Source organism: Nicotiana tomentosiformis, chromosome 5 (genome assembly GCF_000390325.3).
Source record: "Nicotiana tomentosiformis chromosome 5, ASM39032v3, whole genome shotgun sequence".
NCBI classification, from domain to species: Eukaryota; Viridiplantae; Streptophyta; class Magnoliopsida; order Solanales; family Solanaceae; genus Nicotiana; species Nicotiana tomentosiformis.
In genome coordinates this window covers 68,472,494-68,544,582 of record NC_090816.1, presented here as the reverse complement: position 1 = coordinate 68,544,582, position 72,089 = coordinate 68,472,494, and the positions used below count along the sequence as shown (strand labels likewise).

Genomic DNA, 72,089 nt, shown 5'->3' with positions numbered 1-72,089 from the left:
ACGAGGCCTAAACTGTGAAAGAATGACCCAACGAGGGGGCCCACGGAGTGGACAATCCTCTCCGTTATTTGTTTTATGACGTGGATTCTATCGTGCACGGAGGACATCACCGGGTTAGGTAACTTAGAGTTATCGAGGAAAAGTCCATCCTTGGGGGTAGGTGGGCCTAACTCGAGCCCGAGATTGGTCAACCGATTCCCTGCCCCGAGTGCGGATCCTGGTCGGAAGCGGTAAATTATCATCACCGTTCCGGAGGATGCTCGGGTTCTTTCTGCCCCCGTAAGGATAGCCAGTTACTTCCGTTGCTTGGTGGCTGAGGAAGACCAAGCCAAAATGAACGAGGTTTACTCACCATGCCTGTTTAACGAAGCACAACAGGCGTTAAACCGGGTAACTCTTGATAATCCCTGATGATTCCAATTTTTCTTCTGATATTTGAACTACTTTTTTGATAATTCTAATATCTTTCCTCGTATTTGTAAGCCTCGGTACTCCACCATGAGACCTTCCTCCGGTACTGAGATGAGTTGAGCCAACTCGAGGCCAAAGCCAAAGAGCTTGCTGAGAAAAGAAACATGTATAAACATCTCAGCGAGCAATTCGAGGGTGAAATCAAGAGCCTCTGAGCCTAGTTGGATGCGGCTCAGAAGGAACAAGCCGACCTGTTGGAACAGGTAAAATTTTTTGAGGTTAGTGATGATGAGGTAGACACAGTGTCTAACGGTCAGAATCCACAGGTCCAGCAGAAGGTAGATCGGGTTGATCATCTGCGGGCTGAGATGGATGAAGTCAAGGCCCTGGCCGAGGAGTGGAAGGGCAAGATGGACCGGTTGGCTTCTTAAAAGGAAAGAGCTCGGGAGAAATTGGCCTCGGCATAGGCCCAACTTCGATCGATGAAGAATAAGGCAGAGGCATGGTCCCGAAAAATTGAGGAGCTCCAATCTCAACTGAGCTCGGCTGTTGCCGATCGGGAAACCCTCACCAAGGAGCTTAAAGCAGCCAAGTCAGTGGCTGAAATAGCCAAGGCCGATGCCGATGAGATGGTGGCCTAGTAAAAAGCCGATGATGAGGCTGCTTAGGAGTGCCTAAAGGCCATAGTCGATCATGTGAAATGGCAGTCCCGAAAGGAGGCTCTCAAAGAGGTTCATGCCCGGGGGTGCGATTTATAAGTCGAGCTTGAAAACATTAAGAGGCTCGAGGTCGAGGCCAAAAAGTTGGCGTACCCCGAGGATGAGGAAGATTCTGAGGGTTCGGACGGGACCGAGGACGGGGAGGATTCCGACAACTTTGGTGATAAGGCGGTCTCCGGTGAGGATTAGGCTTCTTAGGTGCCTTGTAGTTTTTTGCTTTTGTACCTTTGTATTTTGTTGAGGCCGTTTGGTCTTTGTAAAAATTTGCATATATATATATATATATATATATATATATATATATATATATATATATATATATATATATATATATAAAAGGCTTTTTTCCCTTCGACAATTTTCAAGCTTGATTCTTTTTGCTTTTTCTTTATGATTACAAAGATTTCGGATGCCTTAGCATGTAATAATTAGGTCTTATTTGGCGGTTCAAACATTGTTCGTTTTTGATACTATTTTGCTTAAGGCTGGTGGGGGGATTGGTATGACCGGAAGCTTACCCCGAAATGTTCCCTTATGATTTTTTACAACTTTGCCGAGGGTAGCCTTCGATCCGATTTTGAAATTTTGAAGGCCTTATATTTTGGTTACGGATCTCGGACGTCTCTGAGCCATTCTAGGATGGTCGTAGCCTTTTAAGTTCGGGTATTTCCCAATGGGCTCGTTACCCCGAGTTATCCGGGCTTGCCCAGGATGATATTTTTGAATGGGGATGGTCGTGGCCTTTAGAGTTCAGGCACTGCCTAATAAGCTTTGTGCCTCCGGGCTTCGATACCCCGGGTCGCCCGAGCCTGTCTTGAACGATGGTCCCCGAGTGAGGGTGACCTCTTGGATATGGACAGAGATTGCCCTTGGGCTCGATATCTTTAGGGAACTGAATGTAGAAATTTTTAAGGGACAAAATATTTATCCGCAAGGAGAAATTTTCTTTCATTTCTATACAAGGTTACAAATATGTACATGCTTCGTGTCACAGCTTGGGTGGTCTATGTGGGCATGGTTCATTTGACCGTTTGGCCCTTAGAATAAATCTTATCCACTAAGCCTAGGTAGTTCGAGCATAAAGTCTCTCTCCTTGCCAAAATTATTATCCGAGGGTGATGGCCCCTAGTATCTGAGGTCGATCATAGAGAGGCCTCGGATACTGCTGATGTGGTCCTTGACTCCGGTCTTCGATTCTAAGTTAGCACGATCCACTGTTTTCTCGTTAAAAACCTTGCCGGAAAACCCATTTGCGACAAAATCGATCTAAGGAAAAGAAAGTGCAACACGTGCTTTCAGGCCTAATAGTCGTATCGTCCCTTGATCGTTACCTGCAAGTGTTAGTCTAATATGTAAATAAAATAGATGAATGGCGTCGTAGCTCAACAGTAGTATCATTTTAACTCGGCCATGTTCCAGTTGTTCGGTAGTCGTTCACCGTTCATTGCTTCGAGTCTGTATGATCTTTTGCCAGTGATCTCGATAATTCGATATGGACCTTCCCAATTCGGCCCCAACTTCCCCTCGTTCGGGTTCCGGGTGCTCAACGTCACCTTCCTTAACACCAAGTCCCTGATACCGAAGTATCCAAGTTTGGCTCTTCGATTGTAATACCTTTCAATTCGTTGCTTTTGGGCGGCCATTCGGATGAGGGCGGCCTCACGCTTTTCATCTAGCAGTTCCAGGCTCGTATTCATGGCCTTATCGTTTGACTCTTCGGTCGCATATCGGAACCTAAGACTTGGTTCCCCTACTTCGATCGGTATTAGAGCTTCGGCGCCGTAAACCAACGGGAATAGGGTGGCCCCGGTACTAGACTTTGAGGTCGTACGGTATGCCCATAGGACTTCGGGCAAAATTTCTTTCCATTTTTGTTTGGCGTCGGTCAATATCTTTTTGAGGTTTTGGAGTATGGTTTTGTTGGTGGACTCTACTTGCCCGTTCCCACTAGGGTGGTAGGGTGTTGATAGGATCGTTTTGATCTTATGGCCTTTAAGGAATTTGCTTACTTTGCTGCCGATGAACTGTTTCCCATTGTCGCATACGATCTCGGCCGGCATTCCGAACCGGCATATTATGTGGTCCCAAATGAAATTAATTACTTCCTTCTCCCTTAATTTCTCATATGCCTGGGATTCCACTCACTTAGAAAAATAGTCAGTCATAAATAATATAAATTGAGCCTTACCGGGTGCCCATGGAAGGGGGCCGATGATGTCCATCCCCCATTTCATGAACGACCAGGGTGGCAAGACCGAATGCAGCAGCTCCCCAGGCTGATGAATCATCGGAGCATGCCTTCGACATTCGTTGCATTTTCGTACGAACTCCTTCGCGTCCCTTTCGATGTCGATCCAGTAGTAACCAGCTCTAATTATTTTCCGAACTAATGATTCAATGCCCGAATGATTTCCGCAGGTACCTTCATAGATCTCCCTCAGAACATACTCGGTATCTCCCGGTCCTAGACATATTGCGAGTGGGCCATCAAATGTTTTTCTGAACAGGGTACCATCTCCGGACAAGCTGAACCGGGCCGCCTTCGTACGCAGAGCCCTCGATTCTTTAGGATCCGAGGGCAGTTTTTCGGTCTTCAGATACTCTATATATTTGTTTTTCTCCAGTCCCAAGTTAGGCTTGTTGAGTTTATCTCGGTGTGACCTTCTTCCACTACCGATCTCATGAGTTACACGACCGCCCCCGAGTTGAACTGATCGTCATCGACCGATAATCCCAAATTAGCAAGGGCATCAGCCTCACTGTTTTAATCCCAAGGTACATGTTGTAGAGTCCACTCCTTGAACCGATGTAACATTACCTGCAACTTATCCAGATTTCTTTGCATTCGTTCCTCTCTGACCTCGAATGTCCCATTAACTTGGTTCACCACAAGGAAGGAGTCGCTCTTAGCTTCGTTCACCTCTGCCCCCCAAGCTTTTGGCCAGTTCGAGACCTGCAATCATGGCCTCATATTCGGCCTTGTTGTTAGTCAATTTTACAGTCCTAATAGATTGTCTAACTACATTGCATGTTGGTGGCTTAAATACGATATCAAGTCCGGACCCTTTTGTGTTCGAGGCACCGCCCGTAAAGAGGGTCCAGATTCCCGAAAAGGTCCCCGAGTTTAACAACAACTCTCTTTCCACCTCGGGTATTAGGGCCGGCGTAAAGTCGGCCACAAAGTCTACCAAAATTTGAGATTTAATGGCGGTCCGGTGCTGATATTCGATATCGTACCCCCTTATCTCTACGGCCCATTTGGCCAATCATCCCGAGAGCTCGGGTTTATGCATTACATTCCTCAATGGGTAAGTAGTTGCAACACATATGACATGACATTGAAAGTACGGTTTCATCTTCCTAGAGATGCTTAGTAAAGCGAGCGCCAGTTTTTCTAGGTGAGGGTATCTAGTTTCGGCCTCGCCTAGAGTTCTACTAACATAATAGATTGGAAATTACGTACCTTCCTCTTCCCGAACCAGGACTCCACTTACCGCTATCTCGGATACTACTAAGTACAGGTATAACAGTTCGTCTGTTTTCAGAGTATGAAGTAGAGGTGGGATCGAGAGATACCACTTGAGTTCCTCTAAGGCTCGTTGGCACTCCAGGGTCCATGAGAAGTTATTCTTTTTCTTCAACAGTGAGAAGAACCGGTGGCTCTTGTCGGAGGACCTCGAGATGAATCACCCCAGGGCGGCTATGCGTCCGGTTAACCTTTGAACGGCCTTGACGTTGTCCACAATAGTGATATCTTCGATGGCATTGATCTTATCGGGATTAGTCTCAATTCCCGAGTTGGATACCATGAACCCAAGGAATTTCCCAAACCCGACTCCGAATGCACATTTCTCCGGGTTCAGCTTCATATTGTACTTCTTCAATATGTTGAAGGTTTCCTGCAAATGTTTCAAATTGTCCTCTACTCGCAGGGACTTAACCAACATATCGTCAATGTAAACTTCCATTGATTTTCCTATTTGTTCTTCGAACATCCGATTTACTAGGCGTTGGTAAGTAGCACCAGTACTTTTTAGTCTGAATGGCATCACGTTATAACAGTAGGTGCCGTACTTAATGATAAAGGAAATTTTTTCCTGATCGCCCGGGTCCATCCGAATTTGGTTGTACCCGGAATAAGCGTCGAGAAAACTGAGGATCTCGTGGCCAGCCGTTGCATCGATCACGCGATCGATGTTAGGTAAAGGGAAAGAGTCCTTGGGACACGCTTTATTCAAGTATTTATAGTCTACACACATTCTTAATTTGTTTCCCTTTTTAGGAACTGCTACTACGTTTGCTAACCAGTCCGGCTACTTAACCTCCCGGATGGACCCTATTTTAAGGAGTTTAGATACCTCATCCTTGATAAACACATGCTTGACCTCGGACTGGGGTCTCCTCTTCTGCTTGACCGGGTGGAACTTCGGGTCCAGGCTTAGCTTGTGAGTGGTTATTTTCGGTGGGATCCCTGTCATATCAAGGTGGGACCAAGCGAAACAATCTATGTTAGCTATAAGGAATTGAATGAGTTTTTTCTAGAGCTCGAGACTCAACCCCGTGTCCAGGTATACCTTTCAATCGGGCAAGTGCTCGATCAGTACGACTTGCTCCAGTTCCTCGACTATCGATTTGGTAGCATCGGAATCGTCGGGGACTATAAAAGACCTGGAAACCTCATAATCGTCATCTTCATTGGTCCCCTGCTTCTGCGTTTGGGTCGGGGCCGGTGTAGGTAATTGCTATTTGGCTTCTTGCTTGGAGGTCGAACCCAGACCTTTTATCATTGTAAGTGCGGATACCGGGACCACCTCCTCGACGGAGAACATCTCCTTTGCAGCCGGCTGTTCTCCGTAAATTGTTTTTATCCCTCCTAGCATTGGGAATTTCAACACTTGGTGCAGAGTCGAGGGTACCGCCCTCATGTTGTGGATCTATGGCCTCCCGAACAGAGCGTTGTACCTCATGTCTCCTTCGATTACATAGGGACTACTACTACGTTTGCAAACCAGTCCAGGTACTTAACCTCCCGGATAGACCCTATTTGAAGGAGTTTAAGATACCTCGTTCTTGATGAACACATGCTTGATCTTGGACTGGGGTCTCCTCTTCTTCTTGACCAGGTGGAACTTCAGGTCCAGGCTTAGCTTGTGAGTGGTTATTTCCGGCGGGATCCCTGTCATATCAAGGTGGGACCAAGCGAAACAATCTATGTTAGCCATATGGAATTGAATGAGTTTTTTCTAGAGCTCAGGACTCAACCTCGTGTCCAGGTATACCTTTTGATCGGGCAAGTGCTCGATCAGTACGACTTGATCCAGTTCCTCGACTGTCGATTTGGTAGCATCGGAATCGTCGGGAGCTATAAAAGACCTGGGAACCTCGTAATCGTCATCTTCATCGGTCCCCTGCTTCTGTGGTTGGGTCGGGGCCGGTGTTTGTAATTGCTATTTGGCTTCTTGCTTGGAGGCCGAACCCAGACCTTTTGTCATTGTAAGTGCGGATACTGGGACCACCTCCTCGACGGAGAACATCTCCTTTGCAGCCGGCTGTTCTCCGTAAATTGTTTTTATCCCTCCTACCATTGGGAATTTCAACACTTGGTACAGAGTCGAGGGTACCGCCCTCATGTTGTGGATCTATGGCCTCCCGAACAGAGCGTTGTACCTCATGTCTCCTTCAATTACATAGAACTTGGCTTTTTGAATGGTCCCAGTGACATTCATCGGTAATGTTATCTCCACTTTAGTGGTCTCACATGCCATGTTGAATCCGTTTAGAACTCGGACTACAGGCATGATCTGATCTTGTAGACCGAGTTGTTCCACAACCCTCGATCTAATGATGTTGGCCGAGCTACCTGGATCAATTAACACACGCTTAACTCGAGATTTATTTATGAGTAAAGATATTACCAGTACATCATTGTGGGGCTGCACGATCCTTTCAGCGTCCTCGTCGTTGAAACACAAGGTTCCCTTTGGCACGTAATCCCGAGTCCATTTTTCCCTTGTGATGGATACTTTGGTGCGCTTCAGCATCGGCCCCTGGGGAATGTCGACCCTACTGATGATCATGTTAATGATGTGCTGAGGTTCCTCCTGCTCAATCTTTTTACCGGAATCTCTGTTCCTAAAGTGGTTCTTGGCTCGGTCGCTTAGGAACTCTTAGAGATTCCACCGGAGGCAGGTCCATTCGTTCCATCTGAAATCGGGACACAAATTCTCTAAGCATCTCGTTATCCCACTGTTTCACTTTGAAAAGGTCTGACTTCCTGGTCTCGACCTTGATAACCCTGGCGTGTGCTTTTACGAAGGAATCTGCAAGCATAGCAAACAAGTCAATAGAATTAGGAGGTAGGTTGTGTTACCATATCATAGCCCCTTTTGACAAGATCTCTCCGAATTTTTTAAGCAAGACAGATTCGATCTCATCATCTTCTATGTCATTCCCCTTGATGGCACACGTGTATGAGGTCACATGTTAATTTGGGTCAGTTATCCCGTTGTACTTAGGAATTTCAGGCATGCAGAACATTTTAGGGATTGGCTTCGGGGCTGCGCTAGGAGGGAAGGGTTTCTGAACAAACTTCTTGGAGTCTAGGCCTTTCAATATCGGTGGTGCTCCGGGGATTTGGTCGACCCTGGAATTGTAAGTTTCCACCTTCTTATCGTTGGCTTCGATTTTCTTTTCTCCCATTTCCACCCGCTTTTTCAATTCTTCGATCATCTTTATTTTCTCGGGGTTGGTTCCGGGTTCAACTTCATTTGGCCTATCTGCGGCTAGTTCATTTCTGCGAGTATTTCCCGGGATGATTCGGGCTCAACTCTACTGGGAGCGCGACTTCGGTTCTACAGTTGGGCTATCACTGTCTGCTGAGCCTGCAATATTTTGAAGATCACCCGCAAGATGATCCCATCTCCTTCACCGTTACAAGCATTTTGGGCTACCGACCGGACTCCCCCGTGGATGCTGTTCTTAGGATCGGTCGGCAAATTCGTGTTGATGGCCACATGTGAGCTGACGTCAATCAAGTCCGCGGCCGAAATTCCGTTGGGATCGGCGGGGGGCACCTCATTACCGGGCGCTATATTGTTGTTCTCGCCATGGTGGCCAGACTCAGCATCCATGTTTAGAGGGGCAGATTAGGAGTTTGACATTTTCAACGTTGATCTGAAATCAAAGGCACTTCAAAGAACAAGTGTGAAGTAGGGTCTGTTATAGAAATTTGTATCAAATAGCCGCTATTATACTTAGCCACACGGTGGGCGCCAAAATATTTACCCTCAAAATCGGATAAAAATTAAATTTGTAAGTGATTTTAAAGATACACGGATTAATTTGATACAAAGCGATAAACTAAGTCAAATTGAACAAATAAAGATAAAATGGATTCAAACCACACAAAGAGGATACTTTCAGCCTTAATGAAGTACTCGCCCTCGATCTGGGCTCATTATGGCCAGCACTGATGAACAAGAGAAAGAGCTAATAACAGAGAAAATAATAATATATTACTTTGGAATATGTGTTACAGTGTGTCCTTTGAATAAAAATCATCTCCTTTATATTGTAGGAGAGTTTCATCCCTAGTACAATTCTAAAAAAGGTAAAAATCTTCTTTTTTGTAAATCACTGATGTGCTGCCGATGCGGGCCGAGATCTGGGCCATGATATTCGGTCGGGTGTGGATATCACGACTCTTCGTTAGTCGTGTGCAACTGTTTGGTAAGGCTTTTTCGAGGTCTTGGAGCTTGAACCGAATCCGGGGGCGTGGTCTCGATGGCTCCGGTGATAAGCGATCTGTTCGGGCCCTAGCACGAGAGGTATATCCGGCCAGTCCAGGACATAATGGCCTTCCATTGGTCGTGCTTGATTGCCCGACAATATTCTTCGAAGTCGTTCAAGTCTAGAATCGATTCCGAACCATGACTCGATGAGACTCTTGCCCCGATTTTGGTCCTCTGTCATTATGTCTCGAGCTTGTCTTATTTTGTTGGATGCCAGGGTGTACCATGAATCCGATTTTGACCGTATACAAGTATCGACAATCTCAGGTAAGGTAAACTATATTTTACAGTAGAAACTTTTGATTGGAAATGTTGTTGCTTCTTTTGTGTCTCGTATAATGGCTTTGAATTTATCAAATTAAAAACAATTCCTTTGAATGCTGAGGAAAGATATCTTAAAGTGAGCTTTCATAACCCACTCTTGTGCGAACTAAGGATGATTTTGTAATTTGTTTCTGTTGAATAAATTTCAGGACCTTACAGAGAAGAGTCTAACACGATAAAGAATTTATTTAAGATTTTGAGAAAGATTCAGGTAAGGTGCACCCCATATGTTGAAAGACACAACTCAATTTTGTTATTTTTCTTAGATAGAGATTTGGGCCGATGTGTCACATTTATCTTCTTCTAAACTTCTTAGAAGACCTGAATGTTATTTCTACTCTCAGAAGTTCAAGAATGAAAACACATCGTATGAACTGCATAATTATCAGGTATGAAATTCAATCTCTTACGTCAAAGTCATAATTAATACACTTTTCGGTTCTCGCTAGTTTCTATACGGGTCTCTATTATTTGAGTTATGATAAATTAATAATCCCTTGGTTCTAATAGGTAAACAATTCTCCAGTAGTATCTAAATGACATATTTTATTTTCGTAACATCTGCCTAGATTTAAAAGCTAACGGAACAATTTGAAAATAGTGATTACCTTGACTTAATAATTATTTGAGAAATATATATTTTTAATCGTTCCCAAAAATAATGGGATAAAATATATATTTGTTATGAAATATTATAATTATATTAGTGGATGTCTATAACTTCTAAAGAAGTTACTCCCACTATTTTTCTCTATTAACCTCCCACTACTTCTTACCATTATGGTTGTAACTCCCGCACCTCCATGATCTTCCCCATGATCTCAATAGTTAATACCATGTTCATGACATCCCTTTGTATTACCTCAATATCATCCTATAAATAGAGGGTTTGGGCATGTGATGACCCGATAGACCATCTAGAGTTTTAAACCTTATATCTGTGTTTTGAAACCTCTGATTGCTCCTTTAAGCATTCTTCGATTTGCGTGTGCAATCCAAGTGTTTTTCCGGAAGGCTTTTATGTTAACAATTGATAAAATATGAAATTTTGCCTTAAAAATCCATTTGAGTTGACTTCGATCAATATTTTGAGCAAACGGACTCGGATCTATATTTTAACGGTCCTGGTGGGTCCGTTTCATGATTTGGGACTTGGGCGTATGCCTGGAATCGAATTCGGAGGTCCCTAGCTTGAGTTATCGCAATTTTGTTGAAAATTTGAAGTTTAAAGGTTTAAAGAATTTATAAATTGGACTGATGTTTGACTTTATTGATACCGGGTCCGGATTTTGATTTCGGAACTTGGTATAGGTCCATTACGATATTTATGACTTGTCTGTAAATTTTGGTGCAAAACGGAAGTGATTTGACTTGATTCGGACGTCCGGTTGTTAAAATAGAAATTCTAAAGTTTTCTTAAAAATTTTATTTGATTTGGTGCCCGATTCGTAGTTCTAGGCGTTATTTTGGGCATTTTGATCGTGCGAGCGAGTTCGTATCAGGTTTTTGGACTTGTGTGCATATTTGGTTTGGATCCCTGAGGGCTCGGGTGAGTTTCGGATAGCCTACGGACCTTTTAAACTTAGAAAGTTTGCTGGTTTTTTTTTCACTTTTGCTGGTTTCTAGTGTTTCCTTCTTCGTGGTCGCGAATATATTCCCACGATCGCGAAGGGCAAAATGGGTTGGGGGAGATTTTGTTCTACGTGAACGCGAAACCTTGGTGGCGAACGTAGAGCATTGGGGGGCCTGCTCTACGCGAACGCGACCAGTCACACGCAAACACGTAGCGTTAGATAGGCTGGGTAGGGGAGTTGAGGTAACTCTACGTGAACGCAAGCCCAGTCTCGCGAACGCAGAGGTGAGGCGGGCTAGACTTTCGCGAACGCGTGGAGTTACTCGCGATCGCGTAAGCCAGTTAGGCCATGCTCTTCGCGAACGCATCAGGTTTCACGCAAACGCGATGAATACTTGGCGCCAGTGATTTAAAGCAGTCCCAAAACGGAATTTCTTCCATTTTTCATAAATTCTTCATTAGAGCTCGGCCTAGAGGCAATTTTGGAGGGAAAACTCAACACCAATTCATAGGTTTGTACACTTTAACTCATTTTCTTTCATTTCTAACATCACCCATTAATTTCTAGCCCTAATCTTTGTTCTTCCATAGTAGAAAACTAGGGATTTAGGAAGAATTGAGGGTTTTTGCAAATTAGGGATTTATACCTCAAAATTGAGGTCGGATTCCGAAACTAATTACATAATCGGGCTCGGGGGTGAATGTGAAAATAAATTTTGGTCCGAACCTCAGGGTTTGACCAAGCGACCCCGGGGTTAATTTTTGACTTTTTGGGGAAACGTGTGAAAATTCTAAATTTATGCATTGTAATTGATTTCTTTAGCAATATTTGACATTATTGAGTCAATTGTGGTTAGATACGAGTAGTTTGGAGATGGATTCTAGGGGAAAGGCTCCAGTAGAGCTTTGAGTCGACTTTTGGAGCGAGGTAAGTGTCGTGGTTAACCTTGACTCGAGGGATTAGGATTTGTTTGCCTATTTGCTACTTGTTTAAATGTTGGATACAACGTATATATGAGGTGACGAGTACTTATGCATTGTTATTGGGTTAAAGCATGCCGGCAGGACTTGTTTCTTGTCATTTATTTCTTTTTTTGATCATGATATCCATGCTTAGACTAGTTAATTACTAAATTGATCATTCTTTACGCATTTATAGACTATCGGTGATAATTGAATATTATTTCTGAAGAAGAGATTGGTATTGTGGAACCATTGTTGACATAAGACTTGATCTTGCTTATTCTATCTCCCTGTTGTTATATGTTCATTGTTACATGGTAAAGGAGAGTGTTAATGCACGAAGGATGATGTCGTGCCATATTTAAGTGTTAATGCACGAAGGTTGATGTTGTGCCATATTTGAGAGTTAATGCACGAAGGGTGATACCGTGTCGTATCTATTGTTTATGATGAAATTGAGAGTAAAAGCACGAAGGGTGATGTCATGCCATTATTACTATTTCATGGTGAGGCTGAGAGTAAAAGTAGGAAGGGTGATGCTGTGCCATTTTATTCATTATGTTTGTTCATTTTGTTGATTGAAGGTTTATTGACTGTTTCTTATTATCATTCTCTGTTGTAGTTATCGTATCTTGTAGCCCTTTCGCATGTCCCCTCCCATTAGTACTTGTTAATTCTTTATTTGTTGTTATGTTGTACATATATTTTTGTATGTACAAGTTTATTTACGTGGGTGTCCTGTCATAGCCTCGTCACTATCTCGTCGAGGTTAGGCTCGATACTTACGGATTACATTGGGTCGGTTGTACTCATACTACACTACACTCTGCACTTCTTGTGCAGATTTTGGTACTGGTCTGAGCTGTCCGTGAGGCGTACCAGCTCAGATTGGTATTTGGAGACTCGAGATAGATCTGCTGGCGTTCGCAAACCTTGAAGTCCCCATACATTTCCCATATTTACTGTTCTTTTTTATTCGAGACAGTTGTATTTATTTCAAACCCTATTTTGTAGAGATTCTAGAAGCTCGTGAACTTATGACTCCAGATCCGGGTTGCACTTAGATATTATTGGCTTTATGTCATTTATATTCCATTTTAGTTTCTTTTCAGCTTAATTGGTTTTACTTAATTGAATTGATTGAAAATTGGCTTAAAGATCCTCTAACATTGGCTTGCCTAGCAAGTAAAATGTTAGGCGCCATCACGGCCCCGAAGGTAAAAATTTCGGGTCGTGACAAGTTGGTATCAGAGCACTAGATTACTTAGGTCTCACGAGTCACGAGCAAGTTTAGTAGAGTCTAAATGATCGGTACGGAGACCTCTGTACTTATCTTCCAGAAGCTATGAAGTTTAGGAACAAATTTCACTTCTATTCTTCTATGTCGTGCGGTTTTATTCTATCATTGCTGATTGAACTCTTCTATTCTTGTCCTCCCGCAGATGGCAAGAACACATGCAACATCTTCAGTTAGATAGTAGCTAGAGCCCCCATTGGAAGCTCCTACTAGCGGCAGAGGACGAGGCCGAGGTCGCGCTAGAGGCCGAGGTAGAGGCAGAGCTCAGCCTAGAGCTCGAGCGGTAGCACCAATACCAACAGTGGAGCCTCAGGTAGATTTTGATGAGGAAGTTCCAGCTCAGAGTGTACCTGTTGGACCAGCTCAGGTCTCGGAGGGGTTCATCACCACCCCAGTGCTTCAGGACGCTCTAGTTCATTTGGTGGACCTTATGGAGAGTGTGGCCCAGGCCTGTGCATTTCCTGTGGCACCAGCCGTCTCTCAGGCCGGGGGAGGAGCATAGACTCCCACTACTCACACTCCGGAGTAGATGGCTCCCCAGTATCAGTCTCCAACAGCCCTGCCAGTTGGGGTAGTTCAGCCAGTTATTGCAGTACAGGCCGGTGATAGGACCGCCATGTCTTCTGAGGGCTTATTGAGATTGGACAAGTTTACAAAGCTCTTCCCAGTTCACTTCAGTGGTACACCTTCTGAGGACCCACAGGATTATCTTGACCACTGCCATGAGGTGCTACAGAACATGGGTATAGTTGAGACCAATGGGGACGATTTTACTGTATTTCTGATGATGGGTTCCGCCAAGAGGTGGTGGAGAGATTACATGTTGACCAAACCAGCTGGGTCACCTACGCTTACTTGGGAGCAATTCTCACAGCTATTTCTAGAGAAGTTTCTCCCTATCACTTTGAGAGAGGATTACCGCAGGCAGTTCGAGCGTCTCCAGTAGGGCAGTATGACTGTTACTCAGTACGAGACTCATTTTATGGATCTAGCTCGTCATGCTCTCCTTCTACTTCCTACTGACAGAGAGAGGGTGAGGAGGTTTATTGATGGACCCGCTCACCCCATCAGTCTTCAGATGGCTAAGGAGACCGGGGGTGAGATTTCCTTTCAGACGACTGCCAATATTGTTAGGTGGATCGAGGTGGTGTTTGCTCAGGATAGGGGCAGGGGTCTGATAAGAGGCCTCGTCATTCCAGTGGGTTCAATGGTGCCTCGTCTGGAGGCAGGGGTACTTTTTGTAGAGGCCATCCTCCCAGGCCATATCATTCAGCGCTCCAGGCATCTCACAGTACTTCAGGTAGTCGCGGCCCTCATATGTGACATCCCGATAAGCTAGCCTACAGTGGACCACCAGCTCCTATTAGTGCACCTCCGCTCCAGAGTTTTCAAGGTGGTTACTCAGGTCGACAAGGTCAGTTTCAGGGTTAGTAGTCATAGCAGTTGAGGTCCTGTTATACTTGTAGTGACCCGAGGCATATTGCTAGATTTTGCCCTCGGGCACCGGGCAGCTCACAGCAACAGGGTTCTCGTGCCATGGTTCCGGCACTAGTTGCTTCACCGCCTGCTCAGCCAGCTAGGGGTAGGGGTCAGGCAACCAGAGGTGGAGGTCAGGCTGTTAGAGGCGGAGGTCAGGCCGTTAGAGGTGGAGGCCAGCCAGTTAGAGGTCGTCCCAGGGACGTGGTTCAGAGTGGTGGGGCCCAGCCCCGATGTTATGCTTTCCCAGCCAGGCTTGAGGCTGAGTCATCTGACGCTGTTATCACATGTATCGTTTCAGTTTTCCATATGGATGCTTTATTTCTATTTGATTCGGGCTCTACTTATTCCTGCATGTCATCCTACTTTGTTTCATATCTGGTTGTGCCTCGTGATTCTTTGAGTGCTCCGGTGTATATGTCCACACTTGTAGAAGATTCTATTGTTGTAGATCGTGTCTATCGCTCGTGTGAGGTTACCATTGGGAGTCTTGAGACTAGCGTAGATCTCCTACTTCTCGATATGGTATATTTTGATGTCATCTTGGGTATGGATTGACTGTCACCTTATCATGCTATATTGGATTGTCACACCAAGACGGTGACCTTAGACTTGCTGGGGTTGCCTCGATTAGAGTGGAGGGGGACTCCTGGCCATTCTACCGACAGAGTAATCTCTTATGTGAAGGCTCGGCATATGGTCGAGAAGGGGTGTCTAGCTTATTTGGCTTATATTCGTGATTCTAGTGCGGAGGTTCCTTCCATGGATTCAGTACCAGTTGTTCGTGAGTTTCCAGAGGTGTTTCCTATAGATCTGCCGGGGATGCCACCCGACAGAGATATTGACTTCTGTATTGATTTGGCTCCGGGCACTCAGCCCATTTCTATTCCGCCATACCGTATGGCCCCGCTAGAGTTGAAAGAATTGAAGAAGCAGTTGCAAGATTTTCTTGATAAGCGCTTCATTAGACCTAGTGTCTCGCCAGGGGTGCACCTGTGTTGTTCATGAAGAAGAAGGATGGGTCGATGAGGATGTGCATAGATTATCGGCAGTTGAACAAAGTCACCATCAAGAACAAGTATCCATTTCCGAGGATTGATGACTTATCTGATCTGTTTCAGGGTGCCAAGGTGTTTTCGAAGATTGATTTGAGGTCTGGCTACCATCAGTTGAGGATTAGGGCATCCGATGTCCCTAAGACAGCTTTTCGGACTCGATATGGGCATTATGAGTTTCTAGTGATGTCATTTGGGTTGACAAATGACCCAAAAACATTTATGGATTTGATGAACCGGGTGTTCAAACCCTATCTGGATTCTTTCTTGATTGTGTTTATTGATGATATCTTGATCTACACCCGCAGTCGAGAGGAGCACGAGCAGCATCTTCGGATTGTACTTCAGACTTTGAGAGATAGCCAGTTGTATGCCAAGTTTTCAAAGTGCGAGTTTTGGTTGGACTTGGTCGCTTTCTTGGGGCACGTAGTATCGGCAGAGGGCATTCAGGTGGATTCTAAGAAGATTGAGGCAGTTTAGAACTGGCCTAGACCCACTTCAGCTACGGATATTCAAAGTTTTTTGGGTTTGGCGGGTTATTACCGTCGGTTTGTGGAGGGGTTTTCGTCTATAGCAGCCCTATTGACGAGATTAACTTAGAAGGGTGCCCCTTTCGGATGGTCATATGAGTGTGAGGCGAGCTTCCTGAAGCTTAAGACTGCTTTGACTATAACACTAGTGTTGGTGTTGCTCACAGGTTCAGGATCTTATATGGTATATTGTGTTGCATCTCGTATTGGGCTCGGAGCAGTATTGATGCAGGATGGCAGGGTGATCGCATATGCGTCGCGTCTGTTGAAGGTCCATGAGAAGAATTACCCTGTTCATGATCTAGAGCTGGCAACCATTGTTCATGCGCTGAAGATCTAGAGGCATTATCTTTATGGCGTGTCGTACGAGGTTTTCACGGATCATCGGAGTCTACAGTATTTGTTCAAACAAAAGGATCTCAATTTGAGGCAGAGGAGGTGGTTGGATCTATTGAAAGACAATGATATCACCATCTTGTATCACCCCGGGAAGGCCAATGTGGTGGCCGACGACTTGAGTAGAAAGTCAGCGAGTATGGACAGCCTTGCGTACATTCCAGTCGGTGAGAGACCGCTTGCATCAGATGTTCAGGCTTTGGCCAATCAGTTCGTGGATTTATTAGAGCCGAGTCGTGTTCTAGCTTATACAGTCGCTCGACCTTCTTTGTTTGAGCGTATCAGGGAGCGGCAGTATGATGACCCTCATTTGCTTATCCTTAGGGGCACAGTGCGGCACGGTGGTGCCAAGCAGGTTACGGTATTCTATTCATTCAGGTGCCGCCAAAATGTATCAAGATTTGCGGCAACATTATTGGTGGAGGAGAATGAAGAAGGACATAGTTGCTTATGTAGCTCGGTGTTTAAATTGTCAGCAAGTAAAGTGTGAGCATCAAAGACCTGGTGGTTTGCTTCAGAAGTTAGAGATTCCTGAGTGGAAGTGAGAGCGTATCACTATGGATTTTGTTGTTGGACTTTCACGGACTCAGAGGAAGTTCGATGCGGTATGGGTTATTGTGGACAGGCTGACCAAGTCAGCGCATTTCATTCCTGTGGCAGTTACCAATTCGTCAGAGCAGTTGGCTGATATTTACATCCGCTAAATTATCCGTCTTCACGGTGTGCCCATGTCTATCATTTCGGATCGAGGTACGTAGTTCACCTCGCACTTCTGGAGGGCAGTACAGCGTGAGTTGGGCACGTAGGTTGAGTTGAGCACGGCATTTCATCCTCAGACGGACGGACAGTCCGAGCGCACTATTCAGATATTGGAGGATATTCTCCGCGCTTGCGTTATAGATTTCGGGGGTCCTTGGGATTCGTTCTTGCCACTTGCGGAGTTTGCCTACAACAACAGCTACCAGTCGAGCATTCATATGGCTCCCTATGAGGCATTATACGGGAGGCGGTGCCGATCACCAGTTGGATGATTTATCTTGATTTATACTACCGATTGCTGGTACAAAATTTATCTTGATAATACTGGTTTAAATTCAAGTTGGTTTAGCATAAATTGTATGCTTCCATTTATAGTTAGACCATTTGTTATGAGAACAAAACTCCCAAATAGAAATTTGGTATAAGATGTATTATTTAATATACAACAACACTTGTACGCATCTAGCCAAGTTAAGATAAATTCTCCCCATCACAATTGATTCAGGGTCAGGAACCAAATAATTTCCATCTAGAAATATGAATGTACTATATGATTTAATTATGCCACCACAATGCACAAAGATGGGTTCCCAAAGAAGGTTGAGAAATGTGTTGGTGATCCCAACATTAGGGGGAGAAAATTGACAGCTGAAAAAATGATACGTGGAATGAATTATTATGAATACATCTAGATCCTCGTACAATAAAATGTAAACTTGAAGTTCCAGTGATAATTCATTTGTAAAATATTTTCAATGTCATATTCAACTGCTAATGCTCCAAATAGAATAACGTCCATGATGGACAGAGTTTATGGCACGCATGAAGCGTAATAGACTACTCGGTTCCAAAGATAAAGCTCCTTGAAGAAGGAGAAGAGCAAATATTCAAGATGGTCATAATAAGGAGGCAAGTGCTTTATAAGAGCATCATGACATAACACTTTATAAGATCTCATGGGAGAGGCTCAGGTACCTGAAAATAATGAGATCTCGATTAATTATGTCTTTATTAAGTGATGATGGAACCGATGCAAAATGATCGTTGACAATGTTGTTAATATATTGTAGTGCTCAATATTATTAATATTGACGAGGATCTTGAGCACAAAATCTGTCATGGAATTTGGACAGATAAATGATTGACCAAATAAAAAATACGCAACAAAATTAACTTCATCTGAAAAATGTGAAGTTAGACGGATAGTCCCAACACCCGAAAGTATAAAGCCAATGGAGGTATAAATGTGTTCTTGTGCGAAAAGCTAAATAAAAAAACCAAGTCGATAGACATAAAGACGACTTGTGGCATAAGAAGATTTGTAGATATCCCGACATTGATTGTAAGAAGACATGTTCTCCTGTGGTGGATGCATTTATTTCTGGTTTTTGTCTAATAGTACATTTGATATGCATACAATGAAAATCCTTAAAGGATTTAAATTGTTCTAAAGTATATTAAGGTTTCCAAGAAATTTATTAAATAAAGTTTCAGTAAATCCTTACGTGGATTAGAGCAATCATGACGTACATGATTTGTTTTTGTGGCTAGTGCAATTGGTGCACTAATATATCTTGCTAGAACTATGAGTATTATATCCTAGCGAGATATAGTTTTATTTCTATGTGGGGATATTGTAATACAATTAGTATTATATTGCAAAAATAATCCTTGATATATATTTGTTTATTCTAACAAATATTGCTAAAGTTTTGTTGATTATGCAAATGCAGGGCTGAAGTTCGTTCTTTATGCAATCTATTTGCATGTGAGGGTATTGTCATATTATGATATTCTATAAATGCTGTCAATTATTGATTCAAGTCATGCCAAGATATTAGCAACTTATAAAGCAAGTGACTCAACACACTACAAATGTGTGATTTTTCTTTTAAAAAGAAGACTTCAATAATATTAAAGACAACGCTGCTTGCTTATCTCAATTGGAAGAAGGATATATTGAAGGCGGCAAAATAAAGTATATTTCACCAAAGTTCTTTTTAGACATGATTTTTGACAGATTGGTGATATAGATGTTCAACAAATTTATTTTATTGATAATTTGGTGAATTTGTTAAATGAATCATTACCAACCTCAACATTTGAGAAGGTGGTATACGGGAATGGAATGCGTCATTTCCGAAAAGTAAAGTGATATTTTCATGAGGGGGAGTAAGATACGCGTTGTACTCTCTTTTTCTTAGCTGAGATTTTATCCCATTGGGTTTATCTATCAAGGTTTTTAACGAGGCAACAAACAATGCGTATTACAAGATATGTGTACTCTTTTTCCTTCATTAAGATTTTTTCCTACATGATTTTTTTTCTTAGTAAGGTTTTAACGAGGCACACTATCTATAGACATCCAAGGGGGAGTTTTATGAAATATTATAATTATATTAGTGGATGCCTGTAACTCCTAAAGAAGTTACTCCCACTACTTCCTACCATTATGGTTGTAACTCCCACACCTCCATAACCTCCTCCATGATCTTCCCCATGATCTCAATAGTTAATATCATGTTCATGACATCCCTTTGTATTACTTCAATATCATCCTATAAATAGAGGATTTGGGCATCACATTGTAGACACTTGGAAAACACTTGATGAAATAAGAAAGCTCTCTCTTTCCCCTCTATATCTCTTATCTATTTTTTATTTTATATTGTTACTTTGAGCTATTTTTCGTAACATATATATATATATATATATATATATATATATATATATATATATATATATATATATATATATATGTATGTGTGTGTGTGTGTGCATGTGTTGTGTACATATAATATACATATTCATACACTTTTTAGCTAGCAAATGCAATTAGTTTCGGCCAACCAGCCAATTTTGTATTTTGCGCATATAAATTTCCTTAATGATTTGACAGTTAGTCTCCTATTTGTGAACTTGATTTTTACATGAATGTTGATAAACTCTTACTTGGATAAGCTTTATTCATGTCACGATCTAAAATCCAACTAGCCGTGATGGCACCTAACCTCACCCGCTAGGTAAGCCAAATGACAACAATCCGATTCAATTAATATTTAATTGACTCTAATACACTCTCCAAGGTCTGGTAGTACAAATCATGAACTTCTAAGATTAGAATTTACAAAGGTGGTATGAAATAAAAATACGTCATTTGTTTGAAATATACATGAACAGATTTAAAAATTCTAAAGCAACCTAGAACAAGAGGCAGTTATGACTGGATCATAGGTATATCTTCAATGCTAGCTCCCGCCATGTACAACAACATCAGCATCCAAAATCTACACGCAAGGTGCAGAATTATAGTATGAGTACAACCGACTCTATGTACTCAATAAGTAACAAACCTAACCTTAGGTTGAAAGTAGTGACGATCTGGGATAAGGGTGGGAGTCCAACTTCAATAACTAATAACATCTCATAGCAATATAATTTAAAGCAACACAAGTAATAACTCAATAATAAAATGCTTAACTCGTATAAAATCTTTTGCCGAAAGTCAATGAAAATATGAGTAAGTCTGAAATCTGTGATTTTTCTCAAAAAACTTTAACGACAGATAAGAAATCTCATTATCATATGGCATGAGGAAAAATACTTCTCTATGCCTACATATCAAGTATGCTTTTCTAATGCAATGCAACACAATAATGAACTCATGTACTCACACTCTCAGAGTACTCAATCTCACAGTACTGTATATGGCCAATCCATCTCAGGGAAGATCCATCCCAAATATATATACATAATAACTGACATTCAGTCACTCAGTACTGTATAGGGCCAATCCAGCCCAGGGAACTCTATCCCAAATATAAATAAATAAGGCAACTCCATGCAAAGGGAACTCCATCCCAAATATAAATAAACAAGGCAACTCCATGCCCAGGGAACTCCATCCCAAATATAAATAAATAGGGCAACTCCATGCCCAGGAAACTCCATCCCAGAAGTGAATATATATGGAAACTCCATGCCCAGGAAACTCCATCCCAAATATAATATCCACTGCGCTCACTGTGGGGGGTGCATAGTTCGGAGAGGCTCCTTCAGCCCAAGCGCTATAATAAATAAATAAATAAAAACATGCTGCGGTGTGCATCCCGATCCCATAATATCCTCATAATCAGGCCCTTGGCCTCACTCAGTCATTAATCTTTCCAGTCTCTTGGGCTCACAATATCATGAAACTAGCCCAAAATGATGATATGATGTATCAATAAATAACAACAGAAACTGAGATATGATATGCAATGAATAAATATGACTGAGTATAAAATTATAGTTCGAACATATAATTCGACAGCAGAAATGACCTCAGTAGGTCCCAATGATACCAACATTTGCCTAAGCATGATTTCTAACATGAGTCAAAGCTCAGTTTCTCTAACACATGAAAAATACATGGAAAAATAAAGTTAATTGACTACACAGCTCTATAGAATCGACTGAGTCTCAATTTCTACGGTGCGCGTCCACACACCCATCACCTAGCATGTGTGTCACCTCCAAAAAAAATCACATAACACATATAATCAGGGTTCATACCCTCAGCTCCAAGTTTAGAAGTGTTACTTACCTCGAACAAGCCGAATCTGATGCCGAGCAAGCTAAACAATGCCTAAAAATTTTCAGTCCGCGCGTATCAACCTCCAAACTCCTTCCTATCTGCACAATTCAAGCCAAACGATCCCTATCTATTCAAACCACGTGCAAATTAATCACAATACACTTTAATGCTTATAATTTAACAATTTATAAAAATTTCCAACTCCACTCGAAAAGTCGACAGTGGGTCCCATATTTCGGAACCCGACAAAACTCATAAAATCCGATAACCCATTCAATTACGAGTCCAACCATACCAAAATTAGTCAAATCCGATCACAACTCGACCTTCAAATCCTCAAATTATAGTTTATGAAGTTTCAACAATTTTCCCCAAATTTCCATCTCAAAATACAAAATAAATGATGAAAATAATGATATATTCATTTATATGAATCAAATCCGAGTTAGAATCACTTACCCCGATGAATTTCTTGAAAAATCCATGAAAAATCGCCACAAACCGAGCTCCCAAAGTCTAAAAATGAAAAATGAGGTGAAACCATCGTTTTTATGGTACCAATCTGATCTCCCAATGTGCTGACCACACATTTTTTGTGTGGTCCGCACATTCCAGGTTCTGCGGCCACAATCCAAATTGTGCGATTGTACTTCAGCATTGACGGTACTACCAGGCTTTTGTAAATTAGTCATAATATTCGGTACAAATTTCTAAATGATGAATGATTTACCTTTCTAAAAACTAGACTCAAAGGGCTACAACTTTTAATTTTTTATCATCTCTAAATTCCTTGTAGATTAAATATATCAGCTTCCGAAGTCAGACCATCAAACCTGCAGATTTAATGACTCGACCGGTCATTTTAGGAGACCGAGCATGATATGCATAGACGTTATCGTCATCTTTTCACCACTTTAGGTATGTCTTTATACTCGTTCGAGGACGAACGTTTATTTTAAGAGAGGGAGGATGTAATGACCCGACCGGTCATTTTGAATAATTTAGCCCCAATCCCTTATTTATTGCCTCCTCTATGTTGTATTGTGGTAATGTGACTTGCCTGGGTATTTGGTTTTGGTTTCAGGTGAGTTTCAGAGTGAAATGAGACACATAGTCCCTAAGTACTAGGCTTAAATTGAAGGAGTTGGCCGTAGTTTTATATAGTCCCTAAGTACTAGGCTCTGTATGGTGATTTTGGTCTTAGGAGCATGTCCGGATGTTGATTTGGATGCCCGTAGGTCATTTCGGCTTGAATTGGTGAAAGTTAGAAAATTGAAGGTTTGGAAGGTTGAGAAGTTTGACCATGAGTTGACTTTATTGATATCGGGGTTGGATTCTTATTCTGGAAGTTGGAATAGGTCTGTCATGTCATTTATGACTTGTGTGCAAAATTTGAGGTCAATTAGAGTTGTTTTGATATGATTCGGCGTTAGTTTTGGAAGTCGGAAGTTCATTATTTCAATAGGCTTATTTGGGTTGCGATTCGTTGAATCGATGTTGTTTGATGTTATTTTTGGCCTCGAGTAGGTCCGTAATATATTTTGGAACTTATTGGTATATTCGGACGGGGTCCCGAGGACCTCGGTTGTGATTCGTATTGAATCCAGAAAAATATTAGACTTGTGTGATTGCTGAAGTATTTTTGTGTCTGGTGCAATCACACCTGTGCACTTTGGGCCGCAGGTGCTGCACCACAGAAGCTGCTCTCGAGCCGCATAAGCAAAATTGGACCTGCCCAGCTGGGACCGCAGGTGCGCTCATCCTTCCGCAGAAACGGACACGTAGGAGCGGCCATCCCTCTGTAGAAGCACAAGTGCAGGTGCGCTTAGTGGTCCGCAGGTTCGATTTTCTGAGGCCTAAGTGAGGGCCGCACCTGCGATGGAAATTCTGTAGGTGCGGAGCCGCAGATACGGCTAAGGCCTCACAGATGCGAAATCGCTGGGCAGAAAAGGGGGTATTCAAGGGTTTATTCTCATTTTTCATCTTTTGGTCCTAGAGAGCTCGGGTTGTGGCGATGTTTTGAGGGATATTCAAAGAAATTATCGGGGTAAGTAATTCTAACCCGGATTTGACTATATTACATGAATCCATTGTTATTTTTATTATTTAATTGGTGATTTGAGTTGGAAATTTGGGAAACAATTGTGAAAACGTTTTAGACTAAATTTTGGGGATTTGAAAGGCGATTTGAAGTCGGATTTGAGTAATTCTTGTATGGTTGGATTCGTTATCGAATGAGTGTTCGAATTTTATAATTTTGGTCGGGTTCCGAGATGCAAGCTCAGGGTTGACCTTTTGAGTTGTCTTTTTACTTCTCTTTAAAGATTGCAACTTTATTATTCAGAATAGCTTCATATAGTTTATATTTATGGTATAAAGTTATTTTGGCTAGATTCAAATCGTTCAGAGTTGGATAATCGAGGAAAAGGCTTACTAGTGAATTGAGTTAGCGTTTTTTGAGGTAAGTATCTTGCCTAACTTTGTGTGGGGTAATTACCCATTAGGATTGGTGTTGTTTGTGTAAATTATGATATATGGAAGCCGTGTACGCAAGGTGACGAGTGTGTACACGTGCTAAATATGGTAGTTGACCGATTTTAGTTATGTAGACTCCTTTCATGCCTTTAATTGAGTTACCATAATACGTCATATTCGTCATCATTAGTTTATCTTCACATGCTTTACTTGTCTTATTATTTACTTATTAATTGTCTTTACATGCTTAGTTGAAGTTATTGTTTTCTCTATTCCTTATTCATTATTTACCGTTGAGTTCCTTACTTTAAGTTGTTATTTCTTAGAATATCTTTCAATTATGAAATTGGTATTGAGTTATAAAGGCCATGATTCACATTGAGGCAAAGTTATAAAGATTTGAAATACCATTCTTGTTGAGTTATTCATTTTCGATTATTATTGTTGAGACTCTTGTGCATATTGTGGTTGAGCGAGAGGCTATTTATTGTGAAAACACTATTATTGTTGACTTCTTTGGTAAAGTTGTGATATTGGGCACTTGAGGTGCGATTTGTGATACGTTGTGATATTGATACGCATGCGGTAGTATAAGAATTTGAGGTTGAAATGTATGCGGTGAGATAAGATGGGCTTGATACGCGTGTAGCTAGTAGGGAACTACTTGAAGCCACGCGGTGTGCTAAAGAAAGTATATTTTACATGCTCCTTGCTTTATTCTCTCAAATTACTATGCTTTTTATTTCCATATTGTCTTAGGCATACAGAATTCTAAATTTACACGACTTGATATGTTGAGATTCATGAGAGTGCTTTCTCTTTATGCATTCTTTTTAGAAAGAGATAAATATGTCAAAACTTTCACATTTTGAGGAATTGCATCTCATTTACATGAACAATATGTTAATGTTAAAATAATAATAGTAATCTATCAACATAGTTTGGAGAAATTTGAAGTTGGCCCATTAGATTTGTTTGATTTCTTCTACCTTTAAAATTTGAAATTTTCCTCTATGTTGGAAAATCTTTATCGTCTTTCTTCGCTTCTTTATTTGAGATATGAGCACTAACAATTGATCATTACTTCATAATTGTACAGGTAGTTTTAGTCAACAATTGTAAAGAAGAAGACTAAAGACTGTACGGTAAAAGCATCGCTGCTTGCCAATATGTAAATAGTATTAGAATGTTAATTATTCTCGGACATATGATGTAAAGAATGTGACACTTTATACTATTATGGATGTAATGTAAGCCAACAATAGAACATCTATTAATGGATATTTTGTACCAAAATATATGTGAATAATATCCAGCTGATTTGCATCATGTTTTATTATCTGCAAATTTCATATCAAAATAAAGTTAATGAAAATAGCAACACCAGTTTTTACAATATTGACTCTAGCTCATTTCATCCATGATTCCTTTCATGTTAACCTGAGTTTTAGCGAAGCATTTTCCTATTATTAATGACCTTTGCAACAGTTTCGAGCACATTTGAATTGACACAGTTACTGGTTTCTCCTCCATATGTTCTTTCTCGCACTCTTTTTTGTGTTTATTTGAGGTCTTCTATGCAGAATTTAGATTTTATTATTGAATATCTATTTGTTTGGCGGTTGAGCTACTAAAATTAGTTTTGCACCAGTTTTATATTGGCACTGATATACTAGCTGACGACATTTTGCTTCTATTGACTTTCTCACTTTTTTATTTTTCCATGCTCTTTAGTCTTTTATCTTTATTGCGAATTATAGAAAATAGCAATGTGTGCTACATCGTTGTTGCATTTATTTATTCAAGAAAGAAAAACTTGATTATTTCGGTATTCATTCTCTATTGCGTACATGTTGCACATACAAAATGATCTCTACTTTTAAAGTGGCATCGTCTGCTTTCCTTATCTGAAAGTTCTACATTGTACTTCTCTGTTTTTTCGAAAGCACCTAACCGAGAGCATCAAAATTGACATCTCATCCACTACATTAATTCAGTTTGATTTCTTGCACAAACTTAACGGTAATGTTAAAATTAACATATTTCTTGCTTAGCATGTGATTTTCACAGGAATATCATTTATGTTGGGGTGAAATTCTCTTTCTAGCATATCTCTAACTTTCACTAATTGGTGACTGCTGTCAACTTCTTGCTGCTTAATATATCTTTCTGCCTTCCCCACGTAAAGAACTCTACTTGATTGATAAAGTTGTTGACTATTCTTAGTGTTTGCCCTTTTTATTGGTTTATGCTTTTGCAGGAAACCTCTCGATTATTTAACATTCTAAAAAACCATAGATATTCTAAAGTTGTGAGCATTCTTCCCTTTACTTAATCAGTACAAGGATGTTAAAGAAGTTTAAAGGTCTAATACAGCCGCAACCCCTTAAACTTGCCTCACATTTTCACTTAGACATTTGGACTTGGGCTAGTACCTATTGAACACCTAAACTTCTTCAAAGGTATACCAATTAGACACATTTAGCTGTGAAGATTAAAATCGAGTAACAGGGACATCGAATTTGTGTACCTGTTAAAAACATCGGAAATTTTTGCAGAATCTGCTCCAATCAATTGCCTGAATCCGACTTCTTCTCTCTTGAAAACGAAATTCTTGTTCACGAACTAAAGTAGCAACACTGATTGATGCTTCAAGAGATAGTAAAAGGTCAAAAGGTATTTCAATAAAAGTTAATATAACTTCTTTGGGATCTCACACAATGAAGAAGCAGGGATTCATTCTTCCATTATCCCATGGTCGATAGCACACGTGGTATGAAACACATGTTACGGTGTTCTCACCTTATATGGGCGCGTGTGCCTTATTCTTTTAATCATTCAACACTGTACATATCTTGGTCTAGACACCTCCAAATGTCTAACCCGAGTTTCTCACTTCAATAATCCTCAAATCATCTTCTTAGAGAAACTCGCATCTCGCTTACAAAACAAGTCATAATCGAATAGTGAAATTCGTAAGTCTGATTAGTTGTCAAGACCGACCTTTACAAGTAAATATAACCTCGCATTATCCAAGGTTCTATAAGGTCTCATCTCTTCACGATTCTTAACGTAAGAGGCGATTGCTCGTGTGAGAGAGCCAATCTCGCTACTTGTTCGACACACTTTATTAACAATACATTCATCACATGCATACGAGATATAAGCATAAATTCAAGAGTCAAATATTGATGAGCATATTTAATAATCAAGTCATTTTACAATATATAAATATATATTTATATCCTTCGCAAACCTAGAGCCATTACATATTTCTCAAACAAGTCTCTAGATATCGCCTTTGTAAAAGGATCAGCTATCATATTTCGCGTAGGAATATACTGTAAATTTATTTCTCCACTTGCTACCATGTCTCTAACAAAGTTATACTTGATGTCAATGTGTTTGGTCTTGATATGATACTTAGGATCTTTTGTGTATGCGATGGCCGCTTGACTATCACAATATAGAGTTATGGGACTCTAAGAGTTCTTTGTAATATCCAAATGTTCAAAGAATCTCTTCAACCAAACAGATTCTTGTACTACAGACGCACAAGCCACGAACTCAGCTTCCATCGTTGAAAGGGTTGTACAAGTTTGTTTCTTACTTTTCCATAATATAGCATCACCATTAAGTAAGAAGGCATAACCGGATCCTGATTTTCTATCATTCCGGTCACCAGCCCAATCAACATATGTATATCCTCTCAAGTATAAATTATTTCCACTATAACATAGTAAATAATCTATAGTAGTTCCCTTCAGGTATCTGAAAATTTTCTTCACAGCTTTCCAATGTTCTCTTCCAGAATTGGATTGATACCTGCTAACCAGACCTACGTCATAACAAATGTCTGGGCGAGTACACATCATAGCATACATCAAGCTCCCGACAGCACTTGAATACGGAACTCGAGATATGTCTTCCTTTTCATTTTCAGTCTTGGGGCACATTTCAAGGCTTAAAGTTTCACCTCTCGCTATAGGAGTATCCATGGATCTACAACTATTCATGCGAAAATGCTCCAAAATTTTCTTTATATAAGTTTCTTGAGATAAACTCAATAACTTTTTGGAACGGTCTCTTTGGATATTAACTCCAAGGATATAGTATGCCCTACCCATATCTTTCATGTCAAATGACTTTGAAAGCCATGACTTGATAGTTTTTAAATACTCCAAATTATTTCCGGCCAATAAAATATCATCTACTTAAAGAGAAAGAATTACAAACATCTCATTGGACTTTTTCACATAAATGCAATGGTCTTCACTAATCATGATAAAATCATACGAGATCACCTCCCTGTTAAATCTCAAATACCATTGCCTTGAAGATTGCTTCAGGCCATAAATAGATCTTTTAAATTTACAGACCTTCTTTTCTTGGCCTTTAATAATGAAGCCTACAGGTTGTTCTATATAGATTTCTTCATTTAGTTTTCCATTGAGAAAAGTTGTCTTCACGTCCATTTGATGTAATTTCTAAATCCAAACGTGCAACAATAGCCAAAAGTAAGCGAATTGAGGTAAATTTCACAACTGGTGAAAATATTTCCTCATAATCTATTCCAGCTTCTTGAGTAAAGCCGTTTGCCACCAGTCGTACCTTGTATCTTTCTATTGACCCATCCACTTTGCGTTTAACTTTGAGAACCCATTTGTTCCCAATGGCTCTTCGTCCAGGCGGAAGGTCAACTAGATCCCAGACTTTATTGGTTTTCATGGACTCTAATTTTTCTTTCATTGCTTTCATCCACTCATCTTTTCCAGAGCTCGATAAAGCCTCAATCATAGACTTTGGCTCATCCATTTCTGTGGGAGATACCAAGAAAATATAATCTTCAATCTCATAAGTACGTTTGGGTATATTTTTCCTGGCACTCTTTCGTAGTTGAAATTCAAGTTCGTCAGAAGGATTTTGGGATTGAGAGTTCCCACTCCCACTCGGATCAAGAATAAGATCTTGATCAATTTGATTATCAACTGTGTCAGAATACACTTGCTGACTATCTGAGTTCAACATTTCATAAAGAGGCTCTCCATTCTTTACCTCGCCCTTATTTGGAAAATCATTTTCCAGAAATGTGACATCTCGTGATTCAATCTCAATAACACTTCCATCCTCTAATTCACCAATGAACACATACCCTTTGGAGTGTTCTGAATATCATATAAAGATACATTTCTTGCCTTTTGGACCTAATTTACCAAACTTTCTAAAAGAATCTTTTACATATGCAGCACAACCCTAAGGTCATAAATTTTTTAAGTTTGGTTTATTACCAGTCCATAGCTCATAATGAGTGGAAAAAACTGATTTAGAAGGCACTTTGTTCAATATGTAGGCTGCAGTCAATAACGCATCTCCCCAAAAGGAGATAGGTAAATTTGGCTACGTCATCATGGACCTTATCATGTCCAGTAGTGTTGTATTCCTCCTTTCTGCTACACCATTTTGTTGAGGTGTATAAGGAATAGTTAACTATTTGGTGATGCCCTTTTCATTACACAATTCTTCAAATTCTTTTGAAAGATATTCACGCCCTCTATCGGTTCATAAGGTCTTAATCCTTTTGTCTAATTGATTCTCAACTTCATTCAAATATTTCTTAAAACATTCAAGTGCTTCAGATTTATGAGAAATCAAATAGACATAACCAAAGCGCATGAAATCGTCAATGAACGTAATGAAATATAAAGTACCAGACCTAGCCCTTACATTCATTGGACCACATATATCTGAATGGATTAATTGCAGTGGAAAATCAGCTCTCTTAACCTTTCCAAATGGTTTACGTGTAATCTTTCCGACAAGATAATTTTCACAAGTTGGCATTTTAATTTTAGAGAAAGAACCCAAATGTCCTTCCTTAACCAATTCATTCATTCGATCCTGCCCTATGTGACCTAATCTTGTATGTTATGTAATAACATCAACATCATTGTTACTAGAATAACATGCCATAACACAACGGTCAACATAATAGTTATACATAAAAGGATTATAATCTAACACAATAAAACCATCATAACGATGTCCAAAACCATAAACAACATTGTCTAGAGTAATTCTAAGACCATTGCGACTAAAGTTCAAATTGAAATCTAATTCTAGAAGAACAGACACATATACTAAGTTTCGTTGAATCTCTGAAACATATAGGACACCATGCAACATCAAAGATCAGCCACCACGCATGTCCATTCTGCAAGTGTCTATCCCTTTGACTTCAAGCTTTGCATTATTTCCCACATATACATACCTTGATCCAGGTGAAACTCGACGAAACTCTATAAACGCTTCTCTATCACGGCTCACAAGGTCGGTGGCCCCTGAGTCTACAATCCACACAGGATAAGATTCAGTTAGTAATACAGTGCTAGAAACATATATAGCACTTAGAGATGCGTTTTGAAATGCTATCTTTTTCGGCTCAGTGCACTCACGGGCAAAATACTCTGGAACTTGACAATGGTAGCTCTTCATCTTGCTCTTGTCTTTCTTCTTGTAGAACCGTTTTTCTTTCTTGGAATTTGGCTTGTTTCTTTTCTTGGAGGATCCTTCTCCGGTTTCCTTACCCTTTCTGTCATTCTTCCAGTTTCTCTTGCGCTTGAAGTTTGATCTCTTTGTACCACTTGATTCTGCCACAAAGGCATTAGGTACAGCTTTAGAAGCACCAAGTCGTTTGTCTTCAAGCTCCACATGACGGGCAACATCAGCAAAAGTTTTGATGCTATCATTGTGGGTCAAGTTAACCTTCAGATGTTCTCAATTATGGGGAAGAGACCGAATCACTGCCTGAACCTGATGCTCATCATAGAGAACATGGCCAACACTTTTGAGTTGAGCAATCATATTTGACATCACCCTTAGATGTTGCTTGACGCTGTGATCGTGACGCTTTTTGTACGTGTCAAACTTGATTGTCAGCTATCGAAGGTGAGTCACAGTTGTACCCCCATATGCCTCTCTTAAATGTTCCCACATGGCTTGAGCAGTAGGATATTGCTCACATTCGTGGATGATATTATCAGCAACTGAACTTACAATAATTTCACGTGCAGTGCAATCTTTCTTTTTCCAAATATTATAAGTTTCCAGATCCCTCCTATGTTGGGCAGTGTTACCCTCCTCTGGGTGACTCATAGTATAGTTAATACTTTCAAGAGCATCTTTCTCTTCGAGTACATACCACATCTTACGACTCCCAGATGTCATAATTTTCACCATTCAGTTTGTCACCCTTGTTCAAGTCAGTAATGATATTTTTCGATGCCATGTCTGTTATTAGAGATACACGTTTAACTCATCAATATATATACTACAGTCAATTTATGCATGTGATTACACACTCAAGTAAATTAATTTTAATATTAATTTTATATTTAGTATAGAATCAAAAGGTCACTACGTTTTCACTCATCATCTATATCTAAATATTTTAATTAATATTAAAATCACTTCTTAATGTGTCCTTCATTTCAAGTCTCAATCCCATTACAAAATAAAACAATAAATACTATATGTAAATGGTGAAACAAACAACATAATTTAAATTTCATTAAGATAAAACACATAATAATAATTTACATGTTTGCTAGGACATACATGTACCAATCGAACACTAACTCTTGTACATATACGCTAAAAGGTGCACTAGGCCAAACATCATGATAAATCTCAGTTTAAATTTCACCCCAAGGTTCTTGAAGAGAGTCCGCTAAAATAGCTAATGCTTCCCAATCAGTAATCTCTATGTAATTAGCCAATTCAGCTCTTTTTAACCTAAAAAGGTATACATGTTCAGGAATTGAAGCATCAGGGCCCATTTTAAATTCCTTAAACTCCCTAAATTTCTTTTCTCCTTCTCTTTGTTCAGCCCTCTGATTCCTTAACTCATTTTGCCTCGCCCTTAGGATATTCCTGATGACTTCAGGCTCCGAGTCTGAATCATTATAGAAATAAGTCCTGCGATGACGTATCCTTCTACGATTTTCCCTTCCTTGACTTCGAGAACTCCCGCTTGGAGTAATTCGAACTTGTCCCTGTTCAGCCATATCTATAGGACCAAGGAAATAATAAGAATGGCTACAACTATTCAATGTGACAACATATATCACAATTACTTGTAGAAGGATATCAATTGAGGGATTAAGACTAAACTTATTTTTTTTAATACTAAGAAGGCAGTAATATTATTAGGATCTTCAAAGTTTAAAAGTTTCTGTTCTTCATAGTTTTGTATTTTGCAATGACATACTTGGGTTCACATCTCAAGAAACAATAATCACATTCATATATAAAAGCACTGCAACATTTGTGGAACCCATTCTTCTATTTTTATGAATCCATGTAAAAGTTAATAAAAAAATATTAATTAATTTAGATATTCGTCCACAAATTCAGTCAACTACAAAAGTTAGATGACCATTGCAGTGAATAAAATGTGACGATAGGTCATTAGGAACAATCAGAAGCCACAATCTTTACTTATGTCAATAATGCCTTCGAGAAGATTTGTGTAACAAAAAATGTCAGCATTATGACAAATTGGTGATACTACACCAACACCCAGTAGCAATAGCCATTGTTTTTATGCAAGAGAATTCTATGGCTTCATGAGAATACTCAACACAAAGAAGAGAATTCTATGGCTTCATATCCTTTTTTTTTCTAAATCTTTATAATAGTCTTTAAGTTCACATAAAATTCTTAAAAGTATGTCTTTGTTTAAGACTTAAACTCTAAGCAACAGAATTTTTGATTCTATTTCTAGGGCTACATAGAGCCGCACCAACACTGTTCGGTTAAGCCGAAACTATTCGACAAACATCAGCAATCATTGATGGAATCGATCAAATCCACACACAGATTAAACCAAACAACAATACCTTAATAAATTAATAAGATTCTCACAAACATCATAAACAACGGACACAAGAGTCCGATCACGATTCTCTTATTAACAGTGAATACGGTTAATATTGTCAAGTAAATTTGATCACCTATTACTGTATCATTTATTCTGACGCAAATTTTCATCCAATCTTTTCAGTCACAGTCTAGGAATCAAATAAATCTTATGCTCTGATACCAATGAAGATTAAAATCGAGTAACAGGGACATCGAATTTATGTACCTGTTAACAACAACGGAAATATTTGCAGAATCTGTTCCAATCAATTACCCGAATCCGACTTCGTCTTTCTTGAAAATAAAATTCTTGTTCACGAACTAAATATCTTGTTTTTGTTTAACACAGTGTGTTTCTTTCTTTAGAGAGAATCACTTCATAGCCTTTTTCTCTGTTGAGGAAGAAAGATATATAAAGGAGAGAGAGGGGTTTTAAAAAACAACTACCGCTCACACAATCGCACGTTCCCATTATTTTTCTAACGTGCAACATTTTTTTTATCCGTGTTTTAACTTCCCTAGGTAACCTCTTTAAGGTTTTATCTCCTCTAAATGGGTAGGGTCAATCCATATGGGCGATCCGCGATCCAAACTCAATATCCAACAAGCTGACATGGCAAAATGTGTATTTTCTACTCTTTGAGCGCGTCCACTACTAAAAAAATAATTAATTCATTCTTTTATTTTTTTTCTTTCACTTTCTCTTTTTTTTTCTTTTACTTTGGTTTTGCTTGAAGAGGACCACCTTGCCGAAAACTTTCACAGCCGGTGGCAAGCATGCATCTAACATCTTCTCCACCAGAATGTCACCACCAAGAAGTTAACTTCCAAAAAATCTCATTTGGTTTCGCCAATCTCCACCCAGTTCCAACATCTCTATAATCAACTGCAATTTTCGGTGTAACTTGTGTTTATCCAAAAAATGAATAACAATTGAATTTATATGTGATTTTAAGGATACGTGATATAACTTGGCATAAATTGATAATATATATATATATTAGTATTGAAATTAACTATAAAAGAAATAAATGCAAACCAAATGAATCAATTAACCTTGGCCCTCAAGTTCGATCACCCTCAAACCAAGTGAGGAATAAACTGATACAAGAACAAAATGACTAGATATTGAAAACTAGAAGAAAGGCAGTATATTGCTTTGTATTGCATAAAACATCTCCCCCTCTACAAATGATCAGACCCCCTTTATATAGTAGGGAAGTTCTACTCTTGATATAATTCTAAATACAGTAAGGAATCTCATGATAGGTTAATTAATTGGTCTTTCCTTGATATGCGCCAGGATTTCCGCCGTGATTCTCGCCCAATTACGGATATTTCGACTTTCTATTTTTTGGCTCGATAAGCTTCCCTCTGTTTCACTCAATCTCTATCTTGTTCGGTCTCGATCATGGACGGTTCCGATCTCGATCGGTCTCTAGGTTATGAGCTCGGAACTATAACATCGCATCACGGTTCGATATTAAACAAGTTCGAACCTTGTCCTATTATGTTCCAATCTCGATTAGTCATACGAAGGGCAAGCTCGATTTTGACCGTATACAGATTGTTTCCTTGTTTCTCTGAAAGAAGATGACGAGAAATGATATGAATTTTTAAACTCCGACTAGATGGGTAATGACGTCAGCGACGAGCCTGATTATGACGTATGCGACGAAATGTCCCGCCGGTTTAGTTACCAAGGCATTACATGCCTGTCAGTCGCTGGTCTGCCATTACCGATTCTGAACCGTCGCCAGCAACCTATAAGAACCCTAGCTTTTTTCATTTCAAACTTTTACACTCAAAGCTCTTTCTACTCTTGCTTCTTCTTCAGAAAATCCCTTTGCTTCACAATTTTCACACCAAATTTCTAGAACTCTAATCAAACCGCATACCATCCTAATTCTCTTTTCCCTTGTTCATCAATGGCAAAAACTTCCAAAACCGTGCCGTAAAAGGAGGCTGCTTCTACATCACGATCCGCCGGTGGTGAGGCTACGACGAAGCCCCTCCCTGAGGAATTTGTTCTGGTAGGGTGCCCAACCGTCACTGACTTTAAGGTCAAAAAGGCCTCCTCAGTACCGGGCCGATGTGAGCCAGTCTCGAGGTACATATGCTCAATCACCGAAAAGATCCTCAACAAAGTCAAAGAGGAATCAAACCGATTACTACCCACGTGGAGGGGTTTCTAAGTGTTTGCACTTACTCCATTCACGTTAGGTCCCTTAGACCCTGTCATCGCCATCTTCTGCAAGAGATACGATGTGACCCTTGGCCAGATCTATCCTTCCTTTTGGAGAATAGTGATTCTCCTCCGATTTTTCACAAGCAAAATCGATGGATGTCTTTTCACCCTCAATCACCTTATGCGCCTTTACAGTCCCCGACTCTATCGGGGAGGGTTAATCAAGCTCGCTCACCAGGCCAACAAAGTCCCATTTTTAAGCATAGATGAGGCTCGTGACCGAGGTTAGATGGGCCGATTTGTCCGAATAAGGACTTCGGACCTGATCCCTATTGAAGACATGCCGTTTCCTGAGAAATGGAACATGAACCGTGAGTAATATTTCGCCTTGGATGTTCAATTTTGCTGTTTTGCTTCTTATCTTCTTTCCTAATCTATGTTTTTGGTGTTGTAGCTGTGGCCTAGATACCAGACCCGATTCCGAAACTCAAGCAATGGGTCGAGGGCCTGGTGTCGCAGAAAACATACTCCGAGCGTGCTTGGATGGAGTTATCAAAGGGTCGATGGGAGGCCCGCAATTATGATAAGGTTCTCTCTTAGAGCGGTTACCGTTTGGGCTTCTTCTCTTACTTACTCCCCTTTTTTCCTTTGTAGGCCTTGGGAAGGATATTGCAATGAGGTCCCCATATGGTGACGAAGAAGTCCTTCCACCTGCTCCGAAGTAGGCCAAAGAGAAGAAGAGAAAAGGGGCTCCGAGTTCCCCGGGCTTGAAAAAGAAACAATCGGCGAGGAAGTCTCGCAAGCCCAAGGGGGATACTGGTGCTATTCCTTTGGAGTTAATCCACCGATTAAGGGACGAGTCCGGAGAAGGATAAGAGGAAGATAACTCCAAACTAGTGGCCCGTGTGCAGGCTGGTGCTTCGATACAAAAGTCCTCTGAACTGGCGGAGTCTGATGAGGGAGATTTGGCCCAAGTTCCTGAACCAGGAAGAGTTGAGGTCACTCCGTCTCAAGCTACGATGGTCGAGAGAGAGACCGGGGGCAAAGCTTCCCAGGCAGCGGAAGATGTCTTAAGGGACGAGCTCGAAATGATCGATATTTTCAGATCGCCTCAAATTTCGGACGCTATGATCTGTGAAGACAATATGTTGGAAGGTCATTCTTACGAAGGTATCCAGGGGGCGACTGATATCCATGGCTTCTTGGATGGGTTCGAGTCCGCTGCCTCGGAGGATGTCACTGGGTTTGGTGGTTTATCAGTACCGAAGAAAGTACCGTCATCGGGCGCTACCGAGTCTTCATCGAGCCCAAAACTGGTGGACCGATTCCCGTCCCCAAGTATTAACCCCGGCCATAGGTGGAATATAGTGCTTTCTGTCCCGGAGGATGCCCGGGTTTTCTATCCCCCCGTAAGGATTGCTAGCTACCTTAGATCCTTGGTTACCGAGGAAGACCAAGCCGTAATTAACGCGGTAGGAGCCACTTACTTGTTTAATGAGGCCCAACATACTCTGAATCGGGTAACTTCGAGGGTCTCTCCATTATTTCTTTTAAACTTAGAGTTATAGATAATTCTAATATCTTCTTACTTGTTTGCAGGCTTCGGTGTTGCATCACAAGGCTTTCCTCCGAATCCGGAAGGAGCACGAGGCTGAGGTTCGGGACCTCACTGAGAAAAGTGACACCTACAAGATTCTCAGTGAGAAGCTTCAGGCCGATTTAGTAACGGCTCGGGATGAGCATGCCGAGATGGCCGAGCAGGTATTCCGAGTGCTTCACGATAATGAAGATGAATTGGAGATAACTACTAACGATCCGATTCTGTAGGTCCGGCAGAGGCTCGAATAAATTGGATGGATCTAGACGCAGGTAGCCGCAATACAGGCTGAGGCGGAAGAATTCAAAAAGAACATGGACATCCTAGCCTCGAAAAAGGAAACCGTCCAAGCGCAATTGGAGTCGGCCGAGACCCAGCTCCAAGCTGTAAAAGAGAAAGCCTCGGCGCAGGTCGAGAAGAACAAGGAGCTTCAGTCTCAGTTGGATTTGGCCGTATTTGATAAGGCAAGCTTGGCCAATGAACTCGAAGTGGCCAGATCTGCAGTGGTTGTGGCCAACACAAAAGCTGATACTAAAGTGGCCCAGGTTAAGGTCGACGTCGAGGCCATCCATGCCAAGGTCAAGGGCATGGTGGATCATGCAAAATGGAAAGCTCGAAGGGAATCCCTCGAGGGAGTTCATGCCTAGGGCTTCGATATTATGGCCGTAATCGAAAATGCTAAAGGAGAGGAAGCCAGGGCCCGGAGGTTGGCCTTCCTTGAGGTAGACTCCGAGAGCCCAAGTGAATCCAAAGACGGAGAAGATCTCGAGGATGGAGATGAGGACCAAGCCACTTAGGACTTTTTTTGTTTTTCTTTCGCATTTTTTCTGAAGCCATTTTTGGCCGTTGTAACTTTTACATTAGACCGATTTGACCTTTGTAAAAATCTATTGTATATAAATATAAGGCATTTCTTTCCCTTTCGGCTTTCATATTTTTCCTTTGCTTTATTATTTGTATTCAGAAAGGTTGAAATGCCTTAGCATGAAACAATAAGGTTGTGTTTGAGAGTTCGAACAAACCTTACCTTTATTGCCTTTCTGGGTTAAGGCGTTATTGGGGTTCGATGTTACCAATGTTTTTTCCCCCAAAAATATCTTAGGTTTGAGACTTTGCCGAGGGTAGCCTTTAGAACCGGTTGTGAAAGGATTTTCTCTTTTTCGAAGACCTATTTTTGTTACAGATTTTAGACGTCTCCGAGCCGTGTTAAATTGGCCGTAACCTTTTAGTTCGGGAGCTACCCATTGGGCTTGTTTTCCCGTTTTATCTGGGCTTGTCAGAGATAATAGTCCCCGAGTGGGGTAGCTGTGACCTTTAGAAATTGGGGAGTTGCCTATTAGGTCTTTTGCTCCCGAGGCCCGATGACTTGGGTTGTTTAAGCCGAACGGCAGTCCCCGAGTGAGGGAGCGATCGTTCGTATTCCAGTTAAGTATTGCCCTTGGGCTTGTTATTTTCGGAAGTACAAAGTTCTTTTAAGGGGGTGTAAAGAGGAAAATTTTTTAAAACGTAAGATGATTGCAAGAAAAGTACTTCTCTTTATTCTCGATCGAAACAACCATACATGCGTACATGTTTTATGTCAGGGTTTGAGCGATCTACGTGGGTACGACTTGTTTTGACCGTCTGGCCCTTACAATAAATCCAGTCTATCGAGACCCTCCCTTTATGAAGTAGTTTCCTTGCTAAAGTTAATGTTCGAAGATAGTGCATATCTGAGGGTAGCCCCCCTGTATTCGAGGTTGATTGCAAAGGAACCTTAGATATTGTTGAATTGATCTTCGGTGCCGATTTGTAATCAGACTTGATTCTAAGTTAGTACGATTAATTATTGCCTCGTTAAAATCCTCGCCGAAAAAACCCATTTGGGACAAAATCGGTCTAAGAAAAAAAGAGTGCAATACGTGCTTTCAGACCTAAAGACTTCGTGACGCTGCTGAAAAAAATAAAATCCATCGTCGTTTCTTATCGGCCACCTGCAAGTGTTAATCTGAAATGAATAGGAAATGGAAAGAGGTCGTACCATAGCAATAGTACCATTTTAGGTGAGATACGTTCTAATTGCTCGATAGTTGTTTTCCATTCAACGTTCCGAGCTTGTAGGACCCTTTTACGGTGGCCTCGAGAATCTGGTACGGTCCTTCCCAGTTTGGACCCAATTTCCCTTTGTTCAAATTTCGAGTGTTGAGGGTGACTTTCCGTAGCACTAAGTCCTCGATGTTAAAATATCAAAGATTGGATCTTTGATTGTAGTATCCCTCGATCTGTTATTTTTGGGCGGCCAATCAGATGAGGGCGGCTTCACGCCTTTCATCCAATTGTTCTAGGCTCGTATTCATGGCCTCGTCATTTGACTCATTTGTTGCATATCGGAACTTGATACTCATCTCTCTGACTTTGATCGGTATTAGAGCTTCGGTGCCATAAACTAATGAGAATGGGGTAGCCCCGGTACTGGACTTCGAGGTTGTGCGGTATGACCAAAGAACTTCGGGCAGAATTTCCTTCCACTTTCCTTTGGCGTCAGTTAGACTCTTCTTAAGATTTTGGATGATGGTTTTGTTGGTCGATTCGGCTTGTCCGTTCCCGCTAGGATGATAAGGTGTTGATAGGATTCTTTTGATCTTATGATCTTTGAGGAATTTGGTCACTTTGCTGCCGATGAACTGTTTCTCGTTATCATACACAATTTCGGATGGCATCCCGAATCGACATATGATGTGATCCTAAATAAAGTCAATGACATCCTTCTCTCTAACTTTCTCGAAGGCCTGTGCTTCAACCCACTTAGAAAAATAGTCAGTTATAAATAAAATAAATTGAACTTTACCTGGTGCCCACAGAAGAGAGCCAACGATGTCCATTCCCCACTTCATGAATGGCCATGGCGATAAGACCGAATGGAGTAGTTCCCCGAGTTGGTGAATCACTAGTGCATGCTTTTGGAATTTGTCACATTTTCGAACAAACTCTTTAGCATCTTTTTCCATGTCGATCCAGTAATAGCCGGCTCTGATTATCTTTTAAACCAATGATTCTGCACCAGAATGGTTTCTACAAGTACCCTCGTGAACTTCCCTCAGAACATACTCTGTGTCTCCCTGTCCCAGACATATCGCTAGTGGACCATCGAATATCTTTCTGAATAAGGTTTCATCTTCGGACAAGGTGAATTGTGCTACCTTCATGCGCATGGCCCTCGATTCTTTTTGATCTGAGGGAAGCTTTCCGGTTTTCAAATATTCTATGTATTTATTTCTCTAATCCCAAGTCAAGCTTGTAGATTTTATCTCGGCATGGCCTTCTTCGACTACTGACCTCATGAGTTGCACGACGGCCCACGAACTGACCTCGTTGTCCTCGACCGATGACCCTAAGTTTACGAGGGCATCGGCCTCACTATTCTGATCTCGAGGCACATGTTGCAAAGTCCACTTCTTAAATCGGTGCAAAGTTACTTGTAACTTATCTAGGTATCTTTGCATCCGTTCTTCCCTAACTTCGAAGGTTCCGTTAACTTGATTCACCACGAGGAGGGAGTCACATTTGGCTTCGATCACTTCCGCTCCTAAGCCTTTGGCTAATTCGAGACCTGCAATCATGGCCTCATATTCGGCCTCGTTGTTAGTCAATTTTATAGTTCTAATAGATTGTCTAACCACGTTGCTTGTGGGTAGTTTTAGCACGATGCCGAGTCCGGACCCCTTTGAGTTTGAACCACCGTCCGTGAAGAGGGTCCATATTCTAGAGGACGTACCCAAGTTTACCAATGGCTCTCTTTCAACCTCGGCTACTAGGGCCGGCGTGAAGTCATCCACGAAGTCTGCCAAAATTTGAGACTTAATGGTTGTTCGGGGTCGATATTCAATATCATAACCACTGATTTTTACGGCCCATTTGGCTAACCGTCCCGAAAGCTCGGGTTTATGCAAAATATTTCGAAGTGGATAAGTTGTTACAATACATATGGGGTGACATTGGAAGTACGGTTTTAGTTTCCTAGAGGCGCTTATCAAAGCGAGCGCCAACTTTTCTAGGTGGGGATACCTAGTTTCGGCTTCACCTAAAGTTCGGCTAACATAATAAATTGGAAATTACGTACCTTTTTCTTCTTGGACTAGGACTCCACTTACCGCTATCTCCGATACTGCCAAATATAAGTACAAATGTTCATACGCCCTCGGCGTGTGAAGTAGCGGCGGACTCGATAAGTAACGTTTAAGTTCTTCCAAGGCATGCTGGCACTTTGGGGTCCATGTGAAATCATTTTTCTTCTTTAGTAACGAGTAAAATCGATGGCTTTTATCAGAGGACCTCAAGATGAATCGTCCCAGGGCGGTTATGCACCCGGTTAACCTCTGCACGACCTTTACATTGTCAACTGCCGTGATGTCCTCAATAGCTTTAATTTTATCGGGGTTGATCTCGATTCCTCGGTTGGACACCATGAATCTGAGAAATTTGCCTGACCCGACCCCGAACGTGCATTTTTCCGGGTTCAGCTTCATGTTATATTTCCTCAAGATACTGAAGGTCTCCTGCAAATGCTTCAAATGGTCTTCTGCTCATAGGGACTTAACTAACATATCATCAATGTAAACTTCCATAGATTTCCCTATTTGTTCTTCAAACATCCGATTTACTAGGCATTGGTACGTGGCACAAACATTTTTTAATCCAAATGGCATTACATTATAGTAGTAGGTTCCGTATTTAGTGATGAACGAGGTCCTGATCATCCGTGTTCATTTGTATTTAGTTGTTCCCGGAATAGGCATCAAGAAAATTGAGGATCTCGTGGCCGGCCATGGCATCGATCATGCGATCGATATTAGGCAAAGGAAAAGAATCTTTGGGGCATGCTTTATTTAGGTCTTTGTAACCTACACACATTCTAAGTTTGTTTCCTTTTTTAGGAACTACCACTATGTTTGCTAACCATTTGGGGTATTTTACTTTCTGGATGGACCCTATTTTAAGGAACTTGGTTACCTCGTTTTTAATGAAGGTGTGCTTGATCTCGGACTGGGGTCTTCTTTTCTGCTTCACCGGATGGAACTTCGAGTTCAAGCTTAGTTTATGGGTGGTGATTTCTGGTGGGATCCCTGTCATGTCGAGATGGGACCAAGCGAAACAATCCATGTTAACTATAAGAAATTGAATAAGCTTTTTCCTGAGCTCGGGATTTAACCCCGTGCCCAGGTATACCTTTTATTCGGGAAGACGTTCGATTAGTATGATTTGCTCCAGCTCTTCGACCGTTGATTTGGTAGCGTTAGAGTCATTGGGGACTATGAATGATCGAGGGACTTCATAATCATCATCTTCGTCAGTCCCCTATTTCTCTGGTTGGGTCGAGGCCGGTGTTTGTGATTGCTATTTGGCCTCCTGTTTTTCCTTCGAATTTGGCCCCTTTGTTGATGAGAGTGTCGATATTGGAATCACTTCGTCAACGGCAAACATTTCCTTTGCGGCGGGTTACTCCCCGTAGACTATTTTGATTCCCTCTGGTGTTGGGAATTTTAGAATCCGGTGAAGGGTCGAGGGCACTGCTATCATGTTGTGAATCCATGGTCTCCCGAACATGGTGTTATACCTCATGTCGCCCTCGATCACATGGAACTTCATCTCTTGTATGGTCCCAGCCACGTTTATTGGTAAAGTTATTTCGCCCTTAGTGGTTTCACATGCCATGTTGAATCCATTTAGCACTCGGGTTGCGGGCACGACTTGGTCTTGTAGACCGAGTTGTTCTATGACCCTCGATCGAATGATGTTGGACGAACTACCTGGATCAATCAACACACGTTTTACTTGAGTCTTATTCATGAGTACAGATATTACCAGTGCATCGTTATGGGGCTGTATGACTCCTTCTGCATCTTCGTCGTTAAAGGATAAGGTTCTTTTCGATATGTAATCCTGAGCCCGAGATTGCTTCTCCCTTGTAATCGACACCTTAGTGCGTTTTAATACTGGCCCTTGGGGAACATCGATCCCTCCGACAATCATGTGAATAATGTGTTGCGGTTCTTCTTGCACGTTTTGTCTGTTGAATTCTCTGTTTTTGAAATGATTCTTGGCCGATCACTTAGAAACTCCCGAAGGTGCCCTTCATTGAATAACGAGGCTACTTCTTCTCTCAACTGTCCGCAATCTTCCGTTCTGTGGCCATGGGTGCCATGATACTTGCATACTTGATTGCGATTTCTCTGGGATGGGTCGGTTTTCAGAGGTCGAGGCCATTTAGTATCCTTGATGCGTCCGATGGCTGATACGATGGCGGATGCATCAACATTGAAGTTATATTCTGACAATCGCAATGCTTCCTTAGGTCCGGTATGCATGTCGAAACCATTCTTGCTCATGAGCCCTCGAGAGCTCTAGCCTCGATCATTTCTCCTTTTACCTCGTACGGAGTTGTGCCCATGCCCGTTGCCCCTACGATCTCTATTATACGGCTGGTATCGATCCCTGTTCGACCTTGGTTCTCGATCAACGTCCCTTTTGGTAACGGACCCGGAAGGAGCCCCCAGCTGGTCGTCTTCAACTTTAATCTTCGATTGATATCGATTATGTACATCGGCCCAGGTAACAACCGGGTACTCAATCAAGTTCTACTTTAACTGTTGTGAAGCCACTGAACTCCATTCATTTAGTCCTTTAGTGAAAGCTTGAACGGCCCAATCATCGGCGACCGGTAGTAGATCCATTCGTTCCATTTGGAACCGAGACACAAACTCTCTAAGCATCTCGTTATCATTCTGCTTTACCTTGAAAAGGTCCGACTTCCTAGTCTCGACCTTTATGGCTCCGGCATGTGCTTTTACAAAAAGTTTGCAAGTATGGCAAAAGAATCAATAGAGTTAGGTGGTAAATTATGGTACCATATCATCGCTCCCTTTGACAGGGTCTCCCCAAATTTCTTTAGTAACACAGATTCGATCTCGTCATCCTCTAGATCATTCCCTTTAATTGCACACATGTAAGAGGTGACATGCTCATTGGGGTCAGTCGTTCTATTATACTTGGGAATTTCGGGCATGCGAAACTTCTTGGGGATCGGTTTGGGACTCGCGCTCGGGGGAAGGGCTTTAGTACGAATGCTTTGGAATCTAAACCCTTCAATATTGGTGGTGCCCCAGGATCTGATAAACCCTGGAGTTTTAAGTTTTCACATTCTTGTCATTTGCTTCGATCTTCTTTTCCCCCGATTCAACTCGCTTCATTAGTTCCTCGAGCATCTTCATGATTGCGGGATCGATCCCCGATTTATTTCCATTCGATTTCCTTGACATCGATTCGACCCTGTGAACAGCTTCCTGGGATGGCTTGGGTTCGATCCTGCTTGGTGCATGGTTCTGGTTTCGGAGCTATGCTATCGCGGCCTGCAACATCTCGAAGATCATCCGTAGGCTGATTCCGTCTTCTTCGCCGCTATGTATGATCTGAGCGGCCGATCGAACATCCCTAAGGATGCTATCCTCGGGATCGACGGCCAAATTTGCATTAATGGCTACATGCGAGCTGACGTCGATTGGATCTATTGTCAGGACTCCATCGAGACCAACTGGAGGTATGCCATTCCCTGCTGCTATGTTGTCATTTTCATCTTGGTGACCGAAGTCATTGTTCACGTGTACGGGCGCTGCCTGAGAGTTTAACATGTTGATCCCGGAATCAAAGATACTCACAAGAACAAGTATAAAATAGTGTGTGTTACGAGGGTTAGTACTAGGCAATCACTATTTTCCTTAGCCCTATGGTGGGCGCCAACTGTTTACCCGAAAAATGGATAACAATTGAATTTATTCGTGGTTTTAAGGATACGTGATATAACTTGGCACAAATTAAGAAAAAATATATATATTAGTATTGAAATTAACTGTAAAAGAATTAAATGCAAACCAAATGAATCAATTAGACTTGGCCCTCAAGTTCGATCACCTTCAAACCAAGTGTGGAATAAACTGATACGATAACAAAATGACTAGATATTGAAAACCAGAAGAAATGCAGTATATTCCTTTGTATTTCATAAAACATCTCCCCTCTACAAATGATCAGACCCCCTCTAAATAGTAGAGAAGTCCTACTCTTGATATAATTCTAAATACAGTAAGGAATCTCATGATAGGTTAATTAATTGGCCTTTCCTTGATATGCGCCGGGAGTTCTGCCGTGATTCTCGCCCAATTCCAGATATTCCGACTTTCTGTTTTTTGGTTCGATAAGGTTCACTCGGTTTTGCTCGATCTCTATCTTGTTCGGTCTCGATCTTGGACGGTTTCTATCTCGATTGGTCTCTAGGTTACGAGCTCGACACTCAAACCTCGCATCACGGTTCGATATTACACGAGTTCGAATCTTATCCTATTATGTTCCAATCTCGATTAGTCATACGAAGGACAAACTCGATTTTGACCGTATACAACTTGATAATAGAAATGCTCGTTTAAACCGGTAAATCAAAAAAAATTGCATTTATTATTAGAGTTGGTGAAATATTTAATGTAACAGTAGAATAAGCAAAAACTTATTTAAAAATCAGGACAGCAAAGTTAGAGAACATTGCCAGCGGGTGCAATCGAAGGGCCATCAGAGTTTTTAATTGGTAACAAACAGAATACGAGCTTGGCTATTTACATTTTTATCCGGTGCGGCTTTGTTGGCGTTGCAATGTGAAATTAAAAGTAAGCATTTTGGCACATATGCAAGCCTTTAACTTCGGCTCATGGAGTCATTTTTCTTATGTCTATATCCTCTTCACCAGATTTTGTAAGCATTATTTTTTCTCCATTAATGGAGTTTCCTTCTGGGTCGGCGGTGACTGTACAAAATCTTTCCTATATCAATTCTATTCCTCAATTCCTGCTCAAGAATCCCATTTTGACATCATAGCAACTGATTTTTAAGGATTTTAAGAAAAGGTTATAGAGAAATTGAAAGAAAATATTGGGAGAGAGAAAAGGAGAATTTTTTTTTTGGGTTGAGGAAGAGGGCTTTTTGTTCTTCTTTTTCCTCATACTTCTTTTTTTCCTTATTATTTGGAATAAAAAATCCACATGCCATTGTCTTATGATTGGTTGTCTTTGCCAGGTCGGACGCGTGTGAAATGCACGCGTTTCATATTTTGGATGTGTCAAGTAAATGTGTTTAATAGGTACTAGGCCGAGTTTAAGTATTTATTAACTGAAAATGTCAGGCAAGATTAAGGGGTTGTATATGTATTTGGACAAGTTTAAAATGACAAAAATAATAATTGAAAAAGTATATGACACAACGGGCTTATTCTGTTTGTCCTATCCTAAATGTTGTTAGGTTTCTGATTTCATCGTCTGAAATTCACATGTACTGCAGCTGTATTTCTTTTCAACTTTTATTTAAATGAAGACGTGAGGGGCATAACGTGCACATCTTCATCATGATGTTTTTTCAAGTTGCCCGCATTGACGATGTATATTTTAATTGTTGTAGGTTAATTTGACGATGCAATTCTTTCTGAAATAATGTGCGTGAACAAGTGTTCGGGGAATATCATATTGCATAGTTGTCTTCAGGGTGCAATTTGCAGAAGGAAGCAATGTTTAATGTGCTTGAAATTATAGAACCTGACATTATTTCTTATATGTGCAGAATCCAGACTTTTCTGTGTTCATTTTGTTATAATATCAATAAAATTACTTCACTTGTGTATTTGTGATATCATAGCTTTTATATTAGGTAGTTGTTGTATATTGTCTATATTTGATTTGGTAGTCATTTACAGACATCTATTTCTCTTCTCTATTATTTTATATATCAAAATAAGTTAATAAAAAGTAATAGTTCCAACTTTTATAAAATTGGGCCCGTGCCAGTGTAAAGTAAGAATACAATAAAAAGTAAATTTATAAATAAAAAATATATATTTCTCATCCATAATTGTTATAAACATCAAATGCATGTAAATCTTTGCCTTTCCACTTTGTTAATAATGCAAGTCCATATAGTAAAAATTTCACGCCACGCCTTTTTTATACTCTGCTATTTAACATGAATCCACATTTGTAAAAAGATTTAACCTAAACCCACTTTGAGCAGACTTCAAATTTGCCGCCACCTCCTCCGTCTTTTTCACCTCTTCTCCTTCAACCCTTCTCGTCGAATAGCCTAAAATTTTAAGCCCATCAGAAATGACCTAATGAACAATAGTCATTGCTTCGTCATGACCGTTCATCGTGTTTGGCATTTTAGGGCCATAAAACAGGAATTCCGGATGATTTCTAATTTTTTGTGTGCTTATACCCACGCCATCTTCATAAATCTGGGCGTCGGGCTCTGGATCTCCTAAAATTTTGTGGACCCATTAGAAAGGATCTAATGAACAATAGTCATTGCTCCGCCATGAATGCTCCTCAGTTTTTGGCATTTTAGGGCCATAACATAGGAATTCAAAATGATTTCCAATAGAAGAGCCAGGTTTTGACCTGGCTGCTTTCAGTCATTAACATTATTGTTAAGGGTATTTTCGACTTTATACAGTAGTATTTATAAAACGTGTCTTCCATCCCAAACATAAACAACCACGCATCATTATTTTACTCCCTCTTTATCTATTTTCTTCGGCTCCGTCGCCTTTCTTTGGCTATTTCAACACTGTTTCACTCCTGCATAGCCTATCCCGATGAGTTTTACCCCTGGTATTGTTGTTCAGCCCTTTTTCTCTATTCTTCATCTCCTTTTCTTTCTAAATTTTGATCGTTGATTTACCTTTGCGTTGCATGCTTCTATCTTCATCTGATTTCTGTTTTAGTAGTTAAAGATGAGCATAACCAAATACAACCTTAGTATCGAAAATCTCAACCTAGGTAATCGAACCCACAAGGAAAGGAACACCAACAATCTATCACAATCAATGAAAAGGAAGGATGGCAAACACAGAGGAAGAAACAATTCAAAGGGCAAAATAATAAAAAGCAACACCAAACTTCCACATCAAAGCAAGCTACAAGATCACAAAAGGTTAGTGAAACCTCACAAGTTGAAACACAAGTTGATACACAAGCACAATCAAGCAGAGAGACACAATAACAAATTAAAGAAACAACCACAATGCAAAAACAATCCTCTGTTAGTGTTCCTCCAGCTACACAGGAGAGGAGTCTTCATCCTACATTGGCTTCTACTGATGAAGTTGAAGGAGTAAAGGAGAACTGTCAGGAAGAGCCTAGCTTTGCTTGGGGGGGGGGGGAGACCAAAAGGGGGTGGGATTCCTCATGTTCTACATGAGAATGTACATGCACATAATCTAAACTAGCACAGGATGGACCATACCATTACTGATACCTCCACTCACCCTCCAGACACTCATACAGTTGAGGAGATTAATATGGATATCAGTAGTTCTAAGGAAGATTAGTCAGCTATCATTAAACAAATGTCTAAATGTAAGGTAAAAGTTGCTTCTGATTTCTCCATTCAGATACCAAAATCAAAAAACAATCCAAGATAGAAGTAAAGAAGAACAATGAGAAGGAAAAATGAAAAAATGGCATCAGCAGAGCAAAATCAAATGCAGGATTCTGATGTCAAGAAAAAGGGGACTTCCGGAGAGGAGATTTTAAATATTGATTGTGTTACAAGATACCCTGAAGATGATGAATACAGACCCATCCAATCTGAGGATGAACCTGTGGAATGTTCTGAAGAAGAAAATGATCAGCTTTGTGAACTCCTCATTGAAGATGTAAATGGATCATCTGATAAATAAGAACTCATCATGACACAAAACCTATCACCCGAGATGGGACCCTCACCAAGAGTTACCAGAAGTAAAACAGTTGTAGCCACCAATATACCACCAAAATCCGTAACCCCATCAAAACCTCAATGATTAGTACATTTATATGGAATGCAAGAGGTATTAGACCTCAGGAGTTATTGAAAGACTCGGAATCCTAAAGCAACTTCACCAACTATCTCTCATTGCTATCCTTGAACCCTTCCTAGATAACACTTACATCAACTACTTTAGACTCCAGCTTTCTATGCACCAAGCAGCTTCCAATGTCAATGACAAAAATTGGATATTCTGGGATAAAGAATTCACAGCTAAGGTTCTAGATTCTGATGAACAACAGATATCTATGGAGAAGAAACATGTGGAGGATAGAAATACTTTTAACCTCGCATTTATCTATGACAAATGCAAACCAGTGATGAGGAAACCCTTATGGGATGTTCTGAGACATAAATCTTCCACATACACCACCCCTTGGTGTGTCATAAGGGATTTTAATGTTATAGCATCTATAGAGGAGAAAATTAGGGGCACTCCTTTTTAGATGAGTAAAAGTTTGGATTTTTTGAGCATGATTGAAGATAGTGATTTGGTGAATCTTGGATACTATGGTCACAAATACACCTAGTCAAATGGCAGGGGACCAAATTCTATTCTCTGGAAGAGACTAGATAGGGGTCTAGTGAATGATCAATGGTTGACTGTATTCCCTGCTACTACTATTTCTCATCTAGCTTCAGCATGTTCTAATCATAACCCTCTCCTGATGGAAATTAATGTAAGGCAAGAAATGGGCAAGAGATACTTCAAATTCCTCAACTGCTGGGTGGACAATGAGAAATTTATGCCACTAGTAGAGGAGGTATGGAACAGAGAAGTTACAGGCAATCCAATGTGGGTCTTCCATCAGAAACTCAAAGCACTTAGCAATGCTTTGAGTATATGGTCCAGACAAGAATATGGAGATATGTTTTAGAAAGCCATACATTTTGAACAACAAGTCAAAGATGCAAAGGAGACATGGGCACCGAGTAACTCTGAGAATGACAGAATTGCACTTCAGGAACTCAAAGCTCAATATCTCAAGTACATAAAACTTGAAGAGTCAATCCTCAAGTAGAAAACTCAGTTATAGTGGTACAACTAAGGGATGCAAATTCCAGATACTTTCAAAGCTTAATGAGGGGTATAAGTAGAAAGTTATATATTCACAAGATCAAGAATGGAGAAGAAAATTGGGTACAGGGTGATGAGGCTATAGGCCAAGCAACTTGTGACTACTTTCAAGAACTCTTTTCTGATCTAGGAGGAATCATCGGAGAAGATCTACTCTTATGTATCCCATCCATGATCACCCCTGAAGACAACAATGCCCTTTTCACAGACCCTATAATGAATGAACTAAAAGAAGTAGTCTTTTCCATGAATCCTACAATTGCTGCATGCCCTGCTGGTATGAATGGTAAGTTTTACCAAGCTTGTTGGGAAATCATCAAGTTTTATTTGATGAAGGTTGTATTGGCTTTCTTTGGAGGAAGCACCATGCCAAGATTCATGACAAGTTGATGTCTTGTCCTACTACCAAAAGTGGAATTTTCTAACTCCCTTACACAATTTAAACTAATCAGCCTCAGCAATTTCATCAACAAGATCATCTCCAAGATCATTAATACAAGATTGGCTCCAATTCTTCCTAGAATCATCTCAGCCAATCAGACAGGCTTTGTTAAAGGGAGAAACATTTCGAAAAACATCATGCTTACACAAGATATTGTCCATGGCATCAAAAATCCTAACATTGGGACCAATGTTGTTACTAAATTAGACATGACCAAAGCCTATGATAGAGTCTCATGGAACTTCACATGTATCATGCTGAGAAGAATGATATTCCGTGAAATAATCATTGACATGATCTGGAGAACTATGTCCAATAACTGGTATTCAGTCATGATTAATGGCACCAAGTGTGGCTTCTTTCAATCTACTTGGGGTCTAAAGCAAGGAGATCCTCTAGCTCCTTCCCTGTTCATTATTGGAGCTGAACTGCTTTCCAGGATGCTCAATAACCTCAACCATGATCAATTTTTTAATGGCTTCTATATGCAAAGGAGAGGACCACAGATTAATCACCTCAGTTTGCAGATGACATTACATATTTGCCTCAGGAGGCAGAGTATCACTTCAAAAAATCATGAAGATCTTGAGAAGTTATGAAGAAAGATCAGGACAAAAAATCAACAAGGATAAGAGTCATTTCATGACCTCACCTGGAGCTTTTCAGTATGCTATCAGAAGGATTAGAGCAAAAACAAGTTTCTCTAGGAGGGAATTTCCTCTAACTTACCTGGGATGCCCTTTGTATATAGGTAGGAAGAGGATCATTCACTACAATAATCTCATAGGTAAGATTGTAGGTAGAATCAAAGGCTGGCATGGAAAAATATTATCCTATGGTGGTAGGGCTACTTTGATAAAATATGTGCTGCAATTAATACCAATCCACCTTTTATCTGCAATATCTCCTCCAAGAACTGTTATGAAGCAGATTGAGAAATTGGAAGCAAACTTCTTTGGGGTCTGAAAAAGGATAAATTAAAGTATCATTGGGCTTCTTGGCAGAAACTGGCCTATCCAATGAAAGAGGGTGGTCTTGGATTCAGAACAATTGAGGATGTTTGAAAATCAATGAAGCTCAAACAATGGTGGCACCTCAGGACTTCTCAGTCTCTATGGAGCAATTTCCTTAGAGCCTAGTACTGTCAAAGGTCCAATACATCCAAACAATGGGACTCTAGTCAGTAACAAGCATGGAAGAGGATGATGATTAACAAAAAGAAGGTTGAGCAAGCTATTCAATGGAGACTTCAATCAGGAAACGTTCTGGTGGGATAATTAGTTAGGAACATGACCTTTGGTTGACCATAGAATTGGTGGAGGCAAGCCTGGTAACACTCCTGTTTCCTATTTCTGTAGGGAGGGTCAATGTGATCTTCAGAAGGTAAATGAAAATGCCCCATACCACAAGATTCAGGATATGATTCAAACCCCTATTCATTACCAACCTCATATCTTAGATGAAGCCATTTGGACACCAACTGTTAATGGTAAATTCACTTGTGCCTCTACTTGGGAACTCATTAGAAAGAGGAAGCAATCTAACTTCTCCAACAGATTGACCTGGCACAAGAAAATACCTTTTAAATGGTCCTTCTGCCTGTAGAGATCTCTTAGAAATAAATTGCCAACTGATGATATGGTATTTTTATTTAGCAACCCTACTGTATTCAGATGTGTCTGCTGCACCATACATGCCAATGAAACTGTGGATCAAATTTTTAGCAGAGGTTCTTTTGCCAGCTATGTTTAGAGGAAATATGGTGGCATAGCAGGAATACAAACTGACAACAAGCCCCTCAAATTGCTCTTGATGACCTGGTAGATGTAGAAAAGTCATAATGAAGTCCACAAGTTAATCCTTGACACCATGCCTACTATTATATGTTGGAACCTTTGGAAGAACAGATGCAATGCAAAGTATGGAGGAAAGTCATCATCCATGGCCAGGGTCTTGTTCTCTATCAACTCAGATGTTTCAATGCTATTGAGAACCTGTTTCCCTTATATCTCCTAGCCTTTCAACTGGAATGAACTATATTCAATAGTGGAACAAATTAAACACCACACCTCTGTCATTCAAGTCATCTGGCAAAGACCTGAAGCACACTTTCTGAAGGTCAATAGTGATGGGAATGCTTTAAGTAATCCAGGCAGAATATGGGTAGGGGTCATCATCAGAGATCATATCAGTGAGTTCATCCATGCCATTGATACCCCGCTTGGAGAAGGTACTAACAATCTTGCTAAAGTAGAAGCAGCCATCATATGAGTTCAATGGTGTTTGGACAATGGATTTCCCAAAGTCCACCTTGAGGAAGATTCAGCTCTTCTTATCAAGTGGCTGAACAATGAAAATGAATACCCCTGGACTCTAAGAATGAAATTGTAGAAACTTAAGGAACTCAGCTCACAGTGTGAGGAATTTAGATCCTCACATGTGTATAGAGAAGCTAATTGCCCAGATGATTCCTTATCCAAGTTAAGTCATGAGCTACCGGCAATGACCCATTTCCACTTCCCACCAGCTCTACCTAACCACATCGGAGGACAGATCTTACAAGATTCCATCAACACTCCAGCTTTCAGACACAGGAGAACAAGCAGAATCACTGCACCATTACAATTAGCCTCCTCTTCCTCTCATGGTTATTGTTAACACAAACTGATGTAGGGGAGTTGACCTATTTGTCCAATTCATTTCCCTCATTCTGACAACCCAAATGAAAATCCTACACAAAGTGTTGAATTACAACATCACAAACAGAGAAGCACAAAATCACCTACTTCAAATCCAGCTGGAGGAGATTTTTGGTGAGTTATTTGGCACTAATCTGGTTTGCTTTTTTGCAGGTTTCTTAACTAATGGTACACACAAGTCATTGGCAACCCTTCAGTATGTAGTATTAGCATCTCTGATACTCATCCTACTGAGGGCATATCAATGGGTTATTGTGAATCATTATCAGTTTGAAGCCTCAAGACCCAAATCACAACCACACACCAACAACTATTCAAACCCATCTCCAATGCCTACAACCTCCATCACATCTCACAATCATCTTCAACCCTTAAAGCACCCGTCCATATTCCCACCAACCTTTTGCTTCAGGGCCCACAAGAACCAGACATCAAAGCACCTTTGGTGCACTTTCAGGAAAATGAATAGCAACCATCTAAACTCTCTTACCCCTCCATTTAACCCTCCCACTGATAACTTTCCCAATCCACTCTCATTTGTCTTCAGAAGCCACATGAAACTGGGGACATTCAATCTTACCCACATGAAAAAATACAACTATTTCAACAACCTAACTTTCTTTTTTGAAGGTACTAAATCTTATGATATACTTAATCAATTGGCCTACACTTAATGTATGGTATTAACACTCACAATGTTCATTCCATTGAGTGTAGGACAAAGATACAAAGTATATCATATCTCCTCAAACACACAAAGATGTTCTCATCCAACAACACACATGAAGAAAGGTTTTGCCAATGCTGCTTACTAATGTTTCATTTCAGAACAGGGTAGTAATAATATGGAAATAATTAAAGGTCCATTAATTCCATCAATAATTAGCAGCAAGCTGATAAAAAGACAACATTCACAACTAAAGCATCAACATCCCTCCAGCAACAACCAAATCCACAAAAAGCTCACTCACCCCCAGCTCTTCTCAGTAGACACAAGAACCTGAGAATTGTGCACCATATCCTGCAATATTGCTCTATTGACCGCAGATCCAAAGTCACTCAAAGGAAGCAGAACAATGGTGCATTCTTACTACTAACCTGTTTGCTATTCTTTGCAGGTAATTTGGACAACTCTAGACCATTGATATACTTGCAATGTGTGGTATTAGGTGTTTTGCTCAATCTATTGAAAGTATATCAATTTTTTGGAATTGTCCTGCTGTCCATACAAAATGGACTGAGACATCAATATTTGATACCCTTTGCTACAGCAACAGTTAACTCCCAACTCCTATTGATTACTTCTGCACAAGCTAAAGGCAGACATCAACATAATTGGCAGCAATCATCAACCGTTAGCCTTGCCTTCTTCAGTGCATTGGTTCACATACTATATGGATATTATGCTGATATCTTTACTGGGGAAATTTCCACGTCTCACAGCTATCTCAGCAACAATAGCCACCTGAAAACCACACATGTAGCAGACAATTCCAGTGGGGAACACATGAATCCATAGTGCTCTTTCTCTTATGTCAGTAGTTTCTGTTTGGTATTTGAAAGAGATAACACTTCATGCAACTTGAACAATTTTTGGGCAACTACTAGTGTCATTAGCACTACAAGGGTGCAGCAGACATGTCAATCTACAACTGTTTGTGCACTCATTGGTTCTTTAATGACACACTCTCGCAGCAATAATTTTTGGAGTTTGAAACTGAAGACATCTGCTTCTACTAGCAGCTTCTTTTGGCAATTGGAGTCGAGTGTAACTCAACCAAAATGTGCACATATTTGGACATCTGTCAGTACTATCTTCACTATGGCTTTCGAAACTTCTGTCAAAGCCAACATGAAGACAACTGTACTGCATCCTTGATTATTACCCCTATGTTATTGTATAACTGTATTTTTGTCACTTCACATAGGGAGACCTTATTTTCCAGTAGTTTCTAAATGACATATTTTTTTCGTAACCTCTGGCTAGATTTAAAAGGTAACAGAACAATTTCAGAATAGTGATTGCCTTGAACTAACAATTATTTGAGAAATATATATTTTAGTCGTTCCAAAAAATAATTGCTGGTAAAAATATATATATATATATATATATATATATATATATATGTGTGCGCGCGCGCGTGTGTGCGTTATGTACATATAATATACATATTTATACACTTATTGGCTAGAGAATGAAATTAGTTTCGGCCAGGCCAATTTGGTATTTTGCCTATAAAAATTTCCTCAGTCATTTGATAGACAACCTCCTATTTGTGAACTTGATGTTTACATGAATATTGATAAACTCTTACATAGATAAGCTCATGTTACATCCTGTATGTCCAAGGTAACGTATAATGAATATAAAACTTTTTAATCATGATTTAAATGAGTTTAAAATCATAATATGACTATATATGATGTTTGAATATAAAATATAAAGTTGAAAAAAATCGAGTTTAAGTTGCGGTAAAACTGACTAAGGATTTGCCTTGTAACACAGATTTTAAAGCAATAAATTTTCTGTGTTATATGAAGTCTTTTTAGGACATATTATATACCAAATCATTCATACGACATCCGAATAAAAAGATATAAGCGTCTGAAGAAGGGCCAATGCTAGGGTGCCAAGCTAGCACCTCTTTGACTTTTCTAAAGTGGATATATATATGCCTTATTTCGTCTTTTTCTTTATTTTTCCAGAGAACACGATGAAATAAGACCTATAAACTTACCGTTAAGATTTCTACAAGGTTTTCAAAAGGGATTAATATATCTGGTACGAAATTAAGAACCGATAACATTAGAACAATCTCTATGACGTAAGTATCATTATACCGCCTCTCTTTCTCCTTGTAGTTTGAGTTTTGGAAGGTACTTCATAGTTAAGAAAATGCCTACTTGCTGTATTTAATCTTTTAAATATCAAGGAAGGTTGATAATATTTTCTAATAGTTAGAACTCACGGGACGATGATCGGAAGCCGTGAGTATGATTTATTCTACTTGTAGTGGACTATTTTGTAGTCCACTCGTGTTGGCCTCTTATGCTGCTGATTTATGGAGTTTGGAAGGATAAAAGGCGTGGAGAAACTCCACATGTGGTAGGATAATGGGCTGGTCGCTCGCCATTACAATTTAAGGATAATTGATACCTTGTCGATTGGGTGTGTTATGGTATATTTGGGCTTTTTGATGTATTAAATATCCCGAAATGTAGTTAGTTTTTTTTTTTGAGTTGCTGATTGTATTGTATTGTTGTCTCGCCAATAGTAGGCTTGAGGAAGCAATAAAATTAGGGAAAATGTTGCCCGTTTTTGTTACAGATTAAGTTACTTTCGTTATATAAATGAGAGAGTCATTCGTAGTTTGACAATAGCATCACTAACATTGTCGTAGATTAAGGTGCAGTGAGATGAGTTTAGCATTGTTATTGGATAGATTTATATAAAGTATGTAGGCTATCCCTTCTTTCCTTTTGACATGATCCATATGATACAACAAAACCAAAAAACATGCAACTTTCACAAATGGCTATATTCTTAGAACTAATAGGGTTGCCTATGTTCTTAATTCCCCGTATGTCCTATTATTATATCGTATGTTCATGGGTCTCAGAAAATATGTATGTTGATTAAGTTTATTTCGTGAGATTAACCGTGCATATTGATCTTATGACATCCCGAGAGATCTTATTGACTTACTTCTTATGTATTGCATTCATTTATACATGTACATTGACCCACGATCAGATGTTATATACACGCATATTATATGTATATGGGGTATGGTGAAAGGTTATGACGTTATATATGCACCACCACCTGATTAGTTGGTATACGCTGATAATTTCACCCACTGAAGCCGAGATGATATGATCGGATGCCCTCAGAGTCTTGATGATGTTATGTACGCATATACCTATGCATGATATGACACTTATAAGCATATGCATGGCATTATTAATGTTTCATGATTCACAGAGCTATTCAGACTTACAGGTTGAGTCTTTTACTCCTTGTTTCTTTCATGTCTTTTATATACTGATATTTATGCCTTACATACTCGGTACATTATTCGTACTGATGCTCTATTGCCCGGGGGACTGCGTTTCATACCTGTAGGTGCAGGTAGACAGGTTGACGACCCCCCTTCTTAGGATTCTTATGAGTGTGTTATGCAGCACACTTATAAACAAGAGGTTGCATGACATATAGGATGTTATATTCCCTTCTTATCTTAGATCGTGCAATATAAGGATTCATTTTCCTAACGATATGTTATGTTTTTAGCGATTCATAAAAAGGCTACAACCACCCAGAAGGTCAAGTCCGTGGCTGATGAGACTACGAGTCGAGCGCCACAAGTTGCCAGGGCTCGGGGAGAGTCTTAGAGTGTGACTCCATCTCAAAATTCACATACCCCGCCCTCTCCAGAGGAGATCCAAGAGGCACCAGCTCCAATGCCCGTCCTAGTTCCCCCAGTGTGTCATCCAAATTCACAGGGTCAGGAGGTGAGAGATGTTATTCAGCTATTGACTCGATTAGTGGCCGCATAGGCTCGGCGCCAGGAGGTAGGTATTGGTCATGCAGATAGGGCCATCAATGCGAGGGTTCATGATTTCATTAATTTGGACCCTCTGGTATTCACTGGAGCAGATCCAAACGAGGACCCTCAGGTATTTATCGATAGGATGCAGAGGACTTTTGAGGGTAATGAAGGCAACTTCGACTGAGTCAGTTGAGCTAGCTTCCTATAGACTTGGGGATGTTGCATTTAATTGGTGCGAGTCTTGGGAGTTGTACAGAGGTGAGGATGCCCTTCTAAAAGTATCGCAGGAGTTTACAGAGGCTTGATTTCATCATTATTTGCTATCAGAGCTTGGACAGGCCAGAGTTGATAGGTTCTTGACCTTTCGGCATGGTAATATGAGTGTTCGGGAGTACAACTTTCAGTTTGATTCTTTGGCTAGGTATTCTCCTGCTATTGTAGCTAAGATGGAGGATCGAGTTCACCGGTTCATGATGAGGTTGGAGCCGTACCTGCTTAATGAATGTATGCCGGTCTCACTTCAGCCAGATATAGATATTTCTTGTGTTCAGGCATACACTTAGGGTGTAGAGGAGCGTAAGCAGAAGAAGAGGGCGATCGTGAGCATGATAGGGGCCAGAGTAAGAGAGCGAGATCTTCAGGTCCTTCTGGTGAGTTTCAAGGTTGTCAGAGACAGCAGCACCCGAGGTATCCAGCCCATCCATTGCCTAGTGTACCCCCTTAGTTTGCCCGTAGGAGATTTGATCGTTTCATATATTCAAGGCCCAGTGAGAGTTCTAGGGCTTCTAGTTCTCAGTATAGGGGTGAGTCAAGTCAGATGAGGCCGCCCTTGCCATGATGTGCTCAGTGTGGTAAGCAACACGCCGGGCAGTGCCTTGTGAGGTTGGGTGTTTGTTATACTTGTGGTTATCGAGGCCACATTATGAAAGATTGTTAGATGAGAGGTGGTGCAGGTATAGTTCAGCCAGCGGGATCTGTAGCAAGTTCATCATCATCAGTACGCCCCCTAGGCAAGGTTTACAGGCACAGTCGGTCGTGGTAGAGGCAGAGGTGGAACATCTAGCTCGAGCGGTCCTCAGAATCGCATTTATGCATTAGAGGGTCGACAGGATCAGGAGTCATCACCTGATGTTTTTAGAAGTATATTATCAGTCTCCTCATATGATGTATATGTATTGATTGATCTAGGTTCCACCTTATCGTATGTCATTCCGTTGGTTGCTAGTAAGTTTGGGATAAAACCTGAGTTGATTAAACCTTTTGAGGTGTCTACACCTGTTGGGGATCCAGTGCTAGCTAGACGGGTATATAGATATTGTATAGTAGTAGTTCATAGTAGTTCTACAATAGTAGACCTGATTGAGTTAGATATGGTAGAATTTTATGTTATAATGGGTATGGATTGGTTGGCTTCTTATTATGCTAACGTTGATTGTAGATCAAAGATGGTTTGGTTCCAGTTTCTAGGGGAGCCAGTTCTGGAGTGGAAAGGTAATAGTGCATCACCGAGAGGTAGGTTTATTTCCTATCTCAAGGAAATGAAGATGATCAGAAAGGGCTATATTTATCACTTAGTTCGGGTAAAGGATGTGAAAGTAGAGTCACCGGCCCTTCAGTCTATCCTGGTGGTTAATGAGTTTACCGATGTTTTTCCCGATGAGCTTCAAGGCTTCTGCCAGAGCGGGAGATGAGTTTTCTATTGACATATTACCAAATACTCAGCCGATATCTATTCCTCCTTATAGAATGGCACCTGCAGAGCTGAGAGAGTTGAAAGAACAACTGAGAGATTTGCTTGCAAAAGGCTTTATCAGACCGAGTACATCACTGTGGGGAGCACCTGTGTTATTTGTGAGAAAGAAAGATGGTTCATTGCGGATGTGTGTTGATTACATGCAGTTTAATAAGGTGACGATCAAGAATAAGTACTCGCTCCCAAGGATTGATGATTTATTTGATCAGTTGCAGGGTACCAGGTGTTTCTCGAAGATAGACTTGAGGTCTGCGTACCATTAGGTAAGGCTTAAAGAGAAAGATATTCCGAAGACAACATTCAGGACTAGATACGGGTACTTGAGTTTCGTGTTATGTTGTTTGGTTTGACACATGCCCCAACAATATTCATGGACTTGATGAACCATGTGTTCAGACCCTTTCTAGATCTATTTGTGATTGTATTTATAGATGATATTTTAGTTTATTCTCGTTCAGAGGCGGAGCATGTAGATTATTTGCGTACTGTGCTCAGAGTTATACAAAAAAGGAAGTTGTATGAAAAATTCTCTAAATGTGAATTCTGGTTGAATTCTATAGCTTTCCTTGGGCATATAATTTCAGGTGAGGGTATCTAGGTTGATACACAAAAGATTGAGGTAGTGAAGACTTGGCCTAGACCCACGACACTGACAGAGGTTCATAGCTTCCTGGGTTTGGCAGGTTATTACAAGAGATTTGTAGAGGGCTTTTCTGTCACGCCCCAAACTCGGGGAGCGTGACCGGCGCTCAACCGAGTGAACCCGGTCGAGCAAGACTAGTAAACATTTCTTACCCGACTCATTCATGATCCAAAAAGGGAATGCGTCACCATTTGTAAAACAGGGGAGAGATCAGTTATATAAATATATAAATGTTGCTAGTTCATTTTTCATTATATGCATTATGCCATAGTTAAGTTTCCAAAATACAACTCGATCCAACGACTGCCCCAACATACATACATGACCCACAAAAATGTCTACGGAGCCTCTAAGGATACAAAAAATCAACATGACAATGCCGGCAACAAGGCCCCGGCTATACCTCAAAATGTGAAAACTTATACAAAGAAGGACTACATGACCCCTGGGAGAAATGGGGCTCACCAAAACTGTTGTGAGGAGAGAAAGAGAGCACCACTATCTGCGATCGGCACTATCTGCGATGGAACCACCTACATCCATTCAAAGATGTAGCGCCCCCGGCAAAAGGGACGTTAGTACTGTCGAATAGTACTAGTATGTAAGGAAAACACTAATCTTAGTAGAATGAACAGTGAAACAAAGAGAATGCAGTCATAATAATCAATAAGTACTTCATAGAAATACAAAGAAAATACCAAGTAAGGATCACGTAGTTTCCAATTCAATCTTTCCATCTTTTTAGATTAATAATCTTTAGTGCCAAGCCACAACTCACAATGCCACCGTGTTTTTACACGGAGTCCGGTCTCGACCCGACCGGCTAAGCCATCTCAAGTGAGACGTATCCATATCCACAATGTAATTCAATAATTCCAATACAAATGCCACCATGTATACAGCATGGCGTCCGATCTCGGCCTGATCGGCTAAGCCATCTCACTTGAGACATAACCTCTTTCAACTGTCCACTCAATTCACATTTCTTTCCCATATTCATTACATGGCACAAACAACCTCATTTATTAAGTAGTTCTTGGCACTTGGGCACATTTTACAATTCAAGTCTTTCCCTTTTTATTTGTTCAAATGACATCATCATTCATGTCGATAAGTACCATCACATAAGGCATTTCACACATAAGGAAAGGAGCTTGGAAAATTATAATTACGTTCTCAAATAGCATGATGACATGGTAACCATCTAAAACAATGAGGGAACATGAATCTTTCAATCAAACACACTAAGGCAAACAATTCTAGTATAATCAAGTTGGAACTTACACTAATTATTCGGACACCAGGAGCTCGATTCTAAGAAGAAGAGAGTTAGCCATACATACCTCAATTGCACTTCTTTAGACTCTACAATTGTTCGGAACCCTTAGCAACCTCAATCTATTTTTGCAATATATAAATTGAACCCATAATTAGGAAAAATGTTCATAGTTCTAGTTCACTTATTTTTTTAAATTTTTCCCACACTCTTTATCACATGCATGCAAGATGAACCACTCTCATACCCATGAAGTATTACCCTAGTACCCCATTATAGCTATGTTTGAAATTAAGAGCTGGGGTGATGAAATCTTACCTTTTTGGATGAAGAAATTGGGTGCTCTACTTGAGTATTTCCAAGCTTTGAGTGATGGTTGAAGATTGATAGATGAAAATTAGGCCCATCCTCTTGAACCCTCTCTCTCTCTCTCTCACTCTAGAAATATCAGAAAATGAGCTCAAAATAGACCTGAGGGTTGTTTTAACGGAATAGGGGTCGGGTTTTTAGTTAAGAAAAAAAGGTGCCCGACACAGGTCTGCGGTCGCATATGCGACCGCATAGTGGTTATGCGGTCCACAAAGAGACCGCAGAAATGGCCCTCAGGGGCCTAAACTTTCGGCTCAGGTATGCGACCAGTATGCGATCCGCATTTTTATTCTGCGGTCGCATAATGCACCGCAGAACTCCCTCCGCAGAAACCTAAGAGGAATTATGCGACCGATATGCGGTCGGCATATCGATTATGCTGTCGCATAATCGACCTCAAAACTGACCTCAAATTGCCCAAACTTACTGCTTCACTTTGCGGCCATTATGCAGTCCGCAGAGTGATTATGCGGCCGCATAATAGGCCACAGAAACGCGTTCTTTTGTGAAATATTTTTCTCTCAGTCCGTAGGGTACTATTTAATCCAAAAAGTTCGAACCGCGGCTCGCAAGCTCATCACGAAGAATTTCTATTATAATAACGCAAGAATCTAACTCGGCACCACGAAACCCTGAGTTTTTGGTTAAAATTTTTACGGGTCCTTACATCCTCCCCCACTTAAGATTATTCGCCCTCGAATGAGGATCAAGGTTCACTTAACACAGTTTCAGTCATGCCACATACCATCATCCCCAAATTTGCCTTACTTTCTAACTTTCTAAAAAATTTTGCCAGAGTTTTCTTTGTATTTTGGCCTATCCACCTGCTAAAGAGCCCCTGAAATACACCTTAGCAACATATATAGAATTAAATGACACAACAGAATGCAAAATAACACCAACCGAAGCCTCATGGGGGACATATAACTAGAAAGGAGTGTCTTTATATTAGCCGAACAAGCGATACAAACTTTAGGGGAAACAACTTTATAAAACTATTACATGGCTATTCAAACAAATGAGGGTACTTTTCTTTCATTTCATTCTCGGCTTCCCGAATAGCTTCTTCGACTTGTTGGTTTCACCATAACACCTTCACGGATGCAATTTCTTTGTTTCTCAATTTTCGGACATGCCTATCAAGAATAGCAACCGGAATTTCTTCATATGAAAATTCTTCACTAACCTTGATGGTCTCAACCAGCACAATAGCGGACGGATCTCCAACTACCTTCTTCAACATGGACACAAGGAATACCAGGTGTACTAATGACATCTCAGGTGGTAGTTCAAGCTTATACGCCACCTGACCTATCCTTTGAATGATTTTATACGACATACCTCGGACTTAATTTTCCTTTATTACCAAACCGCATGATCCTCTTCATGGGAGATATATTCAAGAACACCCAATCATCTTCTTTGAACTCTAAGTCTCTGCAACGAACATCCGAGTAGGATTTTTGATGACTTTGAGTAGTTTTCAACCGCTCTTTTATGTTCTTAACCTTTTCCATAGCCTGATGCATAAGGTCTGGTCCTATTAGTTCAACTTCTCCAACCTCGAACCACCCAATCAGCGATCTACATTTCCTACCATACAAGGCCTCAAACGGCGCCATCTGAATAATGGCATGTAAGATGTTGTTATAAGCAAATTCCATGAGCTGCAAATGATCATCCCAGCTACCCTTGAAGTCAAGAACACATGCACGCAATATGTCCTCAAGCGTCTGAATAGTCCGCTCTGCTTGCCCGTCAGTCTGTGGATGGAAAGCCGTGCTAAGATTTACTTACGTACCCAAACCTTGCTGAAACTTCTTCCAGAAATTAGCTGTGAATTGGGCCCCTCGATCGGAAATGATGGAAACTGGAGTGCCATGAAGCATGACTATTTCCTTGATATACAACAGAGCATATTGTTCCGCAGTGTCGGTGGATTTAACTGGTAAAAAGTGTGCTGATTTCGTGAGTCGGTCCACGATCACCCAAATTGAGTCAAACTTACGCGGAGTGCGCGGTAACCCTACCACAAAATCCATGTTGATCATTTCCCATTTCCACATTGGAGTTTCTATACTCTGAGCTAACCCACCGGGCCTTTGATGCTCGGCCTTCACTTGTTGACAGTTTGAACATTTTTCCACAAAGTCCGCCACACCCCTTTTCATGTTATTCCACCAGTAAACTTCCTTGAGGTCATGATACATTTTTGTAGAACCTGGGTGCACGGAATATCTAGAAGTATGAGCTTCTTCCATGATTCTTTCCCGAAGATCATCTACGTTTGGAACACATAGTTGCCCTTGGTACCGTAATGTACCGTCATCCACGCCAAGAGAAAAGGCCGTAGTCTTGTGTTTATGAATCCCCTCCTTCAGCTGCACCAACACTGGATCATTGTATTGCTTCTCCTTGACCTCCGTCACAAGCGATGATTCCGCCCTATTCCGCACAATTACTCCCTCTTCATTAGAGTCCGCAAGACGAACTCCCAAACTGGCCAACTGGTGAACCTCCCGGGCCAAGGGCCTTTGACATGCCTCTAAGTGAGCCAAACTACCCATAGACTTCCTACTAAGAGCATCCACCACCTTATTAGCTTTCTTTGGATGATAAAAAATGTTGATGTCATAATCTTTGAGCAAGTCAAGCCACCTTCTCTTCCTTAAGTTCAATTCCTTTTGCTTAAAAATGTATTGAAGATTCTTGTGGTCTGTGAATACATCTACATGGACTCCATATAAATAATGATGCCAAAGTTTTAATGCAAAAACCACCGCTGCAAGCTCTAAGTCATGAGTTGGATAATTCTTTTCATGATTCTTAAGTTGCCTTGAAGCATATGCTATAACCTTACCATGTTGCATTAATACATACCCAAGACCGATCCTTGAAGCATCGCAATACACCACAAACCCCTCGGGACCCTCTGGCAGGGTTAATACCGGCGCCGAAGTCAATCTTGATTTCAATTCCTGGAAGCTCCTTTCACAAGCATCGGACCACTGGAACTTAACCGTCTTCTGCAACAATTTAGTCAATGGGGAGGCAAGAGTAGAGAACCCCTCCACGAACCTCCTATAATACCCGGCCAAACGCAAGAAACTGCAAATCTCTGTTGGAGTAGTAGGTCTAGCCAATCTTTCACCACCGCAATGTTTTGAGGATCAACCTTAATTCCTTCTCCGAAGACGACATGACCCAGGAATGTAACAGATTCAAGCCAAAATTCACATTTCAAGAACTTTGCATACAATTGGTGTTGATGAAGAGTTTGCAGAACTGCCCTAAGGTGATCGGCGTGATCCTCTCGACTTCATGAATACACAAGGATGTCGTCAATGAATACTATCACAAAGGAGTTGAGGAACGGCTTGAAGACTCGATTCATAAGATCCATGAAATTTGCCGGGGCATTTGTTAGCCCGAAAGACATTACCAAAAATTCAAAGTGCCCATACCGAGTTCTTAAAGCTATTTTTGGAATATCCTGCTCCCTTACCTTCAATTGATGGTACTCGGACCGCAAATCAATTTTGGAGAAGAACTTAGCAACTTGTAATTGATCAAAGAAATCATCTATTCTAGGCAATGGGTATTTGTTTTTGATTGTAACTTTATTGAGTTGCCGGTAATCAATACACATCCACAGCGATCCATCTTTCTTCCTGAAAAAGAAAATCGGTGCGCCCCAAGGCGACGCACTCAGTCGGATGAAACCTTTCTCTAGCAAATCCCTTAGTTGTTCCTTTAGCTCTTTTAATTCTATCGGCACCATTCTATAAGGCGGAATGGATATAGGCTGCGTGCCCAACATCACATCAATCCAAAAATCAATCTCCCTGTCTGGAGGAATTCTAGGGAGCTCATCCAGAAATACATCGGGGAATTCATTCACAATTAGTACAGATTCAAGGGTAGGCACCTCAGCAGTGGTGTCCATAACTCGAACCAAATGGTAAATATACCCCTTCCTGATCATCTTTGTGGCCTTAAGGTAAGAAATAAACCTACCTTTTGGCATAACATTATTCCCCTCCCATTCAACAGCTGGCTCATTAGGAAACTCAAGCCTCATGATTCTGGCTCGGCAATCGAGTTTGGCAAAACATGAATAAAGCCAATCCATTCCTATTATTACGTCAAAATCAATCATCCCTAGTTCAATAAGATCGGCCATGGTATCCTGACCACGCACCGTAACAACACAATCCCTATAAACCCGTGCGGCCATAATAGACTCGCCAACCGGAGTAGATACAAAGAACGGCTCATGAAGCTATTCCAGTTCTATCCCGAAGCTCATAGCAACATAAGGAGTAATATAGGACAAAGATGATCCGGGATCAATAAGGGCATACACATCATTAGATTGAACAGTCAATATACCTGTGATGACATCCAGGGAAGCCTCCGCACTCTGTCGACCACTCATAGCATAGAATCGGCTGGGTCCCCCCCAAACTCTGTGCAACACCCCTAGTTGTACCACGCCCTGCAGGTGCTAAAGAGCCTCGAGCTGGAGGGTGTGCCGAAGATGTGGCAGTTGTAGGACTGGATGACTGAGTTGTGCCCCTGCCTGTACCCTGACGGGATGCACGACACTCCCTCTGAATATGGCCTCTCATTCCGCATCTGTAACATACTGGCATGTCTAGGTAGCAGACTCCCGAATGTATCCTCCCACACATAGGGCATGGGGCCCTCTGTTGCTGCTGGAATCTCCCTCCTGATCAGCCCTGATGGTGGGACCCCCTGCTACCCTGACCGAGCCTAAAGCGACTCCCCTGCTACTGACCGTGCCTTGATGGCAGGGCACTAGCTGAAGAGTGAGCATAAGACTGGGATGGCCCTGATGATCCTCCCTGAGAACCTGATCTCTAACCTCCGAATGAGTCCCCAAGGTTGCCCGCTGATCGGGCCCTACTACTACTTTCCCGTTCCATCCTGAGCTTTAACTTTTGAGCATCCGTAGCTTGGGCAAATGCCACCATCCTTCCATAGTTCATGTTAGAATTTAGAGCAGCTGTGGAAGCCTCATTAATAACCAAAGGGCTAAGGCCCTGCACAAATCGACGCACTCTTGCCTCCATAGTCGGCATCATATGAACAACATACTTTGACAGGAGCACGAACTCCATGTGATACTCCCACACATTCCTACTACCCTGTTTAAGGGTCTTAAACTCCACAGCACGGTCTGCCATAGTCTCGACAGGCAAGAAATGGTCTATGAAGGCATCCGCGAACTCACTCCATCTCGCCGGAGGGCTCTCCTCCTCACGGGAATCTTCCCACATTTCAAACCAGGAATATGCCACCCCTTTCAGACGATAAGAGGCCAACTCTACTCCCTCTACTTCAGTAGCACGCATAACTTGGAGAGTCTTATGCATCTCATCAATGAAATCCTGAGGGTCTGCCCCGAGATCAGTACCTATGAACACTGGAGGGTCTAATTGAAGAAACCTGTTTACCCTAGAACTAGAAGAATCCTCTTACGAGCTAAATAAGGTGGGTGCAACATTTGACCTCTCGGCCTGAGAAGCTACTAACTGAGTCAGCATCTGAATAGCTCCCCTAAGATCCCCATCAGAAATACCGAGACCTGGAGCTGGGGCTGGAGGTGGAACAGGTATATCGGCGGGAGGGATTGTGGCACCCTCCGCAGGTGTAGGAACTGGGGTAGTTTGTTCTGGAGTAGACGAATCAGGCAGTGTGATAGTAGGGGGATTGTCCTCACCCGCATTATCAAGTAAGGGATCAACAACCACTCCTGGTGTGGCATTGGCTTCTTGGCCAATTCTCGCTCTCTTCTTAGGTGCCATTTACTGAAAGTTAGAACAATGCATGAGTTAGGGGAAAACAACCTCACATTACGCTCTATCGCACGATATAGAACAACAATGAAGGGTATCATTCTTAAATGTCCAAGTAGCCCCCTAATTATAGATGTAGTCGACAACACACCGATAAGAAGGGCTCTACTAGACACGGCTCCGAGACATCCTAGGACACTTTAAAACCTTAGGCTCTGATACCAAGTTTGTCACGCCCCAACCTCGGGGAGAACGACCGGCGCTCAACCGAGTGAACCCGGTCGAGCAAGCCTAGTAAACCTTTCCTATCCGACTTATTCATTATCCAAAAAGGGAATGCGTTACCATTTGTAAAACAGGGGAGAGATCAGTTATATAAATATATAAACATTGCTAGTTCATTTTTCATTATATGCATTATCCTATAGTTAAGTTTCCAAAATACAACTCGATCCAACGACTGCACCAACATACATACATGACCCACAAAAATGTCTACGGAGCCTCTAAGGATACAAAAGAGCAACATGACAAGGCCGGCAACAAGGCCCTGGCTATACCTCAAAATGTGAAAACTTATACAAAGAAGGACTACATGACCCCTGAGAGAAATGGGGCTCACCAAAACTGCTGTGAGGAGAGAAAGAGATCACCACTATCTACGATCGGCACTATTTGCGATGGAACCACCTATATCCATTCAAATATGTAGCGCCCCCAGCAAAAGTACTAGTATGTAAGGCAAACACTAATCTTAGTAGAATGAACAGTGAAACAAAGAGAACGCAGTCATAATAATCAATAAGTACTTCATAGAAATACAAAGAAAACACCAAGTAAGGATCACGTAGTTTCCAATTCAATCTTTCCATCTTTTAGATTAATAATCTTTAGTGCCAAGACACAACTCACAATGCCACCTTGTTTTTACATGGAGTCCGGTCTCGGCCCGACCGGCTAAGCCATCTCAAGTGAGACATATCCATATCCACAATGTAATTCAATAATTCCAATACAAATGCAACCATGTGTACAGCATGGCGTCTGATCTCGGCCCGATCGGCTAAGCCATCTCACTTGAGACATAACCTCTTTCAATTGTCCACTCAATTCACATTTCTTTCCCATCTTCATTACATGGCACACACAACCTCATTTATAAAGTAGTTCTTGGCACTTGGGCACATTTTACAATTCAAGTCTTTCCCTTTTTATTTGTTCAAATAACATCATCATTCATGTTGATAAGTACCATCACATAAGGCATTTCATACATAAGGGAAGGAGCTTGGAAAATCATAATTACATTCTCAAATAGCATGATGACATGGTAACCATCTAAAACATTGAGGGAACATGAATCTTTCAATCAAACACACTAAGGCAAACAATTCTAGTATATTCAAGTAGGAACTTACACCAATTATTCGGATACCAGGAGCTCGATTCTAAGAAGAAGAGAGTTAGTCATACATACCTCAATTGTACTTCTTTAGACTCTACAATTATCCGGAACCCTTATCAACCTAAATCTATTTTTGCAATATACAAATTGAACCCATAATTAGGAAAAATGTTCATAGTTCTAGTTTACTTTTTTTATATTTTATTTTTTCCCACACTCTTTATCACATGAATGCAAGATGAACCACTCTCATACCCATGAAGTATTACCCTAGTACCCCATTATAGCTATGTTTGAAATTAAGCGCTGGGGTGATGAAATCTTACCTTTTTGGATGAAGAAATTGGGTGCTCTACTTGAGTATTTCCAAGCTTTGAGTGATGGTTGAAGATTGATTGATGAAAATTAGGCCCTCCCTCTTGAACCCTCTCTCTCTCTCACTCTAGAAGTATCAGAAAATGAGCTTAAAATAGACCTAAGGGTTGTTTTAACGGAATAGGGGTCGGGTTTTTAGTTAAGAAAAAAAGGTGCCCCGACACAGGTCTGCGATCGCATAATAGTTATGCGGTCCGCAAAGTGACCGCAGAAATGGCCCTCAGGGGCCTAAACTTTCGGCTCAGGTATGCGACCAGTATGCGGTCCGCATACTTGTTCTGCGGTCGCATAATGCACCGCAGAACTCCCTCTGCAGAAACCCAAGAGGAATTATGCAACCGATATGTGGTCCGCATATCGATTATGCGGTCGCATAATCGACCGCAAAACTGACCTCAAATTTGCCAAACTTACTGCTTCACTCTACAGCCATTATGCAGTCCGCCGAGTGATTATGCGGCCGCATAATGGGCCGCGAAAATGCGTTCTTCTGCAAAATATTTTTGTCTCAGTCCGTAGGGTATTGTTCAATCCAAAAAGTCCGAACCGTGGCGAGCCTGCGAGACGCTAAGAATTTCTACTATAATAACGCAGGAATCTAACTCGACACCACGAAACCCCTAGTTTTTGGTTAAAATTTTTACAGGTCCTTACATTTTCTTCTCTTTCAGCAACATTGATAAAGTTGACTCAAAAGGCAACTAAGTTTTAGTGGACTGATGCATGTGAGCGGATTTTCCAAACATTGAAGGACATATTGACTTCAATATAGGTTCTGATACTCCTAGAGGGAACCGATGGTTATGCTATCTATCGTGACACTGTGGGTGTTGGATTGGGTTGTGTATTGATGCAGCATAGTAAGGTTGTCACTTATGCTTCTAGACAACTTAGAAAGCATGAGAAGAAATACCCGACCCAGGATTTAGAGTTAGCCGCGATGATTCATGCACTAAAGATATTGAGGCACTATTTGTATGTCATACATGTTGATATCTATACGGATCATAAGAGCCTTCAGTATATCTTCAAGCAAAAGGAATTGAATTTACGTCAGAGGCGATGGTTGGAGCTACTGAAAGACTATGATGCTAATAGTTTATACCATCCAGGGAAGGTGAATGTAGTAGCCGATGCCCTCAGCCGTAGATCTATGGGTAGCCTATAATATTTATAGCTAGATAAGAGTGAGATAGCCCATGATATTCATCAGCTAGCTAGTCTTGGAGTTCGATTTCTAGATTCAGGTGATACCAGAGTTGCTATTCAGGATACGACAACATTCTCTTTAGTAACTGAAGTGAAGGAACGACAGTATGAGGATCCTATGCTAGCTCATTATAGAGATACTTCCCCTCAAATGAAGAAGATACCATTTGAGATTACAGGAGATGGAGTCCTCCGATATCGAGGTCGATTATGTGTTCCTAATGTGGCATGGCTTCGCCGGCAGGTTATGGGAGAAACTCACTATTCTCGTTATTCTGTTCATCCATGAGCGACGAAGATATATCATGATATCAGGGAAATATACTGGTGGGACGAAATGAAGAAGGATATAGCAGAGTTTGTTGCTTAGTGCCCTAATTATCAGCACGTTAAGATTGAGCATCAAAAACCCGGTGGATTATTGTAGGCTATAGAGATTCCGACTTGGAAGTAATTAATATGGATTTGATCATAGGCTTACCTCATACCCAGCATAATTTCGATTCTATATGGGTGATTGTTGATAGACTTACAAAATCAGCCCATTTTCTACCTGTCAGGACTACGTATTCAGTAGAGGATTATGAAAAGCTTTACATTAAGGAGATAATACAACTTCATGGTGTCCCTATATCTATTATCTCAGATAAAGGTGCTCAATTTACAGCTAATTTCTGGAGGACCCTCCAAAAAGGATTTGGGACTCAGGTAAGTCTTAGTATTGCATTTCATCCCCAGGCAGATGGTCAGGCTGAGCATACTATTCAGACACTTGAGGATATGTTACAGGCTTGTGCGATAGACTTTAGGGGTATCTGGGATGATCATCTTTTGCTTATTGAGTTTGCATATAATAATAGCTATCATTCTAGCATTCAGATGGCTCCATACGAAGATCTTTACGGACGAAAGAGTAGGTCACCTATCGCATGGTTTGATGTTGGGGAAACTAAGTTAGTAGGACCAGAGTTGGTACAACAGGCAGTTGAGAAGATTAAGCTTATACATGAAAGTCTATTAGTAGCTCAAGGTCATTAAAAGTCATATGCAGATAATCGATGGCGAGACTTGGAGTTTCAGGTAGACGACCGGTTATTCCTAAAGGTATCATCGATGAAAGGCGTTATGAGATTCAGTAAGAAAGGAAAGCTTAGCCCTCGGTACATTGGACCTTATAAGATCATACGCAGAGTAGGCCAGGTAACATATGAGTTAGACTTGCCTTCCAACTTGGAGTCTATACATCCAGTCTTTCATGTGTCTATGCTCCATCAGTGTATCGGAGATCCATCTAGAGTTGTTCCAGTTGACGATGTTCAGGTCACAGAGTATCTATCATATGAGGAAGCTCCCATTGCTATACTAGATAGACAAGTTCGGATATTGAGAACTAAGGGCGTAGCTTCGGTTAAAGTAATTTGGAGAAACAAGAATGTGGAGGAGATGACTTGGGAAGCTGAAGAATACATGAAGTCTAGGTATCCTCACTTGTTTTCGCTTCCGGAGGAGGAGTAGATTGAGACATCACAGCCTTTAGGTG

General features: G+C 40.9%; 1 protein-coding gene and 2 long non-coding RNA genes across 3 annotated transcripts; 2 read left to right on the top strand and 1 right to left on the bottom strand.

The window, feature by feature from the left end:
• Positions 1-31,884: 31,884 nt before the first annotated feature.
• LOC138891802 (uncharacterized) lies at positions 31,885-33,626 on the bottom strand. The gene is made up of 2 exons (XR_011408129.1): positions 33,490-33,626; positions 31,885-32,409 (listed from the first exon to the last, which is right to left on the bottom strand). It is a non-coding gene; the product is annotated as an uncharacterized lncRNA (long non-coding RNA).
• Positions 33,627-45,620: 11,994 nt separating this feature from the next.
• LOC117279233 (uncharacterized) lies at positions 45,621-46,741 on the top strand. Its single transcript, XR_004509639.2, has 2 exons — positions 45,621-45,738; positions 46,523-46,741. It is a non-coding gene; the product is annotated as an uncharacterized lncRNA (long non-coding RNA).
• A 23,752-nt stretch (positions 46,742-70,493) lies between these two features.
• LOC138892533 (uncharacterized) lies at positions 70,494-72,064 on the top strand. The gene is made up of 4 exons (XM_070176263.1): positions 70,494-70,497; positions 70,582-70,793; positions 71,288-71,521; positions 71,825-72,064. The coding sequence occupies exons 1-4, from the start codon at positions 70,494-70,496 to the stop codon at positions 72,062-72,064; spliced, it is 690 nt and encodes a 229-aa protein (XP_070032364.1).
• Positions 72,065-72,089: the final 25 nt, after the last annotated feature.

What these genes read in the sequence shown, in the direction of transcription:
- LOC138892533 (XM_070176263.1), top strand. An exon ending in TGGCATGGCTTCGCCGGCAG is followed by an intron (nt 70,794 to 71,287) that starts GTTATGGGAGAA and finishes TTTCATCCCCAG; the next exon opens with GCAGATGGTCAGGCTGAGCA. An exon ending in AGTTAGTAGGACCAGAGTTG is followed by an intron (nt 71,522 to 71,824) that starts GTACAACAGGCA and finishes ATGCTCCATCAG; the next exon opens with TGTATCGGAGATCCATCTAG.